The following is a 72,089-nucleotide window of genomic DNA, read 5'->3' on the forward strand; positions in this document are numbered from 1 at the left end:
TTAAAGAGAGGTTCATAAGTAATTTCTTCACACAAATGATCACTTAGGGCCTGATTATGAGTTTGGCGGTCTGTGTAACGCCAAACGTACGGTGGCGCAGAACCAGCGGTCTGCGCACCATACTGCAACTTTTGGGTTTGACCTCCATGGGAACGCTGCAACTGGGGCAGCAATATGCTGGCAGTGCTGCTGCGGCACCACCAAGCATATTAAGACTTTCCAGACCTCCACATTATTCATGCCGGTGAGCCCGCCATGAAAAGTATGGTGGTCAGTAATGTAAGGGGATCCTACAAGGCCCCCTGGTGCCCCTGCGCATGGGGGTGCATACATGTTGTGCCCCCCTGGGTGTATGCACCCCTGTTCCTGCACGGCATGGAGTGCACAGTCCATGCTGTGCAGGAATGGGCTTTATCGCTCCCTCGGCACTGCAGTTGTAAAGCTCACATATGGCCTAAGGATTGCACTGATGCAGGACCACCAAAGCACTGCCCACTAGACCATGAAGAAACTCGTACTATGGCGGGCGAGTGGTGGTCGACTTTCATGGTGTGGGAGTGGGGCAGTGGCATAGCGGACAGCTCCCACACTGTCAAAGACTTAATTAGGCACTTGGTATCTTATACATTTTGGTCAAAAATCAAATAGAACAGAACTTGCGACAAACATGTGAGCAAGGCTGTTCAAAACATTTGAAACATTGCTCTTTTATTTTCTTGCTTCAATTAGTAACCTTACCCAGAGCTAAGTAAAAATCATACAGAGCCCATAAATACTACACTTTATATTGAATCGGATATGGGTTAAAATTTATATTTCATTGTGATTGCGAAAATCTATTTATTTCAACAGATCTTGATAACCAGAATGACCATTTAAATGACAATGCAATGTTCTAAGAAAATAAAATGGAAAAATATCATCATACATTAATAACCTTGCATTTACATAAATATTAAAAAAATATTGTTGTTTTCAATACCTCAGGTGATCATTTTTGTTTTTTTATTGTCAGTGATATTGCTGTATAATATCAATGTATGGCAAATTGCTATTTTCCACATTTTTTTAATGTTTTTATTTTTATGTTACTTAAATTGATAAAACGTAATAGGTTTAGTTTTTAAAGTCTTGTTATAATTTGCATATTTTGTTTTTCATGTTTAGTTAAGAAATGTTAATGAATTGGTTTTAAAAAAAACATTTTTATTTGGTATAAGACTTGCAGTAGTAACATTTGCGACATGACACATTAACATGACAATTAGTTTTTCTATATACATTGTTTCTAACCGTAGATTAACATTGCATCATGTATATAGCGTAGGTCCGTGAATGTTAGTATTTCAGTTCAGTCATCCTCGTCTGATAGTGGTTCTATAACTAGTGGGGTACAGATACCTCCCCTGAATGTATTCCACTTTCCCCACATCTGCTCCCATTTTTGGGGCACCCTCTGTGAATATATGTGGCCTTTTCAGCCACCATGGCCGTGTCCATATCCTTGCACCATTCTCCCAGTATTGGGGCAGTTTGTGCTCCCCAAAGTCTAGCAATGTTTCGCTTTGCCATTACCTTACCCAGTGTAGCCCAGGCTTGGGCCGTGTGGTTCAGGCCTGTTGTTTCCCAGATATTTAGGAGGCAAAGTTTAGGGTCCGGTGGGACGGGCGCTTCACTTACCTGGGTGATGGTGCTCATAATTATCACCCAGTATGTTTTAATTGCCGGGGAGTCCCATAGTTTGTGGTAGAAGGTGCCAATTTTGCCACATTGTCACAGGCAGAGTTGGTCGTTGGCCTTTACTATCTTGTATAATGTCACTCATGTGAAGTAGGTACTATGGAGTACTTTCAATTGTATCAGGCGCACCCATGAGGATACCGCTACCTCTCTTGGGGACTCGAGCGCTTCCTGCCAGTCAGTGTCGTCTAGGTCGCCCACATTGGTCTGCCATTTTTCCCGTAGTGTTTGTGTAGGGTCCAGTTGTTTATTAACAATTTTGCGATACGTCAGGGATATGGCTTTTTTAACCATGTATTCCGTGAGGAGCCTGTTCTCCAATGGGGAGGCCTCCCGCTGAACAGTGTCAGGCGGGATGACAGCAATGTTAATGTATTGTTAATGTAATTTGTTTTTAAAAAGTAGAAATTAGAAAAAGGTATTTTTGAAAATCTTTTTGATTCTGTTTATTTCAGTGTACATTTTTGTAGATAACCTTTTTGCAATAGTTTATAACATTGTTTTCTATAGGATGTAGGGTTTGAAGTGGAATATGGGAATTTTTAAACTGTTAATTATACTTTTATTTATTTTCAATTATTTTTAATCAATTTGAAATTCTGTTTATCGATACATAATGGCAAATGGTAATATAAAATTGTAGATAGTTTATATTTAGATGAATATTAATATACTTGAAGCATTTCCACAGGGTACATTTTGATTTATTTTTGTGTTTTAACAACATTGCTATTAAAAAAAGATGTGTTTTTTCTTTGTTTTGTTTTTTATTTATTATTTGTATTGATGTATTTCATATAGTGTAGTCTATTGTGTATATTTTCAATAAGTGTTTCCAATACAGATTAGTTGAATGTTTGAACTTTTATAAATGTATGAGTTACTTTAAAATTAGTGCTCATCATCTATTCTTCAATACATTCAGATTGGCTCACTGTATGATAAAACATACTCCAACTCTGTATCAATGCTGGATTATTTATTTCTTGATTGACTGATGTGTTATCCAGAGGGGTTAGTGAGCCGGATCATACATGTGTAGTTTTCCATATAACATTAATAACATTAAACCACAAGAAGAAAAACCCCAAAATGTGCAAAACATAACTGTATAGTGAATTAATTAGATTTACAAATGACCAAGGTTAAAGATATGGAGTCACAGCTCAGAAAATAAACTCTATTGACTAGTGAACATGGGCAGGTAAGGGAGGATAGTGTGCAAGTTGATAAGGATTGTGTCATATTGCTTAACCTCTTAGCTACAGTAAAATATTGCAGGTGCTGGTGATTGTATTCGAAGGAAACTGCAGACGTGGTAAGGGCATGTTGCTTATGCTCTCAGTAACATTTTAGCAGGGCAGGTGGTGGTGTAAGAAGAAGACTGTGGACATGACAAGGACAGGTTGTCAAACTTTAACCAAGGAAACAGCGAGAAGGCAATGTGACAAAGTGGTTGATAGAATATCAAAGGTAATTGAAGGAGGTGGGGGGAGATTGTAACTTGATCAAATACATTGTTGTGGGTAGAGTTGTGCAGATGAAGAGCTTCCCTGCTAGTGAGGGGATGATCATTATTTTTGCTGTTGTTGTTGGTATGTGTTTGCTATCTGTGAATCAAAGCTATGAAAAGCTTCTTTGTTTAAAGTTATCTGTATTATGCATATATTTTCTTAATTAAGGTACAGACCAACATTAAATTATATTCATTTATAGCACAATAATATTTGTCGAGCTCCACTCTCCTCTAACATCACCCTTATTTCTGCAATTGACTTATATTTCCCTATTCATGGTCTCGGCTTGAGACACTAACCTTCTGTAGACATGGAATGCCCCTCTACTTGCTCATTAACCATTTCGTCATATTATTCAGTATTTATCCCTGGTGATCAAACGCTAATAGCAGTTTATCCCAAACCTGTGCAATAGGGTGCTTCCTAAATCCCTTTCTCTCTTTTTGTTTCAAAGCTACACTTTCACTTCTGGCCCAAGTAAATACATCAGTCATCCAGCTAGCTACCAGTGGGGGGTGCCTTCCAGTAAATGGAAATGCATCTTTTTGCTAACCCGAGGTCTAGGCCAATGAATCTGTTGCTTACTCGCTTCCTCTTGGTGCAAGGAAGTAGTCCTAATAGGCATCCAGCTGTGCATATGCAAGCTCCTTTTTCAATGCAGCAGTCAGGACAGTCACCACAGTTCTCCAATAGAATGTCACTCCTCCACAAATGCACACCATGTGAAAGAAATCTGCATCACAGAGGTCGCATCTGAAGCATTTTTGCGTGTCTATAGTACAAGAAAACGCCTATTTTGAATGGTGATTCCATTTGTTTTTGTAACTGATGGTGCTGTTTTTTTGACTCTTTGCAAAAGGAAACTAAAAACCAGGCCCCAGTGCACATGCTTCAGCCATTCAAAAATGTAGAAATTGGCTATACTCCAGATTGGCATATTTAACAAACCTATAAGACATAGAATATAGTAAAACAAATTACCCAGTGTCTCTAAGTTAAATGTCACTATTAAACTTCACTACATAATATGCCACCACTAAAATAATAAAGCAAAGCATGTCTCAAGGCCTGCCCCTGGAGCTTGGGTGTGCAGTTTTCCAAGTTTTAAAATTGTCAATTCGACTTGTCAAAATAACCCTTTTGCCAGGCCTAAACCTTTGTTTGTGTAAAGCACCCCAAAGGTAGGCCCTACATTTCCACATATTGGGTGCATGGTATGTAAAACGTTTGAAGTGTATATTTGATGTTTTATGTGTCCTGGCACTGAAAAATCACCAAATACATGTTTCACTGCGGCAAGACTGGCCTTCCCGTAGGAAAGCACTGTGTTACATTGTAACACCTGATGATGCCTATCTTCGGTTTGGGAGTAGCTTGAAAAATGATTCAAGAACTCATTTTAATTGAATAAAATTAAAAATCCAATTTAATGGTCAAATCAGATTTTAAATAACCATCAGGAAAATGACACTTTAAGAAAGTTGTCATTATACTGCTTAAGTCAATTGTGCCTTTCTGACAATGTTCAGTGTCACACTGGGGCAAAATGGGTATAAAGGTTGACCGTACCATCCCAGGATGGCCAACTGGGTTGTGCCCCGGAATTTAATTAACTTCAAAGGATGCCTACCTGTCACTGGCAGATGTAGTTCACACCTGGGCCTGCCCCCTCTTTTGTCCTACTAGCTAGCCAGGTACCACTTCCAGTGGGAGAAAAATTCCCCAGAACCGGTTTTGAGTGACAACACTTCCAGGGTGGGCACAGGAGCTGTGCACATTTGGGCCATTTTACTTTTAGGTAGAGAGGGGAAGTTTGGGATAGAGTACAGTATGACACAAAGGAAGTGCTGCAAAAATGGGTAGTGTAAACCATGGGATCTCTTGCCCTATTCATTAGGAGCTGGCCAGGAATTTCCCACAACAACAAGATGGCACTGGGCATAAATGAGGCACTCCCAGTACGATCTGCAGAACACTGTTGCACCTATGGAAGACAAAAGGACTGCACCTGCTGTTGTGACTTGCTGGGCCTGCTCCCACTTGTACCTAGGACACAGAAGTTGACTCTAAGTGTCAGTTGACTGATCTCCAGGTAACTTACAGGGACACTAAAGCTGAGATAAGTCGACTTTTCTGAAGAGACCAGTTGACCAGTTCCAACCACAGCTGCTCTGAACCCTACTGATGGCTTCTGTTGGAATCAGTCCTTAGCCCAAGTGCTGTTCCAGCAGTCCTGGAACACTTGGCTAGTGTTAGATAGTACTCATCCTACCCATACTGCAAAAGCCAGAGAGAGGCTGGGACCGCTGTCACGCCAAGGCCATTGATGTCGATATGGTCAGTCGGTTCCAACTTTCTGGTCTGCCCTACTGAAGAAGGTATGACTTGCAGAAAGGTTTCTAAATCTGAATTTAGAGGGCATCACCGAGAGTGACGTCAACATAAGTTTAATTTTTTTTTCGTTTTTTTCTAAATTCATTTTTTTATAAACATTATCAGTTTTTCAACATATATGTTTTCATTTGTCACATGTAATATTTTTATACATTTTTAATATATTATTACTAAACTGTATAGAATTTTTGTAAAGTTTTTACAGGAATACATTTCTTTTTTTAAACCAAGACTAGGAGGTTTTATGCTTATGAAGCAATACAACCCATTATCGTATAATTAGTGAAGATCCTAATCCCAAAACTAGTTGGCAGGATTAAAGAAATTCCATCACAAGCCTTTGACAAAGGATGCATTTGCCAGAAGGAATATGAATTCCTGAACAAAAAAGATCCCCGTACTCCTGTAATCTATACTCTACCAAAGATCCACAAAGATCCCACTAACCCCGCAGGGAGACCCATCAATTCAGCTTGTGGCTCCCTTCTCGAACCACTAGCACAATACACAGATGTATTCCATAAATCATTCATCGCTCATACTGAGGACTATGTTTGAGATTCCATGGACCTTATCAATAAAATAGAATGCTCTTTCTTTGACTTCTCTAAAAATATTTTAGTGACCTTTGATATTGAGGCCTTATATGTCAACATTCCTCTTGATGAAGCTATTCCAGTGTTCTCTGAACTTGCATGCATCTGCTTAAAAAAACAATTTTTCTGTTAAAAATAGTTTTTGCAAATCAAGGCAGTTTCTAGGGCTGCATCTTCACCCTAGGAATAAAACATTTGTTCATGGCTTTTATTGAAAAGAAGTGGATTTTTGGGACAGAAAACCCGTACAGACAGGCCATAAAAAACAGTTTCCCCTGTGTCTTGACTTACAACCCAAAAATCATCAAGGTCAAACGGATCATATTAAAAAGCTGAAATATATTATCAGATTTCAATGTTCCATGGCAAATGTTTTCATTCAAAAGAGGCAAAAACTTGCCCAAGAACTTGTGAAAGAAGTTAGACTTCCAGCAAAAAAAAAGATTGCCTGAAAAATTGGGTTTACCTCTGCTTATTGGTCACTTCTACCGCCAAAACTGTGTAGCTTGCAAATTTACAAGTGGTTTCGAGTAGGTTACCCTAAACGGTAGGACACAGAAATAGACCAGATTTTCAAATTGTATACCTAGGAATGTGGTCAACTATGTAAAATGTCCATGTGAGCAAATATATATATGCCAAACAACACAATCGGTGAAATCATGCATATTGCAACCCAGATCTCAGATCATAAGCCAAGTTCATGGGGCACCATTGGTTGAACATTACACCAACATGAACCATTCAGAGGATGGGATTAGTTGGCCTGTGCTTTTTCTGGCTCAAATGAACCCAATAGGTTGCTCTATCCAAGAGCTATTGACAAGAACAGAAGCTAAGATGATAGAAAAATTCAAGACATCATCTTATTGTATGAACGATTTAGATGAAATATTATCTCTGATGTAATCCATACTATAAAGTCAAAAATTATTCCCTTTGGAATCCAACATCACCACAGAATCGCATTCACCAAAATTTCAGATAGCACACAGTCTCAAACTTGTCCACAACTCACACAGACAAACACAGCAATCAAATATAGTGCCACAAGGTTGCTAACTGTATCAAATATTTAATATTAAAATATTATTACAAAAAATCAATACACATATAATATAATATGGGCCTTCATGTGCATAGTATAAATTCCATCAGAGGGATAAAAGATTAAAAGATATTTAACTGTATCACCAAAGAGAAAAGTACATGGCATCAAAGCAAAGCACAAATAGAGAAGAGAGAACACACATGACAATATGCTCTGTCATTAATTCATCTAGTAATTTGTACAAATAATAAATACAAGCACATGATCGTTACAGGGTTCTCATCTAGTGTGCCTGCATGTTACACAAATTGGGCCTCACATATGTCTCAACCCGTTTTGGTTTCCAATTCAGACCACCTTCTTCAAGACAACAAAAATATCTCTCTTGTGTCAATGCTTATCTTTAGCACCTGTATATAAACATATAAATACTATTGATATCAAAAGTCCATCTGTATTCATTGCCTGATCATAAAAATATAATCAAAACATCACTTATTCATATTAGAACAAGTTATTATATCAAAATATTTTTCAATATAATAAAGCTGTATTTCATTCATCATTGCCACATCTACATTCAAGATGTCTGTAAGTGGCACTAAAATCATTTCTATTTTGGGGTTCACCAATGTGCACTTGTGCCCGTATATTCTTATATGTCTCACATACATTCAAATTATAATTAAGTTTGCTATATGTGCCTTTCATATAATGAAACCTCTCATATCTGTTACACTACTCACTTAAGCAGTGCAATAAGACTACCACTCTTTTCAACATCATTGTAGATGTAACTTTTAATATTTCACCCACTCATCTTGCCAAATTAGGCTATTTTATATTCTATAGAAATAGTGGTTTGAGTGTTCCTCATGGGACACACCATGCAGGCCTCCTAAATGGTCCCCATTGTGTATATGTTTATCTTTCTGTTTTCCTATTCCAAAGTTGATGTGGATCTCAACCGTTTAATAGGGCGATCCAAAACAAAACCTGCAATGCGGGGAATCTCACCTCCCGTTCATTCAGACAAGGAGGGAGATATAAACATATTCATTACCCCTGTCCCTCATAATTTAGGGATCACCATTAGGAGTTTTTATTGAATAATGCTTCTTTACGTTCTGTTGGTTTAGTACCACAGTCAGAAAAGTATCATTCTCACCAGCTTATGACCATTATTCCTACTACTGACAGATTTTCCTAGCCATCAATAGGTGAGTCTCATCCAATCTTCCCTTGAGTTTAGTCCTATCCTTACAGTGTTGAGTCTAGAGATTTTCAACTGTTCTCTTAATTTCCTTTTCTGTTCTAGAAACCACCCTGCTGTTCCCTGTCATCTTTTATAAGAGAAACCAGAGCAACTCCAGATGTCCAGGTTTGGCTTGCGTAGAGTGATTAACCAAGGGGGGCATTCAGTTTGCCCGTTTTCAGTGTTGACTTATGTTCTAACAGGCGTAGTTCCCGGCCCGTGTCCCTCACATAGCCACGTTCACAGGGACATTGTAGGAAATACACAATATTGCTGCCACAACAATTGATTAAAATTCTTGATACTATTTTGACACCATTGAGTTTAATTGTTTTAGTCACTATACTATGGTCACATACGGTCACATATGGCACAGTTTCAACAATTATGATTACCCTGTGGCTTTGCCCATTCCTAGGGTGGTTTGTTCCTCCACTCTCGGTTCCCTATATGTGTGCACCAGGGCATTCCATAAATGTTTATTTCGTCTGAAGGCAAAAAGCATTTTTTCTAACTGTGTCTCTTTGCCCTCATTCAAAATATTCTAGGATTGATTCCTTGGATGTGTATGGTTCATAATCTCATGGTTCGTACCAGCAGGTATTTTCACCAGAATCAGGCTTAACTATATATGCATAGATTCTTATGCATGGTACTATCGTCACAGCATTCTCACATATTATAGAGGCAGCAGCAATCAAATATGATAATGAATAAAAAATACACCAGCATGTAACACACAAGGTCTGAATGTAGGCCAATGGTACCTGTGGAAATGCTTGCAAGCGGAAATTGTAAGTAATTTAAATTACAGATTATTTTGATCTTTAGTCTAGGGAAGTTGTTCCCTTGAATGATGTTTTAACTTTAGGTGAATATGTCACCAGCATGGCAATGAGAGTTTGAAAGGTATATTTTTTGTACATGTTAGGTGTAGGAGAGTAAGGTCTGCTATCCTATGGTCACCCCAAATTTTTGCTTTTTGCTTCACTGGTTTTTGACATATTGAGGCTGTGGGCCTGCTAATCAGACCCCCAGCCTGCTGTTCTTTCTAACTAAATTGACACTATGCACCCTAGGTGCATAACCAATTGGAAGTGGATCACCCTGTGAGCCCCTGTACCAGTGTACACTAGGTACCCAGGGCATTGGTGTATCTAAGGCCTGCCAGGGGCTGAAGCATGTATTATGCCACCCCAGGCTTGGCCTAACAAATTTGACACAACTGGCTGATCACTCAGCTGGGGTACGTTGGTGTAACCACCTCTTACTTAGGTGTAGTATACCTATGCCTAACCTTAAATGGGACACATGTTAACCTATAAGTCACTCCTATGGCAGGCCTTGACAATCCTGAAGGCAGAGTGCTTGGTTCCATGTGAGATGGTGCTCTGGCATGAGCTGAGCCTGTCTGCAGTGGTCGGAACAACTTCCTTCTACCGTTTCCAGATATCGTCATACCATATACTCTTAAGTGCATTATGAACCTCGCGGTTAAATGCTATCTTTGGTTTGGCTTTATCAAAACATGTCGAGTAAGGTGTCATACGAATTGGAATACTAACCCCTCGCCAATTCTGGCGACGGCGTTAGCATTCCACCCTTCTAGAGGGACACGACATGTACAGTACCTGAAACCCGGGTAAAATCAGACATAACCTCAGCTCCACAAAATGGATGCTGCCACCACAGACAAAAGTCTGCCCTCCTGCTGCTGGGAGTCCTTCCAGCTTGGGAGACGTGGACAAAGGGTTTCCTGCCAGGGGAGGTGCGAGCACCACCCCAGACAGGATTTTGTGTATTGGTCAGGTAGGGCTTGAATGGAATGAGACATGCCTGAGGCTCACAAGGAGCCTCGGTGCATATGCCAGTTCAAACCGGTCCTGGGGCACACCAGCCCCGGACCTGGGGCGAGCTGGACAAAGGATTGGGGGTGTAAACCCCCCCCTTCCTGGTCCCACCCTTAGGGAGGGACCTAGCAGGTAGTCTGGCCCCTAGAATCCGCTTAAAGGTAGGAGCTGTGTCCTAAGACTTCAGACATCCTGGAATCAACTTAACCACAAGAAGAAGACGGGAACTTCGACGCTCTGCTGCACAGAGGACTGAAGGAAATCTCCCCTATGGTCAGGGAGTGACCATCTTGCTAACGCAAGCACCAACCAGCTATTGAACGTCTGCTTTGCCGCCGCCTCCTGCCGGAGCCCGAGCCCAGAGCTAAACAAGACCTGGACCTCCAGACCTCTCACCGCCCGATCCACAGTCCCTGCAAAGAAGGAACCCGTGGAGGCACCGAGACACGTGGAGCCAGCCATCTTGGAAGACCGACGACCAGCTGCAAGCTCAACAACAGAGGCTCCCTCCAAGTTGTGCTTTGGGTCCTGAGAAGCCCAACCACCAAGCAGCATCTGCATCAAAGGTGAGCCCTCCAGCATCTCCACGATCTGCGTGGGGCCCCTCTGCACATTGCATCTTGACGCGCCTGCCCGGTCCCTGGCCCGTTGGCTAGTGGCCATTTTGGTGACCTATTTTGAAATCAACGATGCTGGTCGGGTTGCTCCAGACTGGCCCTAGCTGCTCTCCAAAAGAGCAGCCCCTCTGACCTTGCTGGTCAGAACAATCAGCTTTCTTGAACTTCCACGACTCCTGCCTTTGCCAAGGCTTGTTTGCTTCTTTCGAGTCGCCGACACCGCCGACAGCGAGAACCTGCGTGGGACAGCTCGTGACTTGACTCCTGGACGTCGTCGACCTTCAGGGACCACGTGGCTGCGGAGACAAGCTACACCTCACCACCTGTTTGCACCCGACATCGCCTGGTACCTACCTGGTGCCGCGCCGGTCACTGGCTAGTGACTGTGAACACTGTCCCCTCTGCTTTCAGGTCTTCTACAACTCCGATCCACCCTTGGATCCAACGCAGCTCTTCTGGACCGACCGCCTGCAGCATCTTTGTCATCAGGCTCCATTGAATCGATAGAAGAAACCCGACGCACTTCGAGACCTATGCACCCGCTTCCTGTGGGTGAGGTAAAGCTGGCACTCCGGTGCCCAAGTGTAGAGAATCATCTCTAGTGTCTGTGTTTCAAAACTTGAGATCGTAGTCCACCCAGAAGACCCTTTCTGCAGTAACTTTTTAACTTTTACGCACCCATTGAAAACCTGTGGGAGCACGCGTGTGACTTTCCTCACTGCACACGCAACCCGTGGACCTCCTGGTCACTAACTAAAGTTAGCTCCTTGTAGGCCCAGCGATTCTAGAGGCCCTAGGCCTTTTCCCTTTCCTATTCGTGGTACTTATACCACTATTTTAGTATATGGTTTGAGTGGCCACCAGGGCCCATCCATATAAAGTGCAACTTCTGTATATTATAACGTTGTCTTGTTTAACGATTTGTGCTCCTGTGCTCATAAAGAGTCTAGGGGTTACTTTGAGAAATAAATACATATATATTTTGAATATATATCTGTGTGGTGTCCTTTCATTGGTATAAAAGGGGGTTACATTTGGTAAAACAGCCTGCTTAACACGCTTTAACGAGTTTAGCCTGAAAGACTGCTTAGCCTACGCTACCACTAGGGCAGCTAGTCCGAAAAGGTTGACTTACAACCACACCATAAGGGTTGCTTGGCATGGTACAAGGTGGTCACTTTAACTAGTGAACATCATATACCAGGCCAACTTCTCACATTGGTAAGCAGCGGTTGGATTTGAGCTTGCTGTGTTTTACCATTGTAATATCTTGGTTACCAATTGAAAGATCACATAGGTACCTGTAGGTACATATAAAAACAAGATAGATATACTTAAGTTCTACTGAACTTAGTTGTTGTAGAGCAAAGGGAGTAGCACACCCTGACTACAACTACTAGGTTTAGTAGGTAAACCTAAGTGTAGGTAGATTGCAACACATCCACCCACACTTAAGAGCAATGGAGGGGGCAGAGGGGTCCAAGGTACCCATCTCTGTCGAGAGTGACCCCCAGAGGGCACCAACTCTCTTTGCTACCCTAAATCAGAATGAGCTCAGGCAGTTGGCAAATATCAGGGGCCTTAAACAGCCCAAGAACCCTACTTCTGCTGAACTCAGAGAGCTTTTACAGGCTGATGAAAATCAGAAAGCTCTCAAGAAAGCCTCCCAGTTAGGCCCCTTAGGGACTGGAACAGGAGGCCCCCCTTCTGAAGATGCTACTGAGGTACCCCTTTCCAATAGTCACCCCTTAGATGAGAATCATACTACAGAGGATGAAAGTGAGAAGGGTACTGATACAGAAGGTAGTGAGGATGAAGGGAGAACTAGCCCAGTGCCAAGTGTTATACATGGCCCAGCTAACCTAAGGCTATTGGGGACTGACAATGGGATCATCCCATTGGATCTCCCCAGTGGACTTAACACAGGGCTTGGGAGGCAAAGGAATCACTCCGGTGAATCTAATGCTTCTCATGCCTCTAGAGGCTCTCAAGGTCACTCCAGGAGAAGGATGACCACCCCTCAGCGGAGGGAGCATGAGGCCAGAATGCAGGAAGCCCAGCTGAGGATCAGGAAACAGGAGCTAGAGGTAGCCCTGATGGAAGAGAAACTGAACAAGGCTAGGCAACCTAAAGAGAGTGGGTCTATACCCACTGGTGGCAGCATTGTCCCTAAGGACAAAGATAGGGTCTTTGACAATAGGAACCTGTCCAAGGTTGTGCCCCCCTACAAAAGTGGGGATGACATCCACAAATGGATGACTGCTCTTGAGAGAGCCTGCAAAGTGCAGCAGGTTCCTGAAGACCAGTGGGCAGCAATCATATGGCTCTCCTTTGAAGGAAGAGGCAGAGATAGACTCCTCACTGTTAGAGAGGAGGATGTCAGAAATTACAGAGTCCTGAAGAGTGTCCTAGTTGATGGGTTAGGCTTAACCACTGAACAGTACAGGTTAATGTTCAGAGACACCCAGAAGACACAGACTCAGGACTGGTCTGAATACATTGAATGTGCCACTAAGGCTTTGGAGGGTTGGTTGCTGGGAAGTAAGGTATCTGATTATACAGGATTGTACAATTTGATGATGAGAGAACAGATTTTAAATAACTGTCAGAACCAGCAACTGCATCAACACTTGGTTGACTCAGATCTGACCTCTCCCCAAGAATTGGGAAAGAAGGCAGACAAATGGGTCAGAACCAGGGTTAAGCAAAAGAACCAGAACCAGGGCCAAGGGGGTGATCAGAAGAAAACAGACCAGAAGGGTGGAGATCAGAAATCTAAAGACTAGAAGTCTTCAACAGGGCCCCAAACTAGTACTAACGAGGGTGGGTCCCAGCCTAAAGGGAAGAAGAAAGAAGGTCCAAAGAAACCCTGGTGCAAATTTTGCAAGAATACAACTCACTGGACTAGTGATTGTAAGAAGGGTGGAGCCCCCAACACTGTTGCCCCTAAGGCACCTGGTCCCAGTACTACTGTTAGCAGTGTTGGTCCCCAGACAAAGGGTGTAGTGGGAATCACTATGGGAACTGAAGGAGATTCTGACTTAGACAGAACCCTGACACAGGCAGTCTTGATCTGTGATGGGGACATGGATTTGTCCCTGACTGTGAGCCCCAGTAACCTGGGCAAGTACAGACAGACTCCTTTAATTAATGAAAAAGTGGTTCACGCCTACAGGGACACATGTGCCAGTGTCACTATGGTGACACCAGGCTTTGTGGATCCTGGACAGTACATACCAGGTGAGAATTACCTGGTGACCAATGCCAGCAATGCCACTACTTCACATAGTGTGGCAGTTGTTAACTTCTCATGGGGAGGGGTAACTGGCCTCAAAAGGGTTGTGGTTAGTGCAGACCTCCCAGTAGAATGTTTGTTGGGCAATGACCTAGAGAGTTCTCTATGGTCAGAAGTGGAGTACAGGACACATGCAGAGATGTTAGGTATATCACCACATGTCCTTGCTGTGACCAGGTCACAGGCCAAAAAGTGCCTTACTGAACCACAGGTCTTGGATCCTGGAACAATGGACCAAGCACCTACCAAGAAGAAGAAAAGCAGGGTAAAGGCTGTGCCTTCCCCCCTGCCTCAAAGTGATGATCAGCCTTCCCAGGAAGATGATCTAGAGGACCCTGAAGGAACTGTCCCTGAAGAGCTTGAACCTGATCAGGTTGAGTTTCTGGGGACAGGGGGACCTTCCAGGGCTGACTTGGGGCAGGCTCAGTTAACCTGTCCATCTCTTGAACCCCTCAGACAGCTGGCTGCTGCTGAGGCTGCTGGGAATGCTCAAGGTACCCATAAAGTGTATTGGGACGATGGGCTCCTTTATTCAGAGGCTAGAGACCCAAACCCTGGTGCAACCAGGAGGTTGGTTATACCTCTGCAATTTAGGGGCTTCCTTCTTACCTTGGCCCATGATATTCCTCTAGCAGGACACTTAGGCCAGAACAAGACTTGGGACAGGCTTGTCCATCACTTTCACTGGCCTCACATGAATGAAGATACAAAGGAGTTTTGTCGCTCCTGTGTGACCTGCCAAGCCAGTGGCAAATCAGGTGGCACAACAAAGGCCCCCCTAATACCACTACCTGTGGTGGGGGTCCCCTTTGAAAGAGTGGGAATAGATATAGTGGGTCCCATGGATCCTCCCACTGCATCTGGGCACAGATTTATACTGGTGGTAGTGGATCATGCCACCAGGTATCCAGAGGCAATTCCCCTTAGGACCACTACAGCTCCTGTTGTGGCCAGGGCCCTGCTAGGAGTATTCTCCAGAGTGGGGTTTCCTAAGGAGGTGGTTTCTGACAGAGGTACCAACTTCATGTCAGGATACTTGACAGCTATGTGGAAGGAATGTGGTGTCAACTACAAGTTCACCACTCCTTATCACCCACAATGCAATGGGCTTGTTGAAAGATTCAACAAGACCCTAAAGGGTATGATCAAAGGATTACCTGAAAAGCTCAGGCGAAGATGGGACATCCTTCTACCCTGCCTTCTGTTTGCTTACAGAGAGGTCCCACAAAAAGGAGTTGGCTACAGCCCCTTTGAATTGTTGTTTGGGCACCCTGTGAGAGGCCCACTGTGTTTAGTGAAGGAAGGATGGGAGTTACCTCTCAAAAAGCCTAAACAAGACATAGTGGACTATGTACTTGGTCTCCGCTCCAGGATGGCTGAGTATATGAAGAAGGCATCCAAAAACCTTGAGGCAAGCCAGGCCTTACAGAAAGCTTGGCATGACCAAAAGGCTGTCTTGGTTGAGTTTCAGCCAGGACAGAAGGTATGGGTGTTGGAGCCAGTGGCCCCAGCAGCACTCCAAGACAAATGGTCTGGACCCCATACAATCCTGGAAAAGAAGGGAGAGGTCACCTACTTGGTGGACCTAGGAACTCCCAGGAGTCCCCACAGGGTACTCCATGTTAACAGGTTAAAAGCATATGTTGACAGGGCAGACATGGGCTTGCTCATGGCTACAGATGAGGGACAGGAGGAAGAGAGTGACCCTCTCCCAGACTTGTTGTCTCAGAACCCTGAAGATGGCTCAGTTGAAGGAGTGACCCTTGGAGGCAACCTCACTGATCATCAGCAGATTGAATGTAGACAGGTTCTACAATCATTTCAACATATGTTCTCCTTGATACCTAGTCAAACTGACTGGTGTACCCATGTGGTGGACACTGGTGACAGTCTGCCTGTAAAGAACAAACTTTACAGACAACCTGACCACGTCAGGGACTGTATAAAGGCTGAGGTACACAAAATGCTGGAACTGGGTGTCATTGAACCCTCAGAGAGCCCCTGGGCTAGCCCAGTGGTTCTGGTCCCCAAACCTCACACCAAAGATGGCAAGAGAGAGATGAGGTTCTGTGTGGATTACAGAGGACTCAATGCTGTCACTAGGACAGACGCACATCCTATTCCAAGGGCAGATGAGCTCATAGACAAACTAGCTTCTGCTAAGTTTTTGAGCACATTTGACTTGACAGCTGGCTATTGGCAAATCAGATTAGCTGAGGAGTCTAAGGCCAAAACAGCATTCTCAACCCCAGGTGGGCATTATCAATTTTTGGTGATGCCCTTTGGTCTGAAGAATGCACCTGCCACCTTCCAAAGGTTGGTGAATCAAGTCCTTACTGGGTTGGATGACTTTTGTGCAGCATATCTTGATGACATTGCTGTCTTTAGCTCCACCTGGGAGGATCACCTGATCCACCTGAAGAAGGTACTTGAGGCTCTGCAAAAGGCAGGCCTCACTATCAAGGCTACTAAGTGCCAGATAGGGCAGAGTAAGGTTGCGTATTTGGGCCACCTTGTAGGTGGAGGCCAAGTTCAACCACTGGAGAGTAAGATACAATCCATCAAGGACTGGTCTCCTCCAACCACCCAGACTCAAGTTCGAGCTTTCTTGGGCTTGACTGGGTACTACAGGAAGTTTGTTAGGAACTATGGGTCCATTGTGACTCCTCTTAATGATCTGACATCCAAAAAGATGCCCAAAAAGGTTCAGTGGACAGTAAGCTGTCAAAAGGCATTTGATGACCTGAAGGAGGCCATGTGCTCTGCACCTATCCTGACTACTCCAAAGAGTTTATTGTCCAAACAGATGCTTCTGAGTTGGGTGTGGGAGCTGTGCTGTCACAACTTAATGTAGATGGTCAAGACCAACCAATTGCTTTTATTAGCAGAAGGTTAACCCCCAGAGAGAAGAATTGGTCAGCTATTGAGAGGGAGGCCTTTGCTGTGGTGTGGGCCCTGAAGAAGCTGAGGCCATACTTGTTTGGCACTCACTTCAAGATTCAGACCGACCATAAGCCCCTCTTGTGGCTAAATCAGATGAAGGGTGAAAACCCCAAACTGCTTAGGTGGTCCATTTCCCTGCAGGGTATGGACTTTACAGTGGAGCACCGGCCAGGTACAGACCATGGGAATGCAGATGGTCTCTCCAGGTACTTCCACTTAGGACATGAAGACGAGACTGGTCAAGGCTAGTTTAATGTCCCTGCGTTTTGGGGGGGGGTTGTGTAGGAGAGTAGGGTCTGCTATCCTATGGTCACCCCAAATTTTTGCTTTTTGCTTCACTGGTTTTTGACATATTGAGGCTGTGGGCCTGCTAATCAGACCCCCAGCCTGCTGTTCTCTCTAACTAAATTGACACTATGCACCCTAGGTGCATAACCAATTGGAAGTGGATCACCCTGTGAGCCCCTGTACCAGTGTACACTAGGTACCCAGGGCATTGGTGTATCTAAGGCCTGCCAGGGGCTGAAGCATGTATTATGCCACCCCAGGCTTGGCCTAACAAATTTGACACAACTGGCTGATCACTCAGCTGGGGTAAGTTGGTGTAACCACCTCTTACTTAGGTGTAGTATACCTATGCCTAACCTTAAATGGGACACATGTTAACCTATAAGTCACTCCTATGGCAGGCCTTGACAATCCTGAAGGCAGAGTACTTGGTTCCATGTGAGATGGTGCTCTGGCATGAGCTGAGCCTGTCTGCAGTGGTCGGAACAACTTCCTTCTACCGTTTCCAGATATCGTCATACCATATACTCTTAAGTGCATTATGAACCTCGCGGTTAAATGCTTTTTTTGGTTTGGCTTTATCAAAACATGTCGAGTAAGGTGTCATACGAATTGGAATACTAACCCCTCGCCAATTCTGGCGACGGGGTTAGCATTCCACCCTTCTAGAGGGACACAACATGTACAGTATCTGAAACCCGGGTAAAATCAGACATAGCCTCAGCTCCACAAAATGGATGCTGCCACCACAGACACAAGTCTGCCCTCCTGCTGCTGGGAATCCTTCCAGCTTGGGAGATGTGGACAAAGGGTTTCCTGCCAGGGGAGGTGCGAGCACCACCCCAGACAGGATTTTGTGTATTGGTCAGGTAGGGCTTGAATGGAATGAGACATGCCTGAGGCTCACAAAGAGCCTCGGTGCATATGCCAGTTCAAACCGGTCCTGGGGCACACCAGCCCCGGACCTGGGGCGAGCTGGATAAAGGATTGGGGGTGTAACCACCCCCCTTCCTGGTCCCACCCTTAGGGAGGGACCTAGCAGGTAGTCTGGCCCCTAGAATCCGCTTAAAGGTAGGAGCTGTGTCCTAAGACTTCAGACATCCTGGAATCAACTTAACCACAAGAAGAAGACGGGAACTTCGACGCTCTGCTGCACAGAGGACTGAAGGAAATCTCCCCTATGGTCAGGGAGTGACCATCTTGCTAACGCAAGCACCAACCAGCTATTGAACGTCTGCTTTACCGCCGCCTCCTGGCGGAGCCCGAGCCCAGAGCCCGACAAGACCTGGACCTCCAGACCTCTCACCGCCCGATCCACAGTCCCTGCAAAGAAGGAACCCGTGGAGGCACCGAGACACGTGGAGCCAGCCATCTTGGAAGACCGACGACAAGCTGCAAGCGCAACAACAGAGGCTCCCTCCAAGTTGTGCTTTGGGTCCTGAGAAGCCCAACCACCGAGCAGCATCTGCGTCAAAGGTGAGCCCTCCAGCATCTCCACGATCTGCGTGGGGCTCCTCTGCACTTTGCATCTCGACGCGCCTGCCCGGTCCCTGGCCCGTTGGCTATTGGCCATTTTGGCGACCTATTTTGAAATCAACAATGCTGATCTGGTTGCTCCAGACGGGCCCTAGCTGCTCTCCAAAAGAGCAGCCCCTCTGACCTTGCTGGTCAGAACAATCAGCTTTCTTGAACTTCCACGACTCCTGCCTTTGCCAAGGCTTGTTTGCTTCTTTCGAGTCGCCGACACCGCCGACAGCGAGAACCTGCGTGGGACAGCTCGTGACTTGACTCCTGGACGTCGTCGACCTTCAGGGACCACGTGGCTGCGGAGACAAGCTACACCTCACCACCTGTTTGCACCCGACATCGCCTGGTACCTACCTGGTGCCGCGCCGGTCACTGGCTAGTGACTGTGAACACTGTCCCCTCTGCTTTCAGGTCTTCTACAACTCCGATCCACCCTTGGATCCAACGCAGCTCTTCTGGACCGACCGCCTGCAGCATCTTTGTCATCAGGCTCCATTGAATCGATAGAAGAAACCCGACGCACTTCGAGACCTATGCACCCGCTTCCTGTGGGTGAGGTAAAGCTGGCACTCCGGTGCCCAAGTGTAGAGAATCATCTCTAGTGTCTGTGTTTCGAAACTTGAGATCGTAGTCCACCCAGAAGACCCTTTCTGCAGTAACTTTTTAACTTTTACGCACCCATTGAAAACCTATGGGAGCACGAGTGTGACTTTCCTCACTGCACACGCAACCCGTGGACCTCCTGGTCACTAACTAAAGTTAGCTCCTTGTAGGCCCAGCGATTCTAGAGGCCCTAGGCCTTTTCCCTTTCCTGTTCGTGGTACTTATACCACTATTTTAGTATATGGTTTGAGTGGCCACCAGGGCCCATCCATATAAAGTGCAACTTCTGTATATTATAACGTTGTCTTGTTTAACAATTTGTGCTCCTGTGCTCATAAAGAGTCTAGGGGTTACTTTGAGAAATAAATACATATATATTTTGAATATATATCTGTGTGGTGTCCTTTCATTGGTATAAAAGGGGGTTACATTTGGTAAAACAGCCTGCTTAACACGCTTTAACGAGTTTAGCCTCAAAGACTGCTTAGCCTACGCTACCACTAGGGCAGCTAGTCCGAAAAGGTTGACTTACAACCACACCATAAGGGTTGCTTGGCATGGTACAAGGTGGTCACTTTAACTAGTGAACATCATATACCAGGCCAACTTCTCACATTAGGTGACAAAGTTTTCTGTTTGTTTATTGGTTCAATTTTAGTTTGGTTTGTTCCTTTTTGTTTTCTGGGTACTGAGGAGGCCTTAAATGTATGAAAGCTGAAATGTATCCACCTTTTGGCCAGAAGGAGTCCCACAAGACATATTATTAGGCGACTATTATAGTTGTAAGGAGTCAAGGCAGGGTGTGGATGCCCAAGGACTCATTTGACTGCGCATACCTCTTGGTGGCACAACATTTAGACTTTTGATGTAACCACCACTTTTTGAATACTAAGGAATTAAGGAGGAACTGAAGGAGCCTTAATTTAAAGAGGTTTGACAACACTAGACATTTCATTAGGGAATATGATGTATGTTTGAAATGTATAATGTTGTTGTACATAATCTCATGTATATATTTGTAGCTATATGTATTTTTACTTTGCTGCATCAGTGTCAGAGACTCATAATACAGAGTGTAAATGTTTGCATAGACAGGAGTAGGATATTAACACATTTATTTTGGTTGAATTAAATTAATTACCCAGTGAAAATTGATTGTTTCATTGTTGATCTATTATACTGTACATTAATTTGTCCCAACAGTCACCACATTTTTTCTGCTGTAGGTGTATTGCCCAGGTTATGTGGAGTGAAATTGGGCAGATCCCCTCTTTGTTGAATGTCTTTTAGAAAAATTGCACTTTCCTACCCTAAACTATTTGATGCCGGCAGCTTCTCTTGGGTCAAATGACTGGGTGTGGCTGGCAGTTGGACTTTTTTTATTTCTCACAGACAGCAACACAGTAGAGGTATTAGGTGTGCCAACATGGGCCATCAACTGGCAGGATGAGGGGTGGAGCTGGGCTCAGCCCCACTTTGAACTGATGAGGCTGTTCTCTGCCTTCACACAAAGGACTTGTCACCACTGCATTGTTCATGCAGCAAGCTTGGAGCCCGGGCAGGGGAGGCAGGGAACTTTAAGCACTTCAAAGGTAATCTTTTAGAAACTTCTCCTAATTCAAAGAAGGCGCCAAGTATGAAAAGGGGACTCTCAGACCCACTCTTCAGTTCACTCTCTGGACATGTAAAAGGGCTCTCAGAGGACTGCCTGCTGCTACAGCCTGCTGTGCACTTCAGAAGACTGCCTTGCTGCACCTGGAAGAACTGCCTTGAACCCTTGTGGAAATATGGATTTTTCTGGTCAGTTATGTCCCCTATCTTGGACCCCAACGGTTCCATGTGCATGTCACAAGTACATGTATGTTCCCTCCAGTTCCAGTTATGAAGACGCAAATACATGCGCGTCCACCGTCAACATGTCCTTTGACAGATCCGCCATGAATAGGCCGGATATTCCATTCCTAAATATGAAAGGCCACCGGCTTTATATGGTTCACTTATGCCACTTTACAGTCCAGGCAAGTAGGCCCTGATTCTGTCATCAAAACTCCTCTTGCCTTCTGCCTCTGAAAGCTCCAGTCCGAGCCTGCATCTGTGACCATGAACTTTGTCTCATTCTCTGCGCAGCTCACGAAGCCTGACATCAGCCTACTCTCTGCCAAGAACTGTATTTCACCTTCGAATTATCTGCCTCCCCCTCAGCCGATGCATTCCTGCCTAGTAGTTTAAGTAAACATTCTTCCAGTTACCAAGCAAAAAGGCCCAACTTCTCTGTCCTCATGCAAGTAATTCATAGCCCTGTTACCATGGAATATTCCTACCCCCTCGCATTCAGTGTAGACACTTAGACGCTTGTACACGCACGCACAGTCAGTATAGAATAGATTCTGTCCGAGAGTCCCTCTTTTATGGATAACATAGTTCTTTAAACATAGGATGTTAGATATGATTTGGGATTAGGTTGACTTGACCCCCCAGACTTCTCGTCTCCACATATAGAGCTAAATGTCAAGTCCCCGTCACCCCCTAGTTACACGTCAATTACACGTCATACTGCTGCGCGCGCATTTAGGCCAAGTATTATCTTATAGATCCACCTATGTATGACATCATAACCAATCATGTTCCTTTTTACTCATTATTACACCCATTTTCGGTTACACAGACCAAACGTCAATTTCCTTATCAATTGTTACGCCTACTGTATTCACTTCATTATAATGTATGTACTATAAAAGTTACTTCTTGTCAATAAAGTATGTACTTCACTTCCTGAACCCCCGTGGTGCTGGAACTTGAAGCATCCGATTATAATCGATCACCGGAATAAAGCCCATTCCGAAACTCTAATATCACGGATTCTGCCTCTCATTTTACTGAGCTATTTTATAATGTTTCTGTATCAAATTCAGTCCCGGTAAAGGAATTTTTATTTACCACATGATGGCGCCCGAATAGGGACACTTTCTCATCTCACGCGCCGGCGGTGCGTTGCAGGCCCGGTCTCCTGCCACAGCTGGACGGACAATAACGCGTACCAGCAGGATTTCCTGTATCTCCCTCCGGTCAAGCGGGGGCGACTGAGACTGCGATCAACACCCAGACGAGGCGGTGAGAAGTGCGAAGTATCCCGACCAGAGCCTAGCTGAGAGAGCAAGATCCGAGGTATACAGAGACCCACCAGTCCGAAGTCAAGCCCAGTGTCCGACGAGTCGAGTCGAGTCGAGTCCAGTCCGGTTCAAGTTCAAGTTACTGAGGCCTTCCGTTTCCGAAGCTACCCGGTGAGTACCATTACTGGGGAGGCATTTCTGACGTGCACATAGGTTGTGCCGGTCAAGACGGGTTTGGGTACACAAATCCGGTCTGCACTGTTTTAGCAGTGTATCTGTACTGTTTAGCAGTATATCAAGTATTCCGAAGTATTCCGAAGTGTCTAGTTATTGTCTAGTTATTGTCGAGAATTAAGCTTGGTGATTAGTTATGCAGACGATCATCATTGTTGTTTCAGTTAAAGGTTTAATGTTTAATGTTTAAAGTGTTTAAGTATGTTCTGTATATCGTGGTATAAATGACTGTTCATTATCGTGTTTATTGTATTAAGTCTGTTCAAATTCAAGTATCGGGTCAAAATCAAGTATAAGGTCAGTTCTCAATATGCCGCTCTTTTCGAAATTAAGACAGATCACTACCAGAAAAGGGGTTCTCGAAGAAGCCGTCCCTATTCCTCCTAGGGACACTCCAGGGCACTTTATGTATCACAAACATGGCTTAGACGCTATATTATTTCTTGATTTATGGGTAGACTATACCAAGGGATTACCAGAAAGTCAGAGGTGGCCCACAGCGGGGACCTGGGATGCAGAGTGCATCATGAAAGTCGAGGAAGAGTTATGGAAAAGGAAAGTCAGACAGTCACAGAAAGACGCCGTTGAATTATGGCGTAAAGAATCACATAGACGAACAGAAAAAGCACGTAGACAGGAAGAGAAGAGTAAAGAGAATTCCAATAAAGTTCGAGAGAATCTATTAATTGAGGAAGGTATCCGAGTGAAATCAGAACAAGTAGACAGACAAAGAAATGCCCTTATGAATGGTATGTATCCCCTTCTGGCCGAAGGATTACCTAAGGCTACTCCAGAAACACCAAAAGACTTGCCAACCCCATTGTTCCCAATAAAGGTACATCCTAAGGGGCATCCTAGAACCGCAGAAGATGTTTTTCTTTCCTCATATTTAGATGACGCAGCTCCCGAGTATGCTAATTCCGCCTCACATAGACCGCATACCAGGGAGGTTCAACGCCAAGATCCAGTGCCCGTATCCCTACAGCAACAAATCGAGTCACAAGTTCCGGCAAGCACATCTGTTTCTGTATCCGCTCCTACAGCTACTTCTATGGCTGTGTCCACACCTGTAGTTGCTGTGTCACGTTCGACGAATCCTTTTACACCCGACGCCCCAGATGGGGCCGCGGGAGGAGCTACCAATATCTTTTCTATGCCACCCAGAATAAATAAACTTACTTTTCAAGAGTCAGCGCATTCACGTACACCCAAACTCGTAAGTGATCGTACGCTTAAGGAACTTCTTATAGATTGTAGATATGACCCGGTGCTCGGTAAAGAGGACGAAATGATCCTGGCATCATTACGTATCAGACGAGCCGCAGGGTATTTAGCGAAGCTACCAGGAATGACTGCGCATCTAGATAAAATATATCATTTTGTTCAAACAGGGCGAGATCCAGAATGTATTAACAGAGCTATGGAATACCAGAAAGTAGAGATACAGGGGGAACTGTTACGTTTCCTCATAAACTGTGTGATCAGAAATCAAGACCGACCGGGGGTAGATCCGGAAGCAATGAAAATTCTTACAAAATGGAGCCAGAATATATCAGAAGGGAGACACGATAAGCAAAATTGTATAATAGCCATGTGCCGAAAGATCCGTAAAGAAATAGAACGCCTACACGAGGAGAGATTAGAGACAGACGAGTTCGAACAAAGCGAGGAAGAAGGGTCAGGACTGCCCGCAGGACAGTCAGACACCATAGCCCATGTAGGTAGAGGAAGATCTTGTAATAGGGATCAGACTAGATGTCATACTGACTCAATACGTCCAATATGTCCAGATAATGACAGGAATTTCCAAATACCTATAATTAACATAAGGTCTAACGAGCATTCGTTCCAAACCGCCGACAAACTACTCCGAGAACGAAGGGGTTATCATTTCCTCGATTCTATGGATGAACAAGATTTAGCCAGGGCAGCTGTCCATTGGGTGGACAGTCCCGGAAAATATAGTGATGATACAGTAGTACGCACATTTTTGAATCTTACCCCAGATGAACAAAGGTTAGCTGGGATTTATATGATTCAACAACTCATTATACTATATCGGAGTCAGCATTCGGACCCTGGTCCCTTGCCTGACATACTGACTGAATTACTTATGAATAAATGGAGAGGTCCAGGTACTGAATTAATTAAAGAAATTCTAGAATCAAGAAAGCAGTATATTCTTTTTATATGTTCAGAACATGTTCCATTGTCCGTCAAGGAAAGAACTACGTATCACATAGATAGACAGAATCCCTTACGAGAAGTGCACCCAATAAAGGGTGAGGACAATCAGTTTAAACGCGTATTTGTATATACGCCCATATCGAAAATAGAATTGTTAGAAATGAAGAAAGTGGTACCCAGTCATGACAAAGACCCAGCGGGTTTTCACCGAGAAATTAAAGACATGTTACTCATGGGAGAGTATACCTACCCCGACATTATGACAATATTAAAGGTGTTGATGCCTGCTGGCATTTATGAGAAACTCAAGGAAAAAGAGTGGGAGGTAGGAGACCAAAAGATAGAATGGTCAGTGTTAGAAGCTGAAGAAAAGGCCCGAACTGCAGGAGCAGGGCTTGGGGACAAAACTAAGGCATTACCAGGATTACTAGTACAGGTACTGCCGCGTTTATTAACTACGAAAAAGGAAGATTGGGGTACAATTTCAGCCTGCAAGCAGAAGCAAGATGAAGACACTAGTGATTACTATGCCCGATTTGAAAAATGTTTTGGTATAAATAGTGGCATAAAAGCAAGTAGCGAATCATACCCACATCTGTTTGTAACAAAATTAGTAGAAAATGCTCTGCCCCCAGTAAAGAATAGAGTATTAAAATTCGAGAGTACCTGGCAAGGTAATACTCCATCACAAATGTTACAAATGTTACAGTACCATCACAATAGAATTAGAGAGGAACAAGAACATGAACACAGACGCATGAAAGACACGAAAATGAAAATGTTAGTTTCCCAGACAGTTCCAGCTGAAGGGCATAAAAGGGGTATGACACATTCCGATTCAGCAGGACCTGTAAAAGGGACATGCAATTATTGTAAAAAGCCAGGTCATTACGTACACGATTGTCCAGTGCTAAAACATAATATCGCCATAGGTAAAACACAAGAAAGATCACGGCCACTCAGACAAGATCAGAATGAACAAGGAGCTATGCAGCATGCCCAGGCCATGCCAGCCGCACAACAGCCAATACAGTTTGTGCCAGCTGCACCCCCATTGCCTGTTGCTGCCACACAAACAACAACACGACAAATGTATCAGACCGCACAGTATGAATATCCCGAGTATCAGCGTTACGCATGAACTAGCCTAGAGAGGGAAGTTGACTTACCCCTTATCGAGATTCCTGTAGATCAAGAAGGACCTTATGTACATAGTGAATTATTAGGTCAAGATAGAAAATTTTTACTCGATACAGGGGCAAGTCGAACAACTATAAAACGTAGTGAAGTTCCAGGGGCACCCCTCTCAGGCTCTCAGAATATTTCCCTTGGTTTTTCAGGAAAACCTATTGTTAATGAAGTGTCACAACCTCTGCCACTTACGATAGGACCTTTGACCCGAACTACAGATTTATTGCTTACTAAATCATGTCCAGAAAATCTATTAGGAATAAAAACGTTAAAAGCTCTAGGAGCTATAATATGTTGTTCTCCGGAAGGAGTAAGATTGTTTTTACGTGATTTTAAAGGTCACTATGTGTCTAGAGACATGGATCCCCGATTACAGATTTTACCTACACGTCTATGGGCACAAGGCCCTACTGATGTTGGATGCATGAATATTACACCATATCGAGTCACATTAAAGGCAGGAGTGGTGCTACCACGAATGCGACAATACAAGTTACCACCAGATGCTGTAGTGGCTTTACTACAAATCATTGACGAGCTCATTGCCCAAGGAGTAGTTGTGGAAACAGGCTCCAATATATGTAATTCACCGATAATACCGATTCTTAAACGAACAGATCCGAAGGCCCCGCCAGTATATCGATTGGTTATTGATCTGCGCGAGTTAAACAAATGCATTGTGCCACAATTCCCTGTGGTCCCAGATATCTCGTCATTACTGACAGCTATTGATTCCGAAGCGACATTCTTCACTGTAATCGATCTCAAGAATGCCTTTTTCAGCGTCCCAATAGATCCGGAAAGCCAATATTTGTTCGGATTTAGTTTAAATGGACGTAGCTTTAAATTCTCACGCGCACCTCAAGGATTTACAGAAAGCCCCAGCATCTATAGCCAAGCACTGAAACGAGAACTTGACAGTATCCACATGCCAGTTAACACTGCTCTGCTTCAATACGTCGATGATCTGCTGATCACCGCCCGAAGCGAACCTGAATGTGAAAAAGCATCACTGACAGTTTTACAATTTCTAGCCGAAAAAGGGCACAAGGTGTCCCCTTCTAAGCTGCAATTCTGTGTCCAGCGAGTTGTTTATCTTGGACACTCGCTGTCCAAGGAGGGAAGGCAGCTTACACCAGACCGCATTCAGTTAATAGCTAACATGTCAATACCCAAGACACAAAAGGAGGTGCGGGCTTTCATAGGCCTCACTTCATATTGTAGGCAGTGGATCCCTCAGTATGCATTTCTAGCAAAACCACTCATTCAGTTAACCACACAGGAGGCAGCCACATCGACTGTTCTCCCTTGGACTCAGGAACACACACAAGCTTTTGAAAGCTTAAAGAAAGCTTTATGTCAAGCACCCGTTTTAGCAACGCCATGTTACAGAAAACAGTTTACACTCTTTGTTACAGAACGCGAAGGTACTGCCTTGTCAGTACTCACACAAGAACAAGCAGGAGCACACAAAACATGTGCTTATTTTTCTAGTACATTAGATCCCGTAGCTCAGGCTTTGCCTGCATGCCTGAAATCAGTAGCAGCGACAGCTTTAGCAATCAGACAAAGCGATGCCATAGTGTTAAGACATCCATTGACAGTTCAAGTACCACACGCAGTAGAGGTTCTTGTAAATAGAACGCAAACACAACACTTGACTATAGCGCGACTTACAGGATACGAGCTTACATTGTTTCAGCCACATATAGAAATCAGACGCTGTAACACATTGAATCCTGCCACACTTTTACCAGTAGTCGGAACAGACCCACTAGCCCATGACTGTATTGAAGTTATTACAATAACAACAAAACCCAGACAAGACTTAACCGATGTCCCATTGCCAGATCCAGACCTGACCTTGTATGTAGATGGTTCATGCATGAGAACAAGTACAGGAGAGTTAGTAGCCGCCTACGCAGTCACAACAGATACTGAAGTCATTGAAACTAATCGTATAAATACTTTGTCAGCTCAAGCCGCAGAGCTCATCGCTCTGACACAAGCCTGTATTCAAGCCACGAATAAAAAAGTCAACATATACACTGACTCGCGTTATGCATTCGGAGTTGTACATGACTTCGGCGTGCTGTGGCGAGAGAGAGGTTATTTAACTTCCCACGGTGCCCACATTCAGCACGGACCCCTCATTCATGCATTATTAGATGCAATACATCTACCTACTGAAATATCAATTATGAAATGTAAGGCCCATACGAAGGTTACTGATATCATTTCCCAAGGCAATGATCTAGCCGACAGAACAGCTAAACTGACTGCTCAAACTCAAACCCCCGACATGATAAAGACAATAGTCCCGACACCGACACATTGTATGACAGTTAAAGATCCTACTCTTGACGTAATTGACATACAGACACATGCTACACCAGACGAAATAAAGAAATGGACTGAATTAGGAGGGATCCAAACGGACCAAGGATGGATGATGAAGGAAAAGTCTGTATGGTTCCTTCCTGATTCAATGGTCCAAGTTATAATTAACACTATACATAGTCCAGCACATCTAGGAGAAAAAGCTATGCTAGACAGCATTCAACACATTTGGTTCAATAAACATTTACGAGCAGCAGCAAAACAAAAGGTCCGTACCTGTATGATCTGTTGTCAGTTCAACCCAGGAAAAAGCGTTCCCGTAGAACAGGGTGGATTTCATACTCCTGATCACCCTTTTGAAGTCCTACAGATGGATTATATCCAGATGGAACGATGTCGAGGATTCAAATATGTTCTCGTAGTTGTCTGCGCTCTGTCCCGTTGGACAGAGGCGTACCCGGTTTCAGATTACACTGCCCCGACTACTGCCAAACAGTTGGTTCGAGAATTCTTCCCACGGTACGGTTTACCACGTGCTGTTTACTCAGATAACGGCCAGCCGTTCTCATCCGAATTAATGAAACACGTTTCACTTCTGTTAGGTTATCAGTGGAAATTCCACTGTGTCCGACATCCCGAGGCAGCAGGTCTCGTAGAAAGACATAACCAGATACTGAAAATTAGAATGTCCAAAATATGCAGAGAGAAAGGTGTCGACTGGGTAGTAGCGTTACCAGTTGCACTCTTTTACATGAGAATGGTAGCACATTCACGAACAGGGCTATCCCCGTATGAGGTGATCTTCGGTAGACCACCAAATATGTGGGGGACGCCTATACCACGCAAAATAACTGATATTGACTGTAATATGCTGACAGATTACTTGGCTTCCTTGATGTCTGCACTACAATCTTCTCGTTCACAGGTAGCTGCAGCCTTTCCCGACAACACTGAGGTGAAACCCCATGACGTTGTTCCGGGTAATCTTGTCTTTGTGAGGAATTTCGACCGAAAGACTCAGCTGGAGCCCAGGTGGAAAGCACCCAAGTTGGTCCTGTTGACCACAAGAACAGCCGTGAAGATCGAGGGCCGCAAGGGCTGGATTCATTCAAGCCACATCAAGAAATTTCATGGACTATCCTCGGATATAGACATTGTGCCCTGCACTCCCTCACAGACTGATTCAAAACTTCCTTTGGTGGAAAAAACTGAAAGCGAACTTTACAAAGTTAAGTTAAGGCCTAGGACGTCAGACGGTTTGATTGTTTAAGTCCTCTCCTAGGTGAAGCGGTTGAATCTGTCTCTGACATGTATCCTCTAGACCTGAATCATGAACAGTCGCGAAAAATGATGAAACGACAGGCGTATTGTAAATCACTGCGTAGCCACTGCATAGTGACATTATTAATTTTGTTTTTATTGAGTCTTTTAATAATTATTACAAGTATGTTGTTGCACATATATTACCCTATTTCTAGACATGTTTATAATGTTGCTGCTGAACATTCTTTTAGTGACTTACCTCCGCATGAATTGTCCTATAGACTTGCGCTGCGCAATAACACTTTCATTAGTATGTTACATCATTCCCATCAGACTAGTAATGCCACCAATTGTTGGGTGTGTGGCCGACTCCCTCCCTATCAGAATTATGAAGGAGTCCTGCCTTTCTTTCCACATCCATTTACACATAATGGCTCCTGTGGAGCATGGTTTAGTTTAATTAATTCCATAGACTCAGACACAGCAGTTTACCAAGATCATTGGATATGGGGAAACCTGAACCTAGTTTTACTTAAAGTCTGCTACCCTGACAAGGAGGGTCGCCCCAAAAGAACAGGAACTGATCTAGAAAATGAAGTGTATGGATTAGGTAATTTTACACCTAATCTCATGATTCTAAATGTCGTATCCGAGGTTGAACTAGTCTTACCCACCATGGCAGTATTCCCAGCGAAGGGTGAATTGTGTGTAAGAAAGGTTGGTTCCATACATATGGGCCATAGTAAATGCACTACTATAGTAGAATTCAGTGATCAAGGAAAATCTTCATTTAGAGCTTCCCGCCACTCCTACTTTATATGTGGTCAGACGACATATATGCGTCTACCCCTAGATTGGGATGGTACCTGCTACATTGCATTCCTTTTGCCACCTGTTTTCCTAGCTCCTCCTGATTATTACAGAAATATTCATTTAGTACACAACAGAGAACGGAGAGATCTCCCCATTGTCGATTACACTGAGACGGCATGGGACAAGTATGTAGATTTTAATAAAGGCATCTTTCCCTATATAGGTACTGTTACTAATAGTAAGCTGATACGTAGATTAACTAGAACCCTTGAAGCAGTAGTGAATGAGACTATTTCCGCCTTAGGCAATTTAACGGAAGAGCAGTCTGCTATGCGGATTGTTGTGCTTCAAAATCGTCTTGTCCTTGACGTCATCCTGGCTGATAGAGGCGGAGCCTGTAGGGTCATCGGATCAAGCTGCTGCGTATTCATACCAGAAAATTCGCCATCTGTATATAAAGCCATCACTCGCCTTCATAAGATTGTAAGCCAGATACACCAGAACCCAGGCACTTGGACTTGGTCCAGTTGGTTTTGGAATGCGGTATCAGCCTGGGGATGGAGAGTTTTATCCTTCCTAGGTATTGGCCTTCTCATACTATTCAGTTGCTGTCTATGTCTACAATGTGGACAGCGATTTGTGGTCTGTGTGCCACATCGTGCATTCCACATCAAGATTTTCATTCAAGATCCCGGAAGAAGAAAGAAGAACAAATGATGCTATATGAACAGATCAATGGATTGATGAAGATTGATATCTCTTGAAGGGCAAGTAGGGGACAAGGAGGGAATGTGGAAATATGGATTTTTCTGGTCAGTTATGTCCCCTATCTTGGACCCCAACGGTTCCATGTGCATGTCACAAGTACATGTATGTTCCCTCCAGTTCCAGTTATGAAGACGCAAATACATGCGCGTCCACCGTCAACATGTCCTTTGACAGATCCGCCATGAATAGGCCGGATATTCCATTCCTAAATATGAAAGGCCACCGGCTTTATATGGTTCACTTATGCCACTTTACAGTCCAGGCAAGTAGGCCCTGATTCTGTCATCAAAACTCCTCTTGCCTTCTGCCTCTGAAAGCTCCAGTCCGAGCCTGCATCTGTGACCATGAACTTTGTCTCATTCTCTGCGCAGCTCACGAAGCCTGACATCAGCCTACTCTCTGCCAAGAACTGTATTTCACCTTCGAATTATCTGCCTCCCCCTCAGCCGATGCATTCCTGCCTAGTAGTTTAAGTAAACATTCTTCCAGTTACCAAGCAAAAAGGCCCAACTTCTCTGTCCTCATGCAAGTAATTCATAGCCCTGTTACCATGGAATATTCCTACCCCCTCGCATTCAGTGTAGACACTTAGACGCTTGTACACGCACGCACAGTCAGTATAGAATAGATTCTGTCCGAGAGTCCCTCTTTTATGGATAACATAGTTCTTTAAACATAGGATGTTAGATATGATTTGGGATTAGGTTGACTTGACCCCCCAGACTTCTCGTCTCCACATATAGAGCTAAATGTCAAGTCCCCGTCACCCCCTAGTTACACGTCAATTACACGTCATACTGCTGCGCGCGCATTTAGGCCAAGTATTATCTTATAGATCCACCTATGTATGACATCATAACCAATCATGTTCCTTTTTACTCATTATTACACCCATTTTCGGTTACACAGACCAAACGTCAATTTCCTTATCAATTGTTACGCCTACTGTATTCACTTCATTATAATGTATGTACTATAAAAGTTACTTCTTGTCAATAAAGTATGTACTTCACTTCCTGAACCCCCGTGGTGATGGAACTTGAAGCATCCGATTATAATCGATCACCGGAATAAAGCCCATTCCGAAACTCTAATATCACGGATTCTGCCTCTCATTTTACTGAGCTATTTTATAATGTTTCTGTATCAAATTCAGTCCCGGTAAAGGAATTTTTATTTACCACACCCTCAGAGGCCTTACCTGCTGTTTGAGTCCTATTCTACTGTTGAACCTAAGACTACCAGAGTGACTCCAAGGTCTAGAATAATGGCCTCCTGTTGAGAGCCTCGGGGACAAAAAAGGCTCTCCCATCTTTAAACTGCACCTAGCCTGGGCGTTGAGAGGCTGTATGGGTGAGTGAGTGGGTTTGTGAGTGGATGTGTAAGTGAATCAGTGGGTGTGTAAGTAGCTGTATGGGTGAGTGTGTGGGTATATGAGTGGCTGTATAAGTGAATAAGTGGGTGTGTTAGTAACTGCATGGTGAGTATGTGGTTGTGTGAGTGGCTGTTGGGTGAGTGAGTGGTTGTATGAGTGAGTGAGTGGGTGTGTGAGGGACTCTATTGATGAGTGAGTGTTTGTGTGAGTAGTTATATGGGTCTGTGAATGGGTATGTGAGTGGTTCTATGGGTATGTGAGTGGATGTATGCTGGGCTATATGGGGGTGTGAGTGGGTATGTGAGTGAATATATAGATTATGTCATCTGTGATATCATTTGAGATGTCATCAGTGATGTCATCAATTATGTCACTGACCATGTCATGAGTGATGTAATTTGTGAGGTCATAAGCAGTGCATTGCGGGAGCACCAGTTATAGTTAGTTCAGGTAATAATAACTACTGCATTTCACTGGTTTTGTATGAGTGAATTCTGAGCCTAACTATAGTGTTCCTGTATTCTTTGGTTTCTTCAGTGGATTTCTAAGTTTAAAAAAAAATCTATTTCCTAACTGTAACATCTCTGTACACTTTGTTCTTTTCAGTTAATTTCTGCCTTTTTTTAATTCGATTTCCTAACTATAACGTCCCCGTAACCTATGATTTGTTAAGTGTATTTCTAGGGTTTATTTCCTAAGTGTAACCTCTAACCTTTGAGAGTGAGTGTGTGTGAGTGAGTGCATGATGTCTCACTGGTTGTGTGAGTGAGTGCATGAGTGACTCAATGGGTGTGTGAGTGTCTGATTGGGCCCAGGAGTGGCTACATAAGTGTCTCATTGGGTGTGTGAGTGGGTGCGTGAGTGTCTGAGTGGATCTGTGAGTGGGTGCACGAGCCTCTGAGTGGGTTTGTGAGTGGGGTATGAGTGTCTCATTGGGTCTGTGAGTGGGTGAGTGAGTTTTGAGTGAGTCTGTGAGTAGGTGTGTAAGTGTCTGAGTGCTCTATGTTTTGTCCTCTTCTACGCTGTTTTGCCTTTTTGCTTTTTTCTGCCCTCTGTTTTGCCCTCTTCTGCTTTGTTTTGCCTTTCAGGCTCTGTTTTCTACCCTCTGTTTTGCCTTTTCTGCTAGTTTTTCTTGCTCTATGTTTTGCCTTTTCTGCTCATTTTTCTGTTTTCTGTTTTCTGTTTTGCCCTTCCTGCTCGTTTTTCTATTATCTGTTCCCCACTTAAAAGCCCTGGGGACCACCACTTTCCCGGGGCTTTATGGATATCTGATAGCTGCGGGGACCCCCCTCCATTTTGCTCCAAGAGCCCTGAGGTCCGCTACCTCCCTGGGGCTTTTTTTACTGAAATAGGGGGTTGCATGGACCCCACCCACGGCACACAGTCACCACCATTGGGGGGCTCCAGGCCCCTGTGGTTTCTCCCTGTTCCCCACTTCCTGCGGGAGCCAGCAATTTTCTAATAGACAGAGGCTCCCTGTCTGTGAGAGCAAGCATTTCATCGGTTTCCCTGCCTGCTTGACAGCAGGCTTGGAAACAGACAAAAACTCTACTTTCAGCAAGCGGGAGTGATGTCACAGCTCTGGCTTGCTGAGTGTGAAGTTCATATTTGCTCTGGCTTGGTGGGAGCTGTCAAAGATCCCGCCAAGTCAGAGCTAACAGCTATGTCCCGGGGTGGACACCCCGGGACATAGCATGAGCTGGCCCAGGAGGGTGGCTGTCCTTAGGGCCATCAACGACTACAGGAGGAGGGCCACATGGCCCCCAACAATATTTCTTTAGTTCCGTGGAGGTGGTGGTCCCCAGGGCTCGGGGGTCTGTGCGCCCCCAATAATATTGGTTTAGCCACGGCAAGGTGGTGGTCCCCAGGGTTAACAGAGCCTCACGAGGGGGGCCCCATACACCCCCTCCTCTTTTACAAGTAAAACCCCAGAGAGGTGGCAGACCCCGGTGCTCCAAGTGCCTAAGGGGGCATCATGTGTACCTGCTTTTAAAACAAAAAGCCCCTGGGACCTGGTCCACCCAGGGGCTCTATTCAAAACAATTGCATGGATTCCGCACTTGTTTTTTTATTTTTTGCTGTGGATTCACGGCTCTGTTACCTTTCTGTGGCAAACATTTTTAAAACACGATAAAGAGACCATGGGCTGGATACTTGTACGAGTTCCCGAGCTCCATGATGGCTTCACTGTACACACAGATGTTTGGTATCAAACATTTTGTCTCAATAAATCCTCACTGATGCCATTGGTGGGTTAATTAATTAATGTACACAGAGGACACCGTAGAGGTGTCTCCTGAAAACTTACCAACTACTAGTGGGGTTACCGACTGGTCTCAGCCAGCCTGCCATCACTAGACATGTTTCTGCCCTCCCGGGCTGAGAGCCTTCACTCTCAGAGGCCAGGAACAAAGCCTGCTCTGGGCAGGGTTGTTTCACACTTCCTCCAAGGAGGATCTGTCATCCAGGGCAGAAAGTTTCAAAGGACATGCCATCTTTCAAATGTGACCCAGGCCTCTCCAGTTAGTGGAGAATGCCCACCACCCCCCGTCTGGACCCCACTTTTGGCGTGAGGACAGGCGGAAAAATGTGTACGATTAGAAGATGTTCCTACAGTCAGCCAGCACCAACCCTCTGTTGGAGCAGGTGATGTGGACCCCACTATCAGGACCAGGTTTGTGCCCCTACCATAGGAAGTGGTCAGATAGTGGGTGTAGACATCCTAAAGGTAGTTAACTCATTGGCTACTATCAGGCACCCCTTAAACGCCCCTCAATTTAGTATTTAGGTGGCACCCCTCAACCCTAATCTTCAGATTCAATGGGCCTAAAGAAGAACTGGAAAAAGAAGAGCTGTTGAACCCGAGAACGGAGTATTTGCTGCACAATTTTTGCGTGAAACCCTCTCTGCTGTCTCAAGACTCGACCATTAACGTGTGCTGTCTTGTCCTGCTACTGTGAGGCCTCTAAGAACCCCAGAGGAGTTTCAAACCTTTGCCATTCATCAAAGAACTACCTTGGAGTAGAGGAGCTACTCCCCTGCAGACCGTAGGCACTGAACCCTCAGAGTCTGGCTTACTGACTTGCCACTCCCGGGAGTGCCTACGCAGCAACGAACCACAAGAGGTTCACCAGCTCCACAGGGTCTGATCTGTCTCTCCAGGACCTATCAGAAGACACTAGGACCTATCAGAGCTGTGCCGTAGCAATACCCAGGGTAACAGACGCCCTACAACCTACACCGATGAGCCAATCCAGTCTCCAACTGCCCAGGAAGCATGCACTCATAGAGGGACATAGAGACCCCTGAGTCCTACTCCGTGAGTGACCAGCTGTCTTGAAATTGGTTCTGTAAACTGCCTGCTCCTAACAGCGAAGAACGCTTTGATGCACAGAGCCTGCCTGACCAACCTGCTCTGCACCCAGCCTGCTCAGCTGAGGTACCGATGAACCAGATGCACCTGAGTCCCTTGCGACCTGATCCCTCATTTTGGATCCCTGGGACTTCCTGGACTCTCTGCACAGTGTACGTGTTTTTAATGCACTATATAGAGAGCCAGTTTCCTACATCTTCTGTATCTAAGGCCGTGCTTGCCTTGCAAAATGCAATATAGACTTTGTCTTTGCAAAATTGTGCTACTTTTTCTGAGTAAATATTTCACTTGTTTAAAACATTAAGTGATATTTCTTGTTTGATGTTTTTGACGGGCTGCGTTTATTATTCTTCATTTTCAGTATGCACTGAAAGAGGGCCTGGAAACCAATCCATCTCTTTTCAGGCACTCTTTCTTGTTCAGCTGGCAATCAAACCGAGCAAACTACCAATTTTTCAAGGTATTCTGAGAGCTCAATGACTTTCAGCGTTAAAGAGAGGATCACCTATACCTGTGCCTTACTGCAAAACATTAAAAAACTTTTTTTATTTATTTTAAAAACTGCTCTGATATGCAATGGGATAGGGAGGTAAGGCTAAAGAGTATGATCAATGCTGACTATCCCATGGTAGAGAAAGGCTTAGACCAGGGGTCTTCAAACAGAGGGTGGGCCCTCCTAGGGAGGCCTCAGGTGATCCCAGGGGGGGCACCAGGCTCCAGCCAAACAAAACATTGTACTGATAACAGTGCTTTGTTTTAAGATGAAAACAATTGGCTGCACCAAGCGGCTCTGTAATGGGCCACCACTAAAATCATTTGCTATGTATATCCTAGCTGGGAGAAGGTGCCCAAAGGGAAGGGACTCCAAATATTCCTCAAACCCCCCACCCCCCACTTCTAATAGTCACACTGTGGATACTTGTACGTGTTAGTAAGGCCTGCCCGACCAGAATAGTATGTTTGGATATCATGTATTTGAAAACAGTAACAGAACGTAACTGCAGTGTTTAAATATGTATAGACATATGTAAACATTGCCAATTTAATAAAACAATTGCAAAAAATTCTGAGGGGACCCAATGATGTTTTTTTCCGACTGGGGGTGCGTTGCATTAACAAGTTTGAAGACCACTGGCTTAGACTAAAAATGACAATAAAATTGGGAAAAAACATCATGACAAATCTTCAGCGCATAAGTACCAGAAGAGCCTCCGCTGGGAGTTGGTTAGAAGCCCATCACCATAAAGCATCACCAGTAACCTTGGAAAGGAATGAGCATTATTATAGCAATTGTTAGTACATTGCGGCAGGGGGTTGAGCACCATTAATGATGGCGTACCTTTTAACTCTTCAGTTCTGCAGTTTACATTACTTCCAGTAGATTACCACTATAACCCACTATGATCTGTCTTTAAAAAAATAGCCTTTATAAATTTCGACTAATTATGATGTCAGAATAGACCCAAGGCCATGCTAATATAACTGCTTTAATGGCATATGAATATTAAACTGCACTAATACGAATTAAATGTAATGCATCGTACTGCTAAGGCATTAATAAAATATTTAAACAAAAATAATAAAAGAAAATGAGACGGAGGGCGCCTATGACTCAACTTCCTTAAAAATGCATGTTTTTTTGATTCACGTTATGGTTCGAGACTGACCCGAGTGGAGAGCGGATGTGGGACTCCAGCAGGGCTTCCCAGAACTAAACACATCATTTTCTCCTCTCTACAACGGGAGCTGCGTGAACACTACAGTAAGTGCACAGGAGTCTGTTGCAATTGCCATGTTTCCCCATAAGCGAAAACATGATGTATTCAGGAAGCAATATTTATAATGTCTCTCGTCTGATCACAGGGCATCTTGTTAGTGTTGAGCGTGCTTCATTTTAGGCGAGGTAAAATCGGGCATCCCTTTCCCTTCCAACTGATTTCCACTGAAAACAGGATTTAGCTGCCTGCTGATCCCGCTGCCTTTTTGAATATGAGCCTTATTTTCGCAAAATCGTTCGAAAATTGTGTCTTGAAATCAGCATAAAGTAATTGCATGCCTTTATATCTTCAATGAAAAGCCTCTGCAATGTTTTGCTCTTTCAGAAAACTATGAAGGGGAACGAATGTGCAACTTTCATGCAATCCACCTAGTTGGTGGAATCTTACCACATTTTAAAATTCTGGTTAATAATCGGCTAACTTTTAATGTGTTATTTTGCATTGGTTGTTATTTAAAAAGTGTGCCTGCAAGGATTTGTTACATTTCGTTGACATGGCATTCTGCTTATGGAGGGTGTACCAGATAGATACCTATTATATGCTTGGGCATATGCCATTAGAGGACTGATTGTGTCTATCAGTAGATCAAATATCACTTATATATCAAGTAGTTTAGTCAATCAGCCGGAGAAGAAATAGATTGGCTCTTTTATATTTGGAATATTTTAGTTGTTTTTAAATTCTCCACTGCCATCATCTGATTCTCAGTGGTAGCACAGCAGGTATCAGGGATGGGTGTAATGCCACTGTGATCCTGCCTATGAAAAGGAATTCTATGTAAATGCATATGCAAAGGATTGCCTGGTTCTCAGCTTCTTACAGGTGTTGGTATGGAGGCTGGCTGCTCATGGTTGGTCGCATAGAACTATTGCATATGTTATATGATGAAAAATAAATGAACTGAATAAAACAAAGGTTGAAGTGAAGTTCTGGTTAGCTTTGGTTATGATGGGGCCGGGCACCCACCAACAAAAGAAACAAAGGCAAAGAATGGTAAAATCCCACCGTGCAAGGCTGCAAATCAAGATCGGCTTCACGCTAATAAAATATGCAGAGAACACCACTTAATCCCAATGAGGGAACTAAAATCTTACCTTGTCACGTCCCAAGAAGGGGGGGGGGGCAGCACCACCAATATCATGTGTTAGCGGGTATTACATGATGTGCTGCAGTCTTCCCGGGAACGTGTTTGGGATGTACCACCTTAGCTCTCCTTGAGAGAAGCAATCCTGCCCAAGGAGAGATTTGTGTCAAGTTTGCTCACTCCCCGAGCTAGAGTTTTTGCTCTCTGGCCCAGGAGTGTGGGGATCCCTTGTAATTGGTCCTATGGCTACATTTTGTGGCTGGTAAATCATGAGGAAAGACTCAGATACACATGTTGCTTTGAATTCAAATGCTTATTTGATACTTTGGTGATTGAACAATTAACATTTGCCATTATAATGAATGCACATGAATATTAGTATTGGTTCCATTGATTTAAATGATTACACAAGGTAAAGTCATGATATTAGCAGAATCTTTTAATGTGATGACACCTTCACAAAGTGCCACCCCGTATAATATGTTACATTGGCACAGTATAACCTTTGGTTATTGCTATCACGGTGGGCATTCCTGTCAAGACCAATAGCCCTGTCCTATTGAAAATGGCAAGTCCTTATATTGTGATGTTGCAACTGGTATAGGTGAGGGCTATTGTGATCATGGATTTTAGGACCCACAAGGGGTGTCATGTGACAACAGGGTGTCGCTAATGGCAGGTCTATCAACTTGAATTGATATGTTTGTAATTTAATGCATAGTATTTAGTAGTGTGTGTAATAGAAGTACTTTTCCTTTTTAACCCCTTCCCTGCTCATGACGGAACCACTCCGTCATGAGCCACGGTTGCGCTGTGCTCATGACGGAGTGGTTCCGTCATGGTGCGGCCGTTGGCCGCCGCTCCGCCCACGCGGCGCTAATTCCCCGCCTGTGCGGGCGATTAGCGCAGTGGGCGGAACCACTCCGTCATGAGCACAGCTCAACCGTGGCTCGTGACGGAGCGGTTCCGTCACGAGCACAGCGCCACCGCGCTGCCCCCAAAACCCCCCAGCGCCGCGGTGGAATTCCTGCCGCGGCGTAGGGGTTAAAAGAAAAGGCACTGACTGGACAATGTTTATTTGGTGGTGTTGTTGCATGCAAGGAATTTAGTATTACTAACCCACACCACCTTCCATGAGTAGGCCTTGGCCTGCTCTGCTTTGCTAAACTGAAATTTAAGTGGTATAATGGGGTACTTGGGTCCCAGAAATAAGACAATTGCAGACCTATTAATTGGAAAGGACTTACATCCTTCATAGCTAATAGCCCAGGTTCTTACACACCTCTCCTGCTAACAGCCAGGAAATGGAAACTGTGGGATTAAAGTGCTATTGGAAACAGTATTACATTCACAGCATTGAGGGGTACTGCAGATGAACTTTTGGAAATGGGAGAATCTACCATTTACAGTTGTGTACCCCACCATGTATGCCAAAGCACATGTGCAACTGAGCTAAACATGCACAAACAGGAGGAGCTCTACAGCTACACTGACACATTTGATAGCTCAAATGGAAATCATAGGAGAGTTTCAGGAACCCCAACAGTGATGATATTATGGCCTTATTGTTATGTTGTCGCCAGGTATCGACAGAGGTACATAGTGGCATGCAGAATGCAATTTCTGCTTCTGCTGAAAGGGGCTTCTTTGTACTTAACTTCAGATATTTCCCTTTGCAAGGATTGGATTTAAACATAATGCCAAGACAGGAATATTAAAATAGATTGCAACTTTCAGAAGCAGGCACGCAGGCACAGTATGATATTCTAAGACACAGGTGTGTTGTTTTAAGAATCTTAAAGTAGTGTCATATATAAGGAGGTTATTACATCTGTTGTGCTGTCATATTGTTGCTTGTAATGTGATTACGTTTCCTGGTTTCTTTGGAATCACGGCATGTTTTATTTATTACAGCTTTGATACTTAAAATATTTGTGTCCTCTCTGCTTTCTGTTGATTCTCCTTATTTCTATGTATCATTGTTTCAAGCTCCATCATGGGGAAGGTTGTGGAAGCCAAACAGAAACTATACCTTTAGTTATGAGAGACGGATGGTGTGAAAAAAGCAGTCTAGCAAGTTTACCAAGTCAGGTTTTTTGGTACAAGCCAAAGATATACCAGATATCTATCTTGAAAGCAGGTTTTGTGGCAAAAAACAGAAAAAGTGCTGCTGATGAGACATCTGTTCCCCAAAAATAGTCACTTAAAGTGAGAAGTGAATGTGTTAATTTAAGTCACATTTTCTGGCAGACTGATGTCTTAAATTTTTTTTTTTTAATAAACATCATTTTAATGTTTTCATTACTTGTTAAACAAGTCACATTGTAACCAATACAGAGCCCCGATTAGGGGTAAACAGCATTACATGTATGACAATGACAGTACGAAGAACCCCATTCAAAAATCTAATCAGATTCCTTAAATCGAGGTCATATTCCCCCCTCGAACCACTTATTCCATACTCTGGCAAGATTAGCCAGACAGCCCGTCCCTCATAGACCGGTTTCTCTTGTTGGGCACACTAATCTACCCCCCTTCTCCACATTGCTACTGTAGGGGGCCTGGGAGGTTTCCATTGGGCTACAATAGCCCCCTTGGTCACCAGCAAGGTTGTTCCCAATAGCCCACGGTCTGCTCGGTTTCCCCCACCTCCTCCATTACCCCCAGGAACATCATCATTAGTGAGAGGTCGAGCCCCAGACCCATAATTATGGAGAGTTCAGTAGCCACATTGCAAGCGGGTGCTTGGAAGCAACGCAAACATGTGGGGCTGGGTAACAATTTTGCCCGATGGAGCCAGTCAGGGGAAAGGTAAGCACAATGGAGACAGTAAGTCTGTACCAAGTCCTGCCGCAATGACATGACCAGTCTCCTGGGGGCCATCAGAGCCTCTCTCCAATTGGTCTCCTCTATAGGACCAAGCCACCCTTCCCAGCATGCTTTGAGTGTCACTAGTGTCTCTGGGGTATTAATGACGAGTGTATTATATATATGGGACACTTCCCCTTTACCCAGTGTGCCCATCATGATCTTTGCTTCCAAAGGGCTAAACTAGGGGATCGATGTGTCCAGGGAAGTATGCACTCGCAGCGCATGCCTTAATTGGAGGTACTTGTGGAACTGTGTTCCAGATAGGGAATAGGTTTGCTGAAGGTCGTGAAAGGAAGTCATGTGGGAGTCCCTCCAAACATCCCCCAAAAGTGTGATGCCAATGGCTTCCCAGCAGGCAAATCCCTCCAGATATGCTGTCTCCCACAGCCACTCGCCTAGCCATCGGGGTTCTGTTGTGTGAGCTTGGACCACCATCCCATGTGTTTGTGGGCTGCTCTCCACCCCTCAAATACCAACTGGGTTACTTCAGGGAGCATAGAAGGAACCATATAACATCACAAGGATCCGGGAGAAATCCATCTCACCAAGTTCTAGCTTATAGGCCGGGGTGAACCAAGCTCCACACAGCCACTCATTAACAACTAGTAGGTGTGCCACCAGGTAATAGAGGTAAAGATTGGATGTCCCTCAGCCACCCTCATAGGGGGCTCAGTGACAGGTCTTGAACGTTATTTTTGGTCATGAGTTATGCTATAAAAATTGTATTCTCACGAGTCTATCTCATGAAACCAGCAGCAGGGAATCTGGTGGGGAAAATTTGATAGGAGATAAAGGAGGAACGTCAGTATCATCATTTTATACTGCACTATTCTCCCCATCACATTCAGCGGCGTGTCTGCCATTTATTAGGAGATGCCTTACCTTTTCAAACAAGTGGGGTGACATTGAGGGACCACATCAACTTGGGATGCATGGCCACCAAAATGCCCAGATACCTAAAGCTAAGGCGGTTGATAGGAATGTTCGTCTGCCAGTCCACACAGTCTAATAAGAATGCCAGCAGGACTAGCACAAATTTGGTTGGGTTGATAGTGAGTCCTAAGGCCTCAGCAAATAATTGTAGGATTCAGAGACAGCAAGGGCCACTGGTGGCAGGGTCCGCTAAATAATATAAAACATCGTAGGCATATTGTGCATTTGCGGTCTTCATGAACGCAACTCCATTCCCACCACCGAATCTGTGCTTTACATCTTATGACCCTCACCAGTAGTTCAATAACTAGCACAAATAGGAGGGGGGATATGGGATAACTCTGGTGGGTCCCTTGTCATATGGGGAACTTTTCCAAGACCGCATCATTGACCTAAACTATGGCAGTGGGGTCAGAGTAAAGAATCTCGACGAGACTTTGGAACCTGGAGTCCGAAACCCGCTCTTTCAAGCACCTTGGCCAAAAATTCCCCAGTGGACGGTGGTGAAAGTTTTTTTAAATCTATTAAAAGCAGGGCCAGGGGATGTGGTAGGTGGTGTCGGTATTCAAGTGCCACATGAAGATGCCGGAGACAGTGCCTCGTGATTCTTGTGCGCATGAAGCTGTATTGATCAGAGTGAATGAGTTACCATAGGACCTGTTGGAGGCACGAAGCAAGAATCGCAGTGAAGATTGATAAGGGATATGTGGCGGTAATCAGCACATAAAACCAAAGGAGGGTGCGATTTGGGTATAGTTACAATCATAGTTATTTGGGTAGGGAGGCTGCCTCCCCTGCTTCTGCTTATATGTCCAGGTGGCGGGGCAAGGATGTCACAATATTTAGCATAGATTTCGGTAGGGGATCTGTCCGGTACAGGTGTTTTGCCCGCCGCCATCGAGAAAATAGCATCACCCACCTCTCCCAATGTAATGGGCTTGTCTAGTGCACTGTGTGAGGCAATGGCACTCCATCAAGAAGAAGTGCCCCTATGTCCCCCGCTGGCCATGGAGCAGCTGCGTAAAGAGAGTAATAGCAATCCGAAAACGCTTTCTTGATGTCAGGGGAGGCCTGATGAGTGCAGCCTGCTTCAGCAATGATTTCCGGGCTAACCCTCTTTTCTAGGGGCCAGGACGGCAGTCAATAGAGTAGCTTTCCATTTTTGTCCCCCTAACCATAGACCCGCATGGTGGACACCCGCCCTATCAGTTTAGCTGCTTCTAAGGATAGAAGTCAATTCTCCTCCCTAATCAGCACTAATTGTCTATTTGTGTCATCGACTGAGCTGCAGGCAAGCAGCTCCTCAAGGCAAAGTGCCTCAACCTCCAGTTTTGTTACCCAAAGGATGCATTTTCTCTCAGACTGTCGAATGGTGGCCTTACATGCCTCCCAGAGGACGCCCGGCAACTGCACCAACCCATCGTTGAGCTAAAAATACTGCTGAACCTCCTTTCCTACTGCTCAAGCATACTTCGCATCTTGGAGATACCAGGCATTAAGCCGCCACCTTGGCCGGCTTGTGTGCGGCAGGGTCACTGATGTGAACTAATAATGGAGCATGGTCGGAGAACCCATGAGGGATTATCTGAATGTGTGAAACAAGGAGGGTGTCTTGAGCCGGCATAAAGATCATGTCAATATGTGCATGTGTATGGTATGCGGCTGATGTGTGCACATAACATAATTGCCGGGGGTTATACACGCTCCATACCCAAAGTAGTTACCCATTTTTGCAGTGATCCTGGGTGGAAAGCTTCGGTTTACAGGAATGGGACCCGTAGAGTCCTGGGAGGGATCAAGAACTGCATTGAAATTCCCATTTACGAGAATAAGGCCAGGTGGGAGCCCGGCCACAAGGTCAACAAGAGAGGACAGGAAAGAATCAAGTGCCACCAGTGGAAAATAGATACATAGGAGATTTAGTACACAACCCTCTATAGAGCCTGTAGGAGCAAGGTACAGCACTAGGAGTTGGCTTAGATTTGGGACACCACCATGGGAAGGGAGTATCTCAAAAGGATAGCTACACCCAGTGACCCCCCTAGTGAACCCAGCATGATAGACCCTGTAATATCCTTGTTGTGCGAGAAACTGACACTCGGTTCCCAAGAAGAGGGTTTCTTGAAGCATTAGGATGGAGGGAAGAAAGCGTTGGGTATATCGAAGCACAGCGGAACGCTTGATCTTGCCGAAGCGACCATTAACGTTCCATGACATAACACTATTTGGGGTCATGGTGGTGCTTCCAGTGACAGGTCGAGCTTATGCCAGGAATCCATTGGGCACATGTGCCAGAGCAGGTTGAGCATGGCATGAGATGACATTAAAATTCTTGGCACTGAATGCCAATCATATACTATCAGGTCAATGCGACAACCTGAGGAGGAAAAAGGGCAAAAACAAACAATAAAATAATAACAAGCACACACATAGCATGCAAATCTTTGACCCCCCCAACTCTCCCCTCCCCATACTTCCCATTGAGAAGCATATGTCGCCCAATGACAGGTACCCAAACTGGGAACCAACAAAGGAGAAGGAAAAAAAACTTCTCTGATTAGGCGTGGTATGCTGGACCCCTCCAAATATAGGATCAGTGCAGCCACCAAAACACTCAGAGCAGTGTAAAGATAATTTGAACTTCACTGCAACACTGCATAAAGTCCTCCACCTAGCAGCACCTCAGTTCTGACCTCAAACAAACTCAAGTGATTGGTGAGGGAGTTCGGCTCAGATGTTCCTCAGGGAGGTCCTGCTCCCACTCGATCTTCCCGTCCAGGATGGAAGGCTCCAGCCTATCAGGCCGCTGAGCTGCAGAAGACTCCACCTGTGGAGAGAGTGGTCTAGTCCCAGCCATGCATTTCTGGGAATGGGTGCAGGTTCTTTTCTCATAGTGGACTGTCTGCTGCCCTTTGAGCAGTGAGTGGGGAGTGGACAAGGGCATCGACCCCTCTGGGCCTTCCAACAACTTCTCCTCCATGAGCCAGTCCCAAGCAGATTCAGGGGTGTTCAAGAAGTGAGATCTACCTTCATGGAGAATTTTGAGCCTGGCAGGGAATAGAAGCATATAGGACAACTGAAGTTCTCTAAGATGCTATTTAACTGCATCGTAAGATCTGCACTTTGCCTGAACCTCTCGGGTATAGTTTGGAAAGAGTAATATTTTATAATTCTGATAACGGAGGTCTTTGTGGGCCCTTGCCTCCCTCAGGATGCAGTCTCTGTCTTTAAAATTGAGGAACCACACTATCATAGGCTGTCGCTGTGCGCCCGGAGGGGGTTTAGGGACAATTGATCGGTGTGTATGCTCCACAACAAACCATGGTGAGAGTGTTCCTTTTGGCATTCAGGTCTGAAGCCAGTCCTCCAGAAACATAGCTGGGTCTGGGCCTCAACATTTTCAGGAAACCCCAAAAAATGCAGATTGTTGCACAGAGACTGGTTATAATTGTAATTGTAATCAGCATTTATAGAGCGCACTGTGACCCTACGCGTATCCTGGCGCTTGAACATGTGAGACCAGCCAAACTCTGAGTATATTGGAGGGCACGGGATCAGTAGAACTAATGAACCACGACCACAACGTATGCCCTAGGAAAGAGCCAAGTCTTCAGCTTCCTTCTAAACGGCAGCAGGTTTTCCATCTGCCTAAGTTCGGCTGGGAGTTTGTTCCAAGCCGAAGCTACTGCAATGCTGAAGGCCCTTCCTCCTGATTTGACTCTTCTAAACCTGGACACGCTCACCAGTTTAGCTGTGGAGGAGCGAATGTTACTCAAGGGGACATACCATTCAAATCTGCTCTGTAATTGCTTGGGCCCAAGGCCATGCAGAGCTTAAAAAACTATGCATAGCGACTTAAACTGTACCCTCTGCATAACTGGGAGCCAGTGGAGCTCAGAGAGGGCCCGAGATGCCGATGATTGATGTGGTCTCATTAGAGCTAGCTTGGCCGCCATCTACTGGGTTCTCTGGTGTCTCCCAATCAGATATTTAGGAGACTCCAGCAACAATGCGTTGGAGTAATCCAGTCGACTCAGAATGATACTCCTTACTACCAATGATCTGGTCTCTGTGGGAAGCAGTGGGAGGATCCTTCGGAGCACTTTAATCAGAGCGAAACAGCTTCCAGCTGTTTTATTTATTTGGGACTCTAGACTCAAATTACAATCAAAGCTGACTCCTAAATTGCATACTGTCTTGGCGGGAATCAGTGGAGCTGTCACCGGGAGTGGCCAAAACTCAGTGGGAGGGGAACCTTCCCAGCTGAACAACACAGGATCCCGTTTTTTTCCCCATTAAAATATATATAGTTATGTGGTACTCATAATGCGGTATCTTGCAGACAGTCATGACATTTTTCCAGGGAAAGTGAATGGTGGCCTTCTAGTGACAAAATCAATTGAGTGTCATCGGCATAATTCACAAGACTAATGTTATGTGATTTGATGACAGCAACCAGAGGCCTCATATAGATATTGAATAAGATTGGACTGATGGCAGACCCCTGCGGTACACCATGCTGGGCATTCATGAACTGTGATTGGTACAGGGGAAGAGCAACTGCCTGTTGTCTATCAGAAAGGTAGGATTGAATCCAAACCAGTGCCGGCCCTCCTACTCCTGCGAGCCTGGCCAGTAGTACCTTGTGATTGACCGTATCAAATGCGGCGGACAGGTCCAGCAAAATCAAAATTGCTGATTGTCCCATGTTTGCCTGCATTCGAAGATTGTCCAATACGGTGACTAAAGCAGTCTCTGTCCCGTGTCCTGGGTGGAAGCCAAATTGCACATCCTACAATTTTTTGTTGGCTTCCAGAAACTGGGAGAGTGCTCTACTGACCAGTCGCTCTGTGATCTTCACTGGGTAGGGTAGCAGGGAGATGGGCCTATAGTTCTTTGGACATGCTGGATCTAGCGAAGCTTTTTTCAAAAGAGGTGTGATTATTGCTTTTTTCCAGCATGTTGGCACTATTCCACTCTCCAGAGATTGAGACCCTGCCTGGTTTTTCACTGCAATATGGTGGTTCTCCACATCTTCAGCACAGTGGTGGAGTTCTCCTGTACGAGTAAGGAGGCGGGCCACTTTAGCTTTGAGGTCAGCGACTTCATCCTCTACCACGGAAAGGCGCCCCTCCGCTTCGGTGATTTGGCTGGTGACATTACGGAGATCTTGGTGGAAGAGCACCACATCCACTCAGACTGTCCCAATCTTGTTATCGACAACAGCCTGGGAGGCAGCAATGGCCTGAAGAATTTTTGCCAACCCTCCTTCAATGATAGCACCTTTATCTGTTGTTTCTCCTCCAATAGGGGGTGCTCGAGTACTGTGCTGGTCGAATCTCTGCTGAGATGGCTGTAGGTTCGTAGGCTCGTCTTTCCTCATTTCTCACAGACAGCAGCGCTATGGTGTGCCCCAGAAATCAGCCCGCTAGTCAAAGTCTCTCAACAGCAAGCATGGCTGGGCAGCTACCTGTCTATCTCAGCCTGATCAATGCGGGGAGCAAAAGCAAGTCTTTTTCCAGCATGTTGGCACTATTCCACTCTCCAGAGATTGAGACACTGCCTGGTTTTTCACTGCAATATGGTGGTTCTCCACATCGTCAGCACAGTGGTGGAGTTCTCCTGTACGAGTAAGGAGGTGGGCCACTTTAACTTTGAGGTCAGCGACTTCATCCTCTACCACGGATAGGCGCCCCTCCGCTTCGGTGATTTGGCTGGTGACATTGCAGAGATCTTGGTGGAAGAGCACCACATCCACTCAGACTGTCCCAATCTTGTTATCGACAACAGCCTGGGAGGCAGCAATGGCCTGAAGAATTTTTGCCAACCCTCCTTCAATGATAGCACCTTTATCTGTTGTTTCTCCTCCAATAGGGGGTGCTTGAGTAGTGTGCTGGTCGAATCTCTGCTGAGATGGCTGTAGGTTCGTAGGCTCGTCTTTCCTCATTTCTCACAGACAGCAGCGCTATGGCATGCCCTAGAAATCAGCCCGCTAGTCAAAGTCTCTCAACAGCAAGCAGGGCTGGGCAGCTACCTGTCTGTCTCAGCCTGATCAGTGCGGGGAGCAAAAGCAAGTCTGTTCCTGTAGAGCAGGAGGAGCCTGCGGCCACCACACCATCACAGAGCAGGTGTGTATGCCAGGGGAATAACTGGGACCTGTCTGGTTGCTCCAGGAGTCCCCCGCACTGTGATCCGGTGTTGTGTCGCCACGACAGTGCAGCTCACTCTGATTGCAGTCCTTCCCAGGCAACAGAGAGAAGAGAGGGCCTTGGCCTCCAGGTGGGATACAGGTCTTTCGGACCACGGCCCCAGCACCCCTAGGTCAGCATATCTAGTTATGTGTGCTGGTGTTTGAGAGTAGAAGGAGGAGGGGGAATCTACTTAACCACCCACAAGATCCATCACAAAGCAGTCACTTTGGACCAGCCAAGCAGGAGATACTGCAGGAGAGACCTACTCCAGCCCCCAATAGTGCCCTAGGGTCAGTCCAAGCACCACATTGTCTGTGTGAGCCAGCAGGGAGAGGAGCCACCTTATTAACGTGTATTTGCAGTGAAAAAACAGGCAGTGTCTCAACAGCCGCAACGAGGCTGTATTTCCATGCAGGCATCATATTCTGACATGCGGCAGGGATAGGAGCAAGTTGTAGTGCAGGCTGCCTCAAGGCTGGATCAGGCCCAATCCACTGTCTTGCTTGGAATCCAATGGTGCCCTGCCCCAGCAGTTGAAGTTGTTCCAGTTCCCAGGCAGCTGACCCAGGACTCCTAGACCCACCCACCGCAATGAAGGGCAGGAGGAGGGCTTGGTGCATGGCAGATGATGGGAGTCTGTGAGGTGCAGCCCAGGTGGTGCAGTCGCCACCTCTGCTCTGGGTGTGTGTATGCACACCCACTGGGGCCGCAGTCCTCACCTGTGTGGGTGTGTGGCTCGCCACATTGTGGTTGCTCTATGGGACTGTGGGGGGTCCGCTCCTGCCTCTCCACTTCGGCTGGCTCCACCGCAGCCCACCCCTCTCATGCCCTGTGGCAATCAGAGCAACCAGGGTCGGCCAGGGTCGCCATCTTGTGGGCCATTGCCTTCCACAGGTCTGCAACCCAGCGGTACCGCACTGATCTCTCCAACGATGACCCCCAAGTGGATGGAGGCTGCCTGGCAGTGCCGCTGCTGTCCTATGTCTATACCGAATGTGCTGGGGTTTGGTGATGATGAAGGCGGATGATGGAGGGGTCCGAAGCACTCATAAAGTGCGGCTGCCATCTTGCTGCCTCAAGCCACGCCCCTGTCTTAAATAGCTAAGGAGTATTTTACCACCTTAGGGTCTGGTTACGACCTGCCTATGTCAGATACAGTGATTAGTGCACCTGATAAAAACTCATCACTCAAGTGTTCAGAATTTATTGAGTGCGATAATTCCTGCTCAGACTTTTTGGTGAATAACCTACAGCCTTTTCCCTTTGTTAAATTCCAGCAAGTTTGACCTTGAGCTAAACAAGGGTGTAAACGTTATTGCACCTTTTCATTATCTGGATTAATAAAAATCGCACCCCTTATAATTGAGATCCATGCACCAAAAAGACATTTAGAAAGGGATCACAATGTAGTACATGGGAGCCTGCAATCCCCTTTACAAAAGCTTGCCTCCAATTGCTTATTAAATGTGACTAATGGCGTCTCTAGTTGCTCAACTGTAATAAGTTAGTGCACTTGAGTTCTGATGTCACAATGGCTGCTGCCAGAGCCAACATTCAGTGAAAAAGATCGGCAGTTTAAACAAGGACAACGGAAACTGGCTTTTCCTTCTTATGATATATTTGTTTTTTAAAACGTGATCAGCAGAAAGTACAGAATTTTGGCAACATGTTTATTTTCTCCATGTTATAAGTCATTGCATGAATCTGAATGTTTCTACACAATCTAAGCCAGAATATGCTTAACCTGGCTTGCATTAAAATGATTATGATTTTGTTTATGAAAAACTTATTAACTTCTTTTTGGTGTCTTAATTTCATAGGACATGTTCTGCTTTTATTCTTCAATCAAAAGGAAAGATCAGGACACAAAGGATTTAAGTGGTATGTGTGAAGGATGATGGTATGACCACGTACTATGAGGAATAAAGTTCCCACTGTTATAATTATAAGGACATTGCACGCCACGTTGAAGTTCCTGGTCATGGAATCCACCTGTGGCTGCTCTCTGCCTAAACCTTAGGAACTACCCAGAGTTACCAGCTTTGCTTCTGCATAATTTATGCATCATTCTATGCCTGAAAGGGTATTGTATTGCCTTACACTGGGTGCTCCCTTGAGTCTGGACAAATCTATGCCTCTCTGAAGAGCTCTAAAAAGAGCAAAACACGTGTGTCAGCTCAATTGCAGTGGGAGGAGTAGATCCACGTTGCTGAACCATAATCTTTAAAATGATTACATGGTGAAAGGATGAGATGATGGGGTTCACGCACAGACAGGACCAAATTCTTTTGAGTTTTGGACCTCAGAAACCTGCGCAACTATACGACTAAGATTGAATATTTACCTGCAAGATTTATTGCCTTGAGAAATTCCTTGACTTGCTAGCCACATGGGCAAAACACGTGTCGGCTGTTCTTTACTTTTCTTTCTTTTGGCAAAAAAACTAAAATAAAGACAGACCTTAAATTCACAAAGAATTTGGATTTTGGGATTTCTTATCCTAGGACTTTAAGTATACACATACTTGACACGGTGAGCAGTCTAAATATCGAGTTTTAAATTTCGAACTACAAGTATATCGAGTTGGAAATATCGTAGGTAAAGAATATCGAAGTCAAGAATATCGATGGACAGAATATCGACCTCAAGGTAAGTATTATCGAAGTTAATAATATCGAAGTCATTAATATAGATGTAAGTAATATCGTAATCAAAAATTTCGATGTCAAGAATATCGATATTTTATTAGTGTAATGTATTTTAATATGTATTTTATTTGTATGTTAAAGACTATTGTAATGTATTTTAAAAAATAAATGTTTAGAGATTAATAATTATGTAAAATATAATTTAGCGTTTTAGTATCAGAGCGGGTTGTGGGTTTATAGGGGAATAGGGTGGGAAGTAATTTAATTATTATTAATTAATTAATATGTATTGTTTAATTGGTATTTATGATTAATTAATTGTTAATTAATTACTAATTGTTAATTAAATATATTAATTGATTAATTGATTGTTAATTAATTATTAATTGTAAATTAATTTTATTAATTGGTTAATTATATAAGTTATAATTAGTTTGATATTAATATTTTTTTATTGGTATTGTTAATTAATTAATTGTTAATTACTAATTAATTGGTGATTTAATTTTATTAAGTGATTAATTGATGATTAAATTAATTATGTGAATTTTTATGTGTAGTGGGTTGTGGGTTTATAGGGGAATAGGGTGGGATGTAATTAAATTCAAATAATTACTGATACGTTTTATTTATTTGTAATTAATAATAATTAATTGTTAATTAATTATTAATTGGTATTCAATTGTTATTAGTACGTTAAATATAGTAAATATAAATAATGTATTATTCCATGTTATTTGTTGTTATTGCTAATTAATGTATTGTTAATTAATAATTAATTTGTGAATAATTGTAATTTGGTAGTTAATATGTGTAAATTTGTAAATAATAAGTATATTAATTATAAAGAATGTATTATGAATTGTAAATAATAGATACACTGATATTTAAATGTATTGTGTATTTTGTATGTGTAGTGTGTTGTGTGTTAAAGGGGGAATAGTGTGGGATGTAATTTAAAGTTATTTATATAAATAAATATTTTAAATAATTGGTATTAATAATACATATTTTGTAAATTAATTATTAATATGCTATTTTTTTTTTACTAATTATTTAATTGGTTATTATGTTTATAGAATCCCTATGCTATCCAGTGCTTTCCCAACTGTTTTACTATCTGGAGTTGGAATAGTAATTTTTAACCCTACGCTATCCAGCGCTTTCCCTACTGTTTCACTTACTGGAGTGGGAATAGTAATTTGTACCCCTACGCTATCCAGCGTTTTCACTACTGTTGCACTCTCTGGAGTGGGAATAGTAATTTTTACTCCTACGCTATCCAACGCTTTCCCTTCTGTTGGACTCCCTGGAGTGGGAATAGTAATTTTTACCCTTACGCTATCCAACGCTTTCTCTACTATTGCACTCTCTGGAGTTGGAATACTAATTTTTACCCCTACGCTATCCAACGCTTTCCCTACTGTTGCACTCTTTGGAGTTGGAATAGTAATTTTTACCCCTACGCTATCCAGCACTTTCCCTACTGTTTCACTTACTAGAGTGGGAATAGTAATTTGTACCCCTACGCTATCCAACGCTTTCCCTACTGTTGCACTCTCTGGAGTTGGAATAGTAATTTTTACCCCCACGCTATCCAGCGCTTTTCCTACTGTTGCACTCTCTGGAGTTGGAATAGTAATTTTTACCCCCACGCTATCCAGCGCTTTCCCTACTGTTTCACTTACTGGAGTGGGAATAATAATTTTTACCCCTACGCTATCCAGCGCTTTTCCTACTGTTTCACTTACTGGAGTGGGAATAGTAATTTGTACCCCTACGCTATCCAGCGTTTTCACTACTGTTGCACTCTCTGGAGTGGGAATAGTAATTTTTACCCCTACGCTATCCAACGCTTTCCCTACTGTTGGACTCACTGGAGTGGGAATAGTAATTTTTACTCCTACGCTATCCAACGTTTTCCCTACTATTGCACTCTCTGGAGTTGGAATAGTAATTCTTTTCCCTACGCTATCCAACACTTTCCCTACTGTTGCACTCTCTGGAGTGGGAATAGTAATTTTTCCCCTTACGCTATCCAACGCTTTCCCTACTATTGCACTCTCTGGAGTTGGAATAGTAATTTTTACCCCTACGCTATCCAACGCTTTCCCTACTGTTGCACTCTTTGGAGTTGGAATAGTAATTTTTATCCCTACGCTCTCCAGGGCTTTCCCTACTGTTTCACTTACTGGAGTGGGAATAGTAATTTGTACCCCTACGCTATCCAACGCTTTCCCTACTGTTGCACTCTCTGGAGTTGGAATAGTAATTTGTACCCCTACGCTATCCAACGCTTTCCCTACTGTTGCACTCTTTGGAGTTGGAATAGTAATTTTTACCCCTACGCTATCCAACGCTTTCCCTACTGTTGCACTCTTTGGATTTGGAATAGTAATTTTTACCCCTACGCTATCCAGCGCTTTACCTACTGTTTCACTTAGTGGAGTGGGAATAGTGATTTGTACCCCTACGCTATCCAACGCTTTCCCTACTGTTGCACCCTCTGGAGTTGGAATAGTAATTTTTACCCCTACGCTATCCAGCGCTTTTCCTACTGTTGCACTCTCTGGAGTTGGAATAGTAATTATTTTCCCTACGCTATCCAACACTTTCCCTACTGTTGCACTCTCTGGAGTGGGAATAGTAATTTTTACCCTTACGCTATCCAACACTTTCCCTACTATTGCACTCTCTGGAGTTGGAATAGTAATTTTTACCCCTACGCTATCCAACGCTTTCCCTACTGTTGCACTCTTTGGAGTTGGAATAGTAATTTTTACCCCTACGCTATCCAGCGCTTTCCCTACTGTTTCACTTACTGGAGTGGGAATAGTAATTTGTACACCTACGCTATCCAACGCTTTCCCTACTGTTGCACTCTCTGGAGTTGGAATAGTAATTTTTACCCCTACGCTATCCAACGCTTTCCCTACTGTTGCACTCTTTGGAGTTGGAATAGTAATTTTTACCCCTACGCTATCCAACGCTTTCCCTACTGTTGCACTCTTTGGAGTTGGAATAGTAATTTTTACCCCTACGCTATCCAGCGCTTTACCTACTGTTTCACTTACTGGAGTGGGAATAGTAATTTGTAACCCTACGCTATCCAACGCTTTCCCTACTGTTGCACTCTCTGGAGTTGGAATAGTAATTTTTACCCCTACGCTATCCAGCGCTTTTCCTACTGTTGCACTCTCTGGAGTTGGAATAGTAATTTTTACCTTTACGCTATCCAACGCTTTCCCTACTATTGCACTCTCTGGAGTTGGAATAGTAACTTTTACCCCTACGCTATCCAGCGCTTTTCCTACTGTTGCACTCTCTGAAGTTGGAATAGTAATTTTTACCTTTACGCTATCCAACGCTTTCCCTACTATTGCACTCTCTGGAGTTGGAATAGTAATTTTAACCCTACGCTATCCAACGCTTTCCCTACTGTTGCACTCTTTGGAGTTGGAATAGTAATTTTTACCCCTACGGTATCCAACATTTTACATTCTGTTGTTTTTGTTGGAGTTGGACTAGTAGTTTTATTGTGTCTGATATTTCATATGTTTTGTATTATTTTTGCTATTGTAATATATCATTAATAATAAAAATTATTCACATTAAAAATATTGATTATTATTTGCTATATGTAATTATGAAATATTTATTAATGTTATTATTTTATGTGTATAGATGTATTGGTAATTTTTAAAAACATTTAATAATTTATACGTTACAGAAATTATTAGTAAAATTAATTATTAAGTAAGTATATATATTATATATTATATGTATATGTTTAATTAAAGTTTTATTAAATTTTATATATTAATTATACATTTTAAATATTATACAATATATTTAATTATGTTTATTTAATTTCTAAGTATAATTTGGTTTATTTTACATACATTTTTAAAGTAAAAAAAAAACGATATTTTTAAGAACGATATTTTTGTCATCGATATTTAATTTTCGATATTTTTGTACTTACCATGTTGTAGATAGGATGTCGATATTCTTGACATCGATATTTTTGTTGCGATATATTTGTAGGTCGATTTTCTGTCTGTCGAAATTATGTCATACAACCCCAGCAAGGTTGTAGAGTGGTCTTCCTCTGTTCATGATGTAGACCTAATTGCCAGGCTGGAGGGAGTGTTAAGCGTCAGTCAGACTCTCAGGTAAGGTAGCTTGGAGCAGAGAATGGAAACTGTAAAGGCAGTGTACACGCTTTCTGCAATACTGCAAAACTCAATTATCATTCAATTGTTATTCTAACTTTGCAGCTGAGACTGGAGCATACAAAGGCAACATCACAAGTCATCCCATGATACTCTCATATTGGCTCCATTTAGTTTTTTGTGTAGGTACTGCTCTGAGAGACATTAATGGTAAGGAGTGGATATCAGGCCATTTTAACTTTGTTTCCGAATATATCTTGGCCATCTTGCTCTTGAGGGTGCTGTTCTGTTCTCTGCAAACATTTTGCACTACTATTGAAATGAAGTGTGCTCCTCGAGCACTTGAAATTTAATTCGATATTCTGCAGCAGGTAACGAAGTCTCTAAGTCAAAATCCAGTTGGAGCATAGAATGTGAAAATACATACATTTTGCATACATTTATTTTTCACTTTTCTCTCAATGCAAATCAATGAAAACATGAACAAATGCAAGAAACTGTAAATTCAATGAAACTAACTAGTAAGCAGGAGGCAGGATCTTTTCACAAGAAAGAAAATAAGTAGACCTTGAAGGAGAAATGTAGCTGCATAAACAAATACTGAGTTCACCACTTTCTGAACTTCAATCTTCTTACGGCCAATCTTCTTAAGGAAGTTTTGCTTACTACACAGTGTAAAAATGTGCAATTGTAAAACACTGAATTAAACAACTTATAGCTCTCCGAAATGCAAGACACTTTGCAGACATATTAAGGTGAAACGGGCACTTCGGATTGATATAAAAAAGGGCATTAGAATTTGGCCATATAACATTGTGCAGCATGTTAAGGCATATATATTGATTGTGTGTTCATCATGCAACACGAGCATTAAAGCAAGGAATAGATGATTCAGCTTTCACGCTGCACAGACAGTGCTTATTTTGTAAATGAACAAGTGCCGGGGCCCAAAGTGTTTTCAGAAGATTTGATTCAGCACTGTGGAATGTCATGGCTGTGAATAACAAGGCTGTCTACTCCTGATTCCATCTCATGCCTCTTTCACCCAGCACCCTACGCTCCTTTACCTTTTAACATACTCATATAGGCTTTTTCTTTTTCACCCCTGCTCTCTCCCTTCGCTACTGCCTTCCCATCTTACTCTTCTCCATTCTTTCACCCTTTTCTGTCATTATCTCTCTTGTTCTGGGTCAAAATCACATGATAAAAAATATGTTCTGGTCCCCAAAATAAAGTGCTGGATGACCCATCCTCAACCACCATCTCAAATTAAGCACTGAGCACAGGCATTATTTTAAGGTATTCACAACCCTGCTTACTCAAACCTCATATTTGTGCAAAACCGCTGTTGGATCAGGTGGCCTGGTTTTGCAATTTCACTAGTATTGCGGTGTATTAGGCAATGGCCTCAATTCACCAAAATCACAGGAGTCACCTAATGATAAAAAATATTTTTTTTAAACCCAGCTGGTATGACAGCAAGTTCCACCACAATACTTTTGGCCCCAATAATGTGATATAAAGTGATAACATTACCTTTGATCCCAAAACGTTACAAGAAATCATGTTAACAAGTTAAATAAAATGCATGTATGTATGTATGTTATTTCTAAAGCGGAGCCTAGCCAAAAGGCAGCGCAGCCCTGTACATGGTCAAAGATAAGCATAAAGTCAAAGAGTAATAGGACAAGAAGGTTGATAGTAGACAGTTAATGTATTGTGATGTAGTGTTCGTCAAAGAGGTAGGCCTTCAACTCTTTCCTAAATTGAAGCAGTGTTAAGGGGGTTCTGATGGATACAGGGATGATGCCCCAGATCTTGGGTGCATAGATGGAACAAGGAATTTGACTTTTGCTTTTAAGAAAAGAGAGTTGGTAACAGTCCATCGTTTGGACAATGAGAGTGAGGTTGGTGTCTGGGTTTAATTCAAGTGACTTGGCATTTGGTGAAAGTTTAGGTTGGAAGCCATCAGAAGTCCATATCATTGAGCCAAGTTTACACTGCATCTTGTTTTTTGTTGTTGACCAATAACAGGAATTTTGTCTAGGTGTGGTTTAGCTTCAGGTAGATGCTTGACATCCAGCTCTGGATGGTGTGCAGGCAGTGTTTGCTGTGCTGTATGACTAACGCAGAAGAGACTGTAATGTAGAGTTTTGTATCATCAGTATATTGTTATAGCGTGATGCTGTTATCTGTGAGTAGAGCACCAAGTGGTTCAATATAGGAAAGTTTAAGATGACTGGAGGCAAAATGGAACCCTGGTAGACTCCACAGGTGATAGGAATCTTTTGTGACCTGGAGGTGCCCATGCAAACAAACTTGTGTCATTTTGAAATGTAGGAGTAGAACCAGCAAAGGATATAACCAATGAAGCCATTTGTGATGCCAGGGTACAAATGAGGGTGGGGTGATCAACTATGTCAAAGGGAGCTGAGAGGTCTAGCAATATCAGAAGGCAGGGGTCATTTTCAACTGTAAAATAAATACGAAATTTAGAGAACATCAACAAATGAGATGAAGGGCAGCTTCATTTAAATATCAAATAATAAGGAATGTGTTTTCAGAATACGAGAGAGGCACGTACAACGGTAAGTATTTGTTGAAGTGAAAACGTATGCCAAAATACAACCGTCATGGATAATCTACATCGATAATATAGTGAATAAATGACGGTTTCCATATGGCAATATATATTCAGAGACTTGACCTTAATGCTCAAATACTGCCTAAATATGCCTTGTATTGTTTTCACAGGCAAGGTGCTGTTATCATATTCCATGCATATGACCTATGCAGTACGTGCTTGCATGTGCCAGTTACTATCCTTGCATGGCTTGGTGCTGCCAGCTCGTGCTCTGTAGTACTCTAGTTTTGCAGGAATTACATGCCAAGTCCTACACTCAAATACCTAGGTGTTTATATGCCAGTAACTGCTTTCAGAGTATGCCTACCTGTGCCAAAACTGCATTAATTTGCCAGGTACTGTCCCCATATGTTATCTAAATTAATGTTGCCTCACCTACTGGCCCATGTAACACAAAAATGTTACATCTCTATATAGAAGGCAATAGCTTCATACTCTAGACAATCTTTTCATGAGTGAAATGCTTTCCTGATAGTCCAGATATTGTGCCATATTTTCAATATACTGTCCCATATTCCAGGTAATACACTCTCATTCTATTTGCCTCTAGTGCCCAATAGGCAAGGTAACTGTCATAAGATGCCAGGTTTACCCAGCACAGGCCACGTAATGTTCCATATTCACAAGCAATACCCCATATGCCACGACATCACTGTGCTTGTGAGTGTCATCTGAAACACTGCAACCTTAAATGCCTCCTGCCTTAGAGACCTTGAAGAGTGGGCAAGAACCTGCCCTGAGTGAAGGTTGTGTCCCGTGAGCTAGCACTAAACAAGCATTTGCAATGTAATAGGTCTCGCATTTGCGAGAGTCCAAGCTATTGGCATTGTGAATGACAGTGCCTTTTATTTATCTGTTTTGATCATTAACATTTAAATAAAAGGCATTGTCATTTACAAAGCCAATAGCTCAAACTCTTGGAAATGCAAGAACTATTGCATTTCAAAGAAGCGGCCGCCATTGTCCCGGGCTGCTTGGAAAGTGAAAGCACGCATGGCGCGCTGAATGTTGCAGGAAAGCGTGTCATGCCTGCAGTAGGAGAAACTCATTGAGGAAAATAGTGCTTACAGACTAAATAAAACGTACCTTGTAACAACTGAAGTAAAAAGGCCAGTCTTCATGGGACGTTACAAATGAAGACACAGCGATACGACAGAGGGACTAACAAGCTTATTAATGAATCAGAAGCCAGCATGTACGCAGGACAATGACGCAAGCCAATGACAAATATGAGCGGAGGGTGGGCAGGGCATCAAGTCCATATCCGAAAACAGCATGCCTCGTAGAGCAGCCTCGTAGAGCAGCGCATGCGCTGCCCAGGCACAACCTAAAAATGGTGGTCTTCTGCATGGACATAATGTTCAATGTTGCCCTTGTTACTCACAGTGAGGTTAGAGATAACATAGAGCACACGGGCGACAAGCCTCATTGTGCAGCATTGAGACTCCCGCACAGGCACTTAGATTTTCCTCCCTTAATCCTATTATGGGAGGAACCAGAGGAAACTACAAATCGGAGGCTTACACCCCTGAGCAATTGTATTATGGCTGGCTGTAGGTTTGAAATTTGCTAGCTTCCTTCCTTCTGATGTCATGCTTTGATTTGATGACCAGCCAGAGGAAGAAATAATTGTTACCCATCCGTCATCTCCGAAGTATTTGACCTCATTAGGGACATGCTACTCTGTGATACAATCCCCTTAGCCACCCCAGCCAATGGCAGAGCACATAGACATAGTTCAAGGGGCAGGCAACAGGTGATGTCATAGAGACCACAACTTCCCCAGCTAAAGATATCCAAATGTCCTCTATAGTTGTGCTCCTTTGCAGTAAAATTGCATATACAATGAGCTTCACTACTGAAAAAACAAATGTTGACAGTCCATTAAGAAAGAGTTATTTATGGACAGGAAGTCTCGGTTGATTTGATGTAAAATTCTTATCCCTGAAAGGATGATACTAAGTACTTTGATTGCTCTGACCAAATAGCATTTGCAATTATGCATCAATCTCTTTTTTGTTTTAGACAATTATAGTTTACCTATTCCTTTTGTTCTGTGATTCTCATGAATCTTTTGATGGCTACCTGTAGCTCTCAATTCTATTCTGTTCTATTCATAATGTTTTCGAAAACGCATAGCTACTAGGGGTGGGCGGAATTTGCAAAATTCACTTTAGCAAAATATTGCGAAGATGTGGAAGTTTTTTTCCCGCCCGTTCGTAGTATTTTCTGCGTGGTCGCAGCTCGCCAACTTACCCATGCAGTTGCTCGCAGGCGCAGTCATGTTGTTTTCACTTGTCTCGCGATGCATGATAGCGAGAAGAAAGACGTGATCGCGCGACGAATGACGTTACTGCGGGCGCGAACTGTCGCGAGACAGCGCAAATGGCTACCAACAATCCAACATCTCGTGGAGAACGCGACCGGATCGGGAAAACTTGTCGGCGAACGCGGGGATTCAGGTAAGGCAATCGCGCGCACGCGAGAATGTATTATTTTACAGCGCGAGCAAGCAAAACATTTCCGGTAAGATGCGGATTGCGGAAATTTAGAAATTTTCGCGCTCTCCGCGGAATGCAAAAATGTAAAATTATCGCAATTTCCGCAAGAGGAACGGAATTTTAGCCCAGGCCTAATAGCTACCCAGAAGGGCCTCCCAGTGCTAGGTTAGCAACAGATGATAAGGGTGAATGAATAGAGTTAGTTGAAAAGATATTTTTTTGCAATTTCCCGAATTTGATTCAATGCAATGCAATGTTTTCTGCAAGTGGGATTTGATGACAAAATCAGGACATTTCCTCCACTTTTAGGTGGTTTTGAAAAAAAATATTGCATCATCCAATCAGTTTTAAAGCTGCATGTAAACCAGTTTGACATTAAATTGTGAACAACAGCACAACCGTTTTCATTGGTCTCACTTGCAAAGAAATGTTCCCAGTTTGTGGAATAGACTACCCAGGAAAGCAGGAACATGTGCAAAATACGTATAGGTCAAAAAGGTCTAGATTACGACTGTTTGCGCAGGGTTCAGAATTCTGAGGGGCTTGTATTGACGCGCCGATGCGTCACTTTTATTATGGGAAAAGATTATGTACCGGTGGTATGTCACTTTTTCCTATATTGAAAGTGACGCATCGGTGCTGCAAGGGGCATGTAAATGGGCCTCTGGGTTGTGTAGATTTACCGCACTCTTTATTACATGTTAGCAGCTCTAACTTGCATGAATTTAACATGAAGAAAAGAATGCATTATTTACCAAAAAATATAGATTTTGAAGCTGAACGCACCAAAATAGGCATATTATTCCCCCAAAACTTGGTTTAGTGGCACAATTTCGCAACCCTATAAATTCTGAACCCGGAGCAGTCTGAATTTGCCAGGTGCAATAAATAGCACGAGGCACTCGTAAAAAAGGCCCTAGTGGGATCTATGTGAGACTGCTCCCATAAGTCAAACGCCTCACGCATTTACAGTTTTAACAGAAATAACAGTGAGTGAAAAGTTTTGTTTAAATTAATTTCTTCTCTGAATCAGAGGGGTCTCATTCTTGCCTTGAATTGAAACCAGCTCTACATTCATAATTTTTTTTATAGCCGCCCACCCTGCACATGATGGTGATATGTAGCTCGTATTTTATGGTACGCTAGCAGAGGGCAAAATTAGACATGTACTGGCATGCATCATTAAAGCGATGTGCACATTGGTCACAAGCTTGAACTATTACACAGTGCAGTGATGTATTGTGAAATTACGAAATAATTAGCTTTCATTTTGAAGAGAATGCCACCAACTGCAGCATCCCCGTAGCTTAAAAATATTCCGAACATTATCTGCCCATGAGCAGCGCTGATAATAAAGTTTTATGCTCCTGTGACACTAGATAGCACATTACCACACTTTGCAATTTGCCACATTACTCCACATAACAATTTATGTCAATTTTGATTTTTATATACTGATGTAGATTGCCATAAAGCGCGAGAAGTCAAGTGAATGATAACATAAAACATCAAGGCTTCCACACAAAGGCCTAATTTAATAAAAAAAACAATACTGAAGTGGGCGTTCTGTGCCTTTGTAGCAGATTTCCTATGTGCTAATTGGGATGTGCATTGTATGCCCTATTTGAAGAAAGAATGACATACTGTACTTGGAAAGGAGCGTGATTTACAAAGACTCAAATGAGGTTAGCTTTTATCTCTACAATTTATTTTTATTTTTCACCCAATTCTAATTGTGTAGGAATGGCTGGATGCACTCGGCTTTACCATCTCACATTGAATACTATTATTTTTATCACTTTTGAAGGTCATCCAGAATGAGGGAAGGCTAGAATATTATTCTCAGTGATTATTGATGAATACTGTGAAAGTGCTCTCTCACAAATGTACAATGATCAGGCATATGAGAGTCTAGTGATTTTACACTAGAATTATGTTTAAATCTATTATGCCGTAGAGAGGCAGAAAAAAGAGCCTGGTCTTTTGTATTGGTGCAAAACCTATAGTATTTACCACATCCAGTAAACAAGGATGCCCAGGGATTGTCAGTGGTGTATTAATGGTGTCACTAGCCCTGGTACAAGCAAGGAACATTGACATCCCATCCACTGGATGTATAGTAAAAGACAATCAGAATTTGGGTGATGTGGGTCTTATAAACCCTGGACCCTGGTGCCACTACGCTATTCATAGCTATGCTTCGATGGACTGGTGCTTATTGGATGCGTTAGAAATGGGGTGTCTGGTTTGCTAGGGTATACACCTAAGCCAGGCAGAACCCACCAATCTAGTCAGTGTAAGGGGGTTACACACCCAAGATAACACCTGCTCACCCCCTCGGTAGCTTGGCAGAGCAGCCAGGTTAATCCCAGAGGCAATGTGTAAAGCATTTATGCAACACACACACACACACCAGTGACACACTAGGCAAACCACAAAAAGTGACTCCACACAAGGTTATATAAAAATATCTTTTGTAATGTACATCAAACACATTAGACCACAATCACATAAATCACTGTGCCACTAGGTACTGTAATCAACGTCACAAAGATCATGAAATCACTTTGCCATAAGGCAATGGTCAAAACCGCATAGGTGGTGCAATCAAGTACATTTTTTATAGGTTGAACATGTTACAAAAACACCATCACTGCACATATATGGTGAATCCTAAAGTAATGCCTGTTATCCTTACAAATGCAAGGCATACATGACATAAATCATCACATCAGGGAATGGAAGGCAGTAGTTTACACCGTAAACAACACAGGGACCATAAATGCAGTGCCAACATATGCATATCACTGTAGATTACCATAAACAGTACATAGGGCAGCACCTAAGCTCCTATTATTGGGTATCTGGTGTCCCTGTTCCCTATACGTAGGCTCCTGGGCCACCTGCCCACCTACAACAGGGAATGCGGTAATTATCGCTCCTGATCGGGTCCTCAGTCGGGAACTCCTTCATTATTGGGAATCCTGTAAACTGCCCCCAGGTATGACAAAGCATGGGGATTGCAGCTGTAGGCATGGGAGACCTTCCTTGGTCCCTCCTGGCTACCCACTCACATATAACCAAAGGCAGCTGCCCGCAAGCATGCATTGCAGCAGCCAACACTGTAAGGGCCCGCCTTCCAACTGCCTGACCGGGAGTCTGTACTCGGGGCAAAAACAACAGTTGTTTCCCTGCAAATGACTGTGTGGGGAGACCTCCCTGGCCCCCCACTGCAGGATGCCAACAAGTGCACTACCGGGGGCTTGAGACAGCATTGCAAAAGTCAGTCACAGCCCTACTCAGGTGTAGGTGCAACTCCTCCCACCACTCTAAATGCTGACCACTCCTATGCAGGTGCAGGGGAAATCTCTTCCCACCACTCTAAATGCAGACAAGGTCTATTCAGCCTAGCGCTGAGTCACCCAGAAAAGGCAGGACACGCCACAACTCCCCTTGTGACTGTCTAGAGTCATAAGCACACAGAAATGCCTACTTCTAAAAGTGTCATTTATAAAATAGTAAGTTTAAATTCACTTTAACCAATAAGCAGGGTTTAGTAATACTATTCCAAATATACCAAGCATGGCCACGCTACCCTTTTCAGATCAGAAATTACCATTGAAGCATATATCAGGGAATTCCCAATGCAAACCTATGAGAGGGCAGTCTTACAGCAGTGAGAAACCAAATAGGCTGTTTGTCACTACCAAGACATGCCACACAGCTAAGGCACATGTCCTTCCTTTTACCTACACAGCACCCTGCCCATAGGGCTTCCTAGGGCCAACCTTAGGGAAAGGGAAGATTCAGACATTCAGACTTTCAATGCCACGTCACTGTGGCAGTAAACTGTACGCGCAGGCTTGCAGTGGCCTGAGACAGGTTTGAGAGGCTACTTCGGTGGGTGACACAAGCAGTGCTGTAGGCCCACTAGTAACATTTAATTTACAGGCCCTGGGTAGATGAGATACCACTGTATAAGAACTTACAGGTAAATTAAATATGCCAAACAGGAGTTGACCAATTTTTCCAAGTTTACAGGAGAGAGCACATGCACTTTAGCACTGATCGGCAGTGGTTAGGTGCCCAGAGTGATGAAACTAACAAAAACAGGTCAGAAAAAATATAGGAGGAAAGCAAAATGTTCAGGGACAACCCTGCAAAAAGGGCCAGTTCCAACAGGATTCAATAAATATTTCCAGCTACATGCTTCTCAGTGAAAATGATGCATAACATGCAGATTTTGACACCAAAATATGTATGTGCCAGTATTTGACATTACTTTTTCAACCTGTAAATCCTGCAAACTTTATTCTGGAAAAAGCTGACTGTCGGAATTTATTGCTACCAGGTATGTTAAAATCCAACAAACACATGATTGCGAGATCTGTGGAAAAAGGCTTTTGCACGGATGTCAAATCTTGAAGAGGTACTTGTAAGTGATGATTTGGCAATATCCTTATCATCATATTTTCCTATTTATCCTGGAGGTCAGGATCATATTATGCGAATATTGACATTCTGAGTTTCTAATGCAGTACACTTTTACATGCAACAGATCAGCACTCTAGTTCAGTGAGTTAAATTCTTGCTGATATCTTCTATATTTGACCAGCAAAGCCATGAGTTCAAAATCGGGCGAAAGCCAACTCAGCCTTTCATCTTTCAGAGAATGTTAATATAAATGGCCTCAAAATGAAGGATTGCATTAACCTCTATTATTCACGGTTCTTAGAAATGTCAAAACTGTAGATATAAATGCATATGTTCTATTCATTGTAACTACTTAAAAGAAGTAGAGACTTCTAGATGGGAATTGCTATATGGGACGTTCATCATGGTTTGACCAAATGGGGACTGCAACCAAGAAACTTTTCTTAGGCCAAAAGCAGAATATGATGACCGTGGATGCCGTAAATGATCTTTGTGGACCTTCTACATTTTTGTTACCATTCGAGTGTTGCCGGGAGAGTGACTCTGCTTAAAATTACATTCTGGGAGAGTGGGAGCCGATAGGTCAATAATGTAACAGCTAAATCTAGTGTTTATTGATTCTTTGCTAACTAAAGGCACGATCCCCCCAAGGCGGTGATTGATTACAAAGGTGATTCCATGAGAGACTTGCCTCTCTCCGATACCAACTTGTTCTGTCTAAACTTCATGCAATAACTAGGGAAAATTCTGAGTTATATGTTTGAACTTTAGATATCACACACAAAAACAAACAACCATTTGGCTTTCATGATATGGCCCCATCTCCCTCGTAATGATATGGCTAATGCAGTGTGCCAAGGTAATTGATTGGACAATGGGAAAACAGGCTGCGGTGTACTAGAGGGAAGCATACTCAAGGTCCCTGTGTTCTTTCAATCAAATGTCCAGGGTCGGCCGGTGAGTTGTGTGTTTGGAATAATGAGTAGTCATAATATTGTGATCAGGATATCAAGGACCAAAATATTGAGAGGTAAGTATGCAGTATAATTTAGGCAGGAGAGGGGGTGGGCAGGCCACACACGCACACACATACACTCACCCATCTACATGCATACTCACTCACACTCCCACATATTTACAAACATGCACACAGACACCCACCATTCATAAACAGCCACACGCACACCCATTCACAGCACACACTCCCAAAAACACATATATTCATACATAGACACATGCGCACATGCAACAAACATTCAAATCATAGCACTTACCTTCTGCAGCACTTCAGGGAGGGAAATCTTTGTGATTCCAGAAGGGTTGAGACTGCCACCTCCCCTCATTGTCTGACCGTAGGTGGCGATGATAGACACTCAGTCCTTGGTACTTCAGGGCTTAAAACTGAAGAACCAGGTCCGAGGCTATCAGTGACACTCCGCCTCATCGAGGGTTTGGAGTTGCTTTGCCAGATTGAAGAGGTCACGCCCATAGGGCTGTGACATCATCAGCCCAGCAAAGTTCAGCTCAGGCATTGAGGCGGTAAACACCCAAAATATCGATTCCAAAATATCGACTGTCCAGAATATCGAAGTTAAAATATTGAGTGGACAGAATATCGACTCTTCAAAATATAGATAGGTCAGAATATCGAAATTGGGGTACAAAATATCGATTACCAAAATATAGACCGTAAAAATATCGAATACCATAATATCGAATTTTAAAATATAGATTACCATAATACCGATTTTTTTTTGTGTTATGTATGGTATATGTGTTAAAATGATGTATTATTTTTGCAATGTATGTTTAATTTATTTCAACAAATGAATGTTATGTAATTTAATTATTGCGTAATTTAATTCCGTAGCGGGTTGTGGGTTTATAGGGGAATAGGGTGGGAAGTCATTTAATTATGGTTAATTAAATGTTATTTATATTTATATGTTTTGATAATTAATTAATTGATAATTAATTAATAATTGGTAATTAATTTGTATTAATTGGTAATTAATTTGTATTAATTGATTAATTGATAATTATGTTAATTGTATTTGTTATTATTAGGAGCGGGTTGTGGGTTTGTAGGGGAATTGGGTGGGAAGTGAATTAATTGTAATAAAGTAAATAATAAATTGTGTATTTATATGTATTGATAATTAATGGATAATTAATTAATAATTGGTAATTAATTTGTATTAATGGGTAAATAATTTGTATAAATTGCTAAATAATTTTTATTATTTGCAAAATTATTTTTATTAATTGATTAATTGATAATAATGTTAATTGTATTTTTTACTATTGGGAGTGGGTTGTGGGTTTATAGGGGAATTGGGTGTGAAGTAAATTAATTGTAATACAGTAAATATTTTTTTTTTATTTATGTGTATTGATAATTGATAATTAATTTTTAATTGGTAATTAATTATTATTAATTGGTAATACATGTTTATCAATTGATCATTAATATTTTTAAATGGTAATTAATTGTTATTAATTGGTAATTATTTTTAATTAACTTTTTATCGGTATTGATAATTAATGTAATCTTATTTTAAATTTAAATCATTACTTTCCCTACTTTTGCACTCTCAGGAGTGGGAACAGTATTTTTTACCCTCTGCTATCCAACTCTTTCCCTACTGGTGCACTCATTGGAGTGGGAATAGTAATGTTTACACTCCTGCTATCCAACGCTTTCCCTACTGTTGCACTCTTTGGAGTGGGAATAGCAATTTTTACCCTCCCGCTATCCAACGCTTTCCCTACTGTTGCACTCACTGGAGTGGGAATAGTAATTTGTACCCCTGCGCTATCCAACGCTTTCCCTAGTGATGCACTCTCTGGAGTGGGAATAGTAATTGTTACCCTCCCCCTATCCAACGCTTTCCCTACTGTTGCACTCTCTGGAGTGGGAATAGTAATTGTTACCCTCCCACTATCCAACGCTTTCCCTACTGTTGCACTCACTGGAGTGGGAATAGTAATTTTTACCTCTACGCTATCCAACGCTTTCCCTACTGTTGCACTATTTGGAGTTGGAATAGTAATTTTTACCCCTACGCTATCCAATGTTTTTCCTACTGTTGCACCCACTGGAGTGGGAATAGTAATTTTTACCCCTACGCTATCCAACTCTTTCCCTACTGTTGCACTCACTGGAGTGGGAATAGTAATTTTTACCTCTACGCTATCCAACGCTTTCCCTACTGTTGCACTCACTGGAGTGGGAATAGTAATTTTTACGCTCTCACTATCCAACAAAATCTCGACTTTTTTAAATTACTTATATTATGTTTACATTTTAAGCTTTTTTACATTATATTATGTATGTTTTATTTAATTGTTTTTAGTATTTAATTAATTTTATATTATTTTTAATACATTTAAAAAATTCGATATTTTGGCTAACTATATTTTGACAGTCTATATTTTGGAATCGATATTTTAGTACTTACCTGTTTGTAGATAGGGAGTCGATATTCTGCTCCTCTATATTTTGGTGTCGATTTTTTGTGTAGTCGATATTTTGTCCCTCGATATTTAGTCACTGAACCATTGAGGCCACTCAATATTTCTTATCTATGTTGTGGCCAATTGCTATTTCTTTCATGATATTCCAGACTAAAACCAGCAGCGGACTGTGATGGGGGAACTTCACCTGCAATAGAATAGGGCAACTAGGAAGGCAATAGCAAGTGGGATAGTAACAGGATCTGATGAGCCTGGATGGTGGGGAGATGGATGTGTAAGATCAATAATGGAGAAATGTAAAAAAGGAATGAAGGACCTTGACTAAACATTGTATAAAAATTAGCTAATATAATGATATGATGCCTAATAACTAGCAACTGATATTTTAATCAAGAATTTGAAGTATCATCAGAAAAGTGAGGAGGTGGTCATGAACTCTCATGAAGCCCAAAAGTCAGTTATTTGAAGTGCCAGGCAGAAGGATACCTGGGACCCTTTTATACAGGTCAATGGAAATTCTGGACATTTTCAGTTGTCAGGAGATCCTGACTTTAACTGGTCACGTTACATACTGTGCTTCCAGACTTAGAAGACATCAAGACAGAAATGTACTTCTAATTTCTAGAAGCAAGAACTTATCACCAAAGAATTGAAGCTGTGATGTTGACATTATAAAAGCTCCTATCAATTTTGTAGAAACATTTTGGATTAATTCATATTCTTTATTGGGTCAACATTTTTAGATTGCAAAATTCTTGAACCTGCATCACTCCTTTTAGGGATTAAAGGCCTGCTTCAGAGTGTAGCGTATGGGTACTCCATCCAAAATGTGACTGCTGTCCCATTTGCCTTATTACATGTGAATTGCATCCTAATACACTTTTAATGAGGCGGACGATATATCTGTCATGCCAAAACTCTATATGAGGTCCTAAGTCTTCAGCTAAGCTAAGCAACCAACACTGCAAACCATAGTCTGTAGCAAAATACAATCTCTGTCTTTCTGTGAGTCTGGAACTCTTAAATCAAATTTATGGTTTTATTTTTCTTCTCAGTGTTAGTGCAGTGACTTTTTTAAACCGTCAATTTGAATTATTCAATGTAATTGAGATCAATTCTTCACACAACATGAAAGAATATTTAACATGAAGACAACCCATAACATTTTCAGGATGGGGCAAATTATTTCTATGAAAAGAACTGTTCTGCCAGTTTTCCAAGTAGTGTTTGTGATGCTCTTACTGGAATTGTATCCTGATTTTGTAAGCACCCAGGAAAGATTTACGTAGAATAAAAGCAATTTGCAAGCAGGTATTTCATGTCTCTATGGAGCAATAGAGTATCAGTTCCAATTTTATCAAATACAGTTGATCAAAATCACCTTTAAATAGTGGCTGAAAGTATCCTTGGAAAACTGGAAGGTTCTCTCTTGCACACATTCCCATGTTGAAGATTTTTATTGTAGTAATCAGGGAAGTCTTTTGTAAATCTTTTCAGGTGAAAGTCAATGTTAAAGAGGAAAAACATCCCCTTGCTCCACTGTGTTTACTCCTTGTATGTATTTGTGTCCCCAGTCACATTCTCTGATAACTGTTGATTCATAATATTGAGAGAATGGAAAATAAGAAAGGCCTACAAGATACAGTTAGCAGGATTTGAATCATCCACCGGTTTATGAAAATAGATCAAGACCAAAAATCTGTTCATAGTGACCTAACCCCATGCTAAAGGAGCAGTAATGGACAAACAGTGAAAATGACAGGCCTCCTGCATCAGAAGAAATATCTATTATTAGGATGACAGAGGGGAAGGTTCCATGAGCTTATGAATGTCTCAACAAGGAAGATTTTAACAGTAATCCTGTTAGGAGAGAGGAATACTAACACAGCAGGAATTGTGATAGGAGGAATGTCATTAGATATTTCACTGGTCGGCATATACATCTGTAGTAAAGGAGCGGTCTCATATACATATCCAGCATTATTCACTGGATAGTGTTAAAAATGTATATTTCAAGGTTGGATGGGTGCAGGAGCTGATGTGATATTTATTAGATTTTTCACAGGTTGCCACATTTTTAGATAGTAAAGAGCCACTCACATATATATGCCTAGCATTATTCACTGCATAGTGTTTAAAATGTGTCTCTCAATGTTGGATCAATGAAGGAGTTGATGTGAAGAGTGTCTTATGGTGTGCCATCTATGGTGGGAATGTTATTTAGAAAGTCTAATGTTAGAAATAAATATCTATAGTTGGCAGAGGTAGGTACCTTTGAACAAATAGGGACCCTTGTTTCTAGTCAGGGTAAGGGGGAAACACACTCTAGATAACCCCTGCTCACCACCTTGGAAGCTTGGCACGAACAGACAGGCTTATCCCAAAGGCAATGTGTAAAGTATTTGTACCAACACTCAAAGTAACACAGTGATAACAAAACAAATGGACACCACACAGGTTTAGAAAAAGAAAGTATTTTAATCTAAGTTTCATAAGACCAAAATGACAAAAATCCAACATATGTGCATTTAGAAGAAATCACTTCTCAGGTTGTGATAAAAAATAACTTGTATGTTCGGTAATCCGTTGGGTAATCAAAGCAAAGTATCACCAGCACAGTTCTATTTAGCACCTGCACGCAGAGTACTTGTGGTTAGGGGACTTTCCCCCACGTGGACTTCTGGCTCCGTGAGTTCCCACAACAGGAGGCCAGTCTCCTCAGACCCTTGGAGATTTCCTTTAAGTAGAGGACACAGCACACAGCAAAGTCCTTCTCCTTCCCTTGGCAGAATAGCAACTGCAAGTCAGCCCCAGAACAGACAGCAAGGGCAGTCCTTCTTCTCAGTTTCTCGCGCTCTTCTCCTTGGCAAAGGTTCTTCTTAATTCCAGGATGATCTAAAAGTCAGGGGTTTCAGCTCTGAATTTATACCCCAAATGTCTTTGTCTTCTATGTGTAAGGGGTCCTGAACCCAGTCCAAATCAGTTCGGGGCGCACTCTGCTAGTGCTCAACTTCTTCCTTTGT

The sequence above is a fragment of the Triturus cristatus genome, chromosome 9 (assembly GCF_964204655.1).
Source record: "Triturus cristatus chromosome 9, aTriCri1.1, whole genome shotgun sequence".
Lineage (NCBI taxonomy): Eukaryota > Metazoa > Chordata > Amphibia > Caudata > Salamandridae > Triturus > Triturus cristatus.